Raw genomic sequence first — 72,089 nt, 5'->3', positions numbered from 1 at the left:
CAAACAAAAAACATGTACCCACTATTCAGAATAAGTAGTCTGGGCATTTTATGAGAAACTAACATATGTTTTTAATGTAGAATAGCATTTTTCTTGGGATCCATTTCCTGGAGAACTGGCTTCTATCACTGTATTTGCCACAGAGTTCCTGTGTGATGCTAGGCATGTCACTTAAACCAGACTTTTCACAGATGGTCACTAATCATATGTTCCTCATTTCCTGGTTGCCTGACTTGAGATCCTGAATCTGGTTTTTCAAAACAAAATTCAGCCTGATGCAGAGCCCCATCCTGGGAAACTTCAAGTCAAACAGTTCAAGTTTGACAGTTATAAGGCACTGAAAACAGGATCCTATAGAGTTGCCTTTTACTTCCCATTAAGAATAGAAAACCAGCTCCATCTATATCAATATTCTATAAGATAGATTCTACCACCCTTTTTCACACTGAATGATATCTTTTTCCTTGAATAATCTGTACTACTCATTCTGATGGGAGTAAAGGTGAACTCAAACTACAACTTTTTATTCAAACATACCTTTCATAACTCTAATTCGCAACCCCAAACTTTGGTGGCTTCCTTAAAATGGATCCTCAGTCATATCTTTCTCTAGCTTTGCTCTGTGCAAAACAAAACCTGATTGATGAAGGTTTTTCCAAACTATAAGTAAAACTTGGTTTGCTGCAGCCATTCTACAATCAGCATACTGTACTCTCCTTTCAATTTGTGATTTTTTTTAAATAAAGCAACAGATTACTACTACACATACAATACATCTTACAGAATATAGCAGACAATATAAAAAGACAATAGACAAAGCATTTCGGGTTCATGATAGCATGTATTCAATTATATCAAGAGATTTGGCTTTTCACTTTTACCCTCTAGAACCAATGCAAATGTAGGCCAAAATTCCCAGATTTTATTATCTTATTCCTATTATGAAATAGATTTTAGACAGGCAAGTGTACATTTCAGTGGGAGGTTTGCTTGACTAAGAACTGAGGGCCAGAATCTACCTGGTGGGAGAAAGAACAAGGAGATTTCCACTCCCCACACCTCTATATACACCAATAAGAGATAATTACCTACCTATTCATTCCAGGGAAAACAAGGACGAATATATCATCTACTCTCCTTGGGGCACCCTGAACTTTAAAGGATGCAGGATCATATCTAGACAAGGTTCAGAGGCCATGTCCCCAGCCCCATCCCATGGAGCAGGAATGGCCTGGTGAGCAGCTCATTGTACAGAGATGTTGAAGCACGGCCACTCTCCCTGCAAATTTCAATGAGTCACATCGACTCATTGACTTCACTGGGAACTGAACTAGGCTCTAAAAGCGTAAAGTAGCCCTGAGAAAGGGCTGCAGAATTTGATTCAAAGGAATTCTTTAGACCTGTGAATTTACTGGGCATTACAGACATTACAACTGCACAGAGGACCAGTTAGAAACCTCCAATTCTATCCAGAGTTCAAAATCTCTTCAATAATAGCAGGCCAAGTTCTGCCATGCTTACTTGCACTGCATAGTGCCTTACTCCTCACATCGTTCCATTGAAATCAATGGGACTGCTCACAGAAGAGGTGTTACTCTTTGTGAGTAATGGTGGCAGAAAAAGCCCACAGCATGTGTGACATTTTACTGTGAAAATAGAAGTTATGACTGAAGAAAAACACTGAATTTCAAGATAGCCCCAAGCTTCAGAAATCAGATCTAGATTTTGAATCACCCTTAATCCCCCAAATTCAGAGGTGCTTAGTTCTAGGTTCTTCTCTGAACACATTGTAGTGACAGGGGCCAGCCCCAAAACTCAGATTTGGCTCTGGGTTTCAATTCAACCCACAACTCAAAGTCTAGAGGGGTTTAGACTCAGGATGTTGCTCAGTTCTATCTATTCTAAATATTATTTTTAGTCTCTATTCTAAATTACTATAATATTTATTCTGGCACCAGAATACATTGGATTCTCTCATTTTAAAATAAAACCCAAATAAATAAAATTAATAGAACAATAGATCTTTTTCAGTTACACTCTTCTAGCAATTGTAAAGATGGCAGCAGTATTGTGCCATCTGGTCAGTTCATCATTTTAAATATAAGTGGCACCAGTGTTCTCTGCACCATACTAGAGCTGTGTTCTGTGGCAAAGGTCCCACAACTTCTGTGGCACAACAGTGCTCAATGTTGCAGTAAACTGGAAATTCAGGGGTAGGGTGAGAGGCATACCAAACAGTCAGGGAAAAAGTTTTAAAATGGAATAAATCACAGTACTGCTTTTGTTTACTTAATAATGTCTCATTGAAGATTTTGCGCACATATCCCAGGCTGCCGTCTAGTGTTTCTACTCTGATGTGGGATCCGATGTCTGTCAAAGCAGGGGATCTTGATGCTGAATTAAGAGTCAGTGTTTCCCCCAATTTAGGGTCAGGGTCCCCTTCCATCTGGCTGCTTGAAGAAGATGAAATGCTCTACCCCTATGCTCCTTTTGGTTGCTGAGATGAGGTGAAGGCAGCAGTAAAAGAAGTGATAGGGAAAGGAATGGACATAAGCACAAGGACATGTGAAAACTCAGTGGCAGGAGGGAAGGTGACTGGCTAGTGAAGGTATAGAAGGGTATAGAAGGCATGTCAACTGTTTTGGGCAAATACAGCTTCCAGGCTGTATGTGATCAAACCCTTTGGGAACATGTCTTCATGCACACAGGGCAGGTTTCATGGGGTAATTTGTGCCCTTTGAGAAGTGAGGATTTCCTAGAGCAGATGTGTGTATGAGAAGGGGGCCTTTCATCAGTTTGCATGTTTGACATATAGTTGGTATTTAACCAATGGCAAAAGTAACCCTAAATCTGGGACTGGATCTAAGTGATCGTAGCTTGATGTAGATATATATCATATGTGTAACTCCTATTGAAACAAATGTACAGAACTACTTTCGGGATCAGTCTTACATAAAGATACCCAAGTCATTTAATGACCTTACATTATAAATTACATCTGCTTAGTTGGTAATAACATTTTTGCAGCAGAACCATGTGCATAGCAATAGATAACCTGGGACCAATGGATAATCTGAATTGTTATTGCTCAATTAATCCTCCCAGCAAACATCACCATAGACTTATTTAACAGTGGATATGGGTAATTATTCATGATCAGTCAAAATCAGAGGAAAGGGGAAAGAAATATAGAAATTTAGAAGAGTCTAAACTAAAAGCCTTGAACTCCATGGATGTTCTTCCATATGGCTTTGAATCAGGCCCTATATCCACTAGTTCTAAACATCTGTGAGAAGTGAGTAGAGAAGTTAGAATATAAAACTGAAAAAAAAATAAAAAATAAAAAATAAAAGAGAGAGAGAGAGAGAAAACCCTCTGAAAATGATTGCTTGGGCTGGATTTTTCAAAGGATTTGAAAATCATTAGGCTATGTATATCTAATTGTCCTTTGTGTATTTGAAATATTTCCCACTTACCTCCCTGGGTGCATGTATACTTATTCCCTAAAAGAACAGAGATCTGTTGCTCACCAAGCAGATTTTTAATCAAAATATGTTTGCCAAGTACCTCATGAGCTGTCTTTGTTGGCCAAACCTCTAGGCAGAGAATAACTTCAGATGTACTTTCATTTGTGTTAGAAAATAATATTGTCATTGTAACTGATAGAAAGTATTGATCCAAGGTATCACTTTATATGCTCTTTCTATTGAGGCACTGCCTAACTTTTAATAGCTGCTTTAAGATTGATTCAAATACTTCACCTTTTGTCCTCAATCTAGGATATCAACTGGATTTTCTGGAGGTTTTTTCATATCTGGCAAGGGTGCTTTCAGAAGTGTTTGCCTTTCAAGAAATTACAGCCAAACTTCAAGGAGAAATTTCAAAACCTGATCATAGCTGTAGCTGAAGTGATGCAGAAAGGCCCTTAGGCAATCTGCAGGGTTTTCCTGTGAGCAACCTGAGAGTGTGTCAGTGCTCTCCAGAGGGACTTATAACAAAGCTTTAGTCAACTCACACAAGTTCAAATGAAAAAGCTAACTGCATGGCAATACATTCATTTAGAATATAAGCATTCACTTGTCACATTAGAGACAAAATGTCAGAACCAACTACATTCCTTGAGCAGACCTTTTGTTCCACCTTAATTATTGTGAGCACACAAACCTCAACAAACTTGGTTTCTTCGTTTCCAAGCAACTGAATTATCCAGTAGCTGCTGAAGAGAGTATTTTAAAGATTTAAACACTACTGAAATTTCTTATGTGTAAATACCTATGCAGTAGAGATATGCATGAGATGCTGTAAGACTGCCATGCTTGATAGCTGCAGGCTACAATTTTGACGGGTTATCCCAAAATTACCCACAAAGTTTTAAGTAGAGATTAGATACCCGTATCAATGAAGAATGAAAGAAAATGTAGAGTCTGATAGTTAGGCCTGTAAAAACTAAAGAAGTCTGTGAAGAACTTCAGAGGAAACTGACAAAGATTGGTGAAAGTACTGACTTTCATTTGCCATCATGCTGTCCACACAGATGTTGTGTAATACACATTGAAAGGAATAATAAATTTTAGAGAGACAAGGTAAGTAAGGTAATAGCTTTTATTGGACCAACTTCTGTTGGCCAAAGAGACATGCTTTTGAGCGTACACAGAGAGTTTGCCTGTTTCACCAACAGACATTGGTCCAGTTAAAGATATTACCTCATCCACCTTTTCTCTGTAGTATCCTGAGATCAACACAACTACAACAACATTGAAAATAATAAGTATTACTCATACACATTGCTGTGTTCTAAAAATAATTGTAACCAATCAGGAAAATGAACTCTGTGTTACTGTGGACAGATCAATTAAATTCTTTGCTCAATGTATGGTGCACTCAAGCAAAGAAAACATTAAGGTGCATATAAAACAAGGTAGAAAAGAATACTGAATAATATGATAATGACTTTATATAAATCCAAGGTACGGCTATACTTGGAATATTGGGCCAGCTCCTCAGCAAGAGTAAATGAGCCTGAGTCAATGGAGATAATGGACTCTGAAAGACAATTGTCCTGCTATGCCTGAATATTAATATAATGTAAGATAAAACAATTATGTCTGCAGAAGCTAAAGAATTTCCACTCAAGACTTGATAAATCCTATTCATATGTGAGAGGGAAGTATGTGTATATTAATATGATGATATTCTCAAGACAGCTTAGAAAAGGAAAATCTCTTTTCCTAATAAGTTGTTCGAGGCAATACATCTGATAAAGAATGTGACTGATGCTGACAACAGCCCTTGACTGATGAGAAGGTAAGTGGTTTGCTTTACGGTTCAACAACCTTACAAAATTTGCATTGGCTAAGTATGGTAAGGTTCTAGCCAAACCCTTCATTAGATGGCCAGAAGCCGAAGAGAACCCAGTTCCATAAAAAGTTGTGAACAGCTGAGATTTCTGGAAAGAAATGCGGAATGAAGTGGAAGATGATTTCTATATAATTGAACGGAAATGGATCACCAGCTGATGCAGATTGTTGAAATGTGAATGGTTAAAGCAAACAGGTGAAGAAATGAGTGTGGGTTTGCTGATGCTACCTTACATAAATATGTACAGTTCTAAAACAACTAAGCCACTTATTAATAATTAATCCTTTATAAACAAATTATAAATGTACCTGTAATACAAAGTTTAACCTAAACATTTTCTTAAAAATATAAAATAATATTTTTTTAAAAAAATATTAACTAAAAGATCACTAAGTACCTGTCTTTTCTCACCCAGAAAGCAAAACTGGAAAGAGTGCAACAAAGCAAACCAAATGTTGGGGAATCTGATATCACAATAGTGCCAACTGTTCCTTTTTAGTCACAACATAAAATTATTGTATTATATTTTACCTCACTTCAATAATCTCTGTAATGGTATGTCAACAAGGAATGCATCACATCAGTCCATTGAAAGTATAGTATTCTGACTGAGAAATATTTGGGTCATTCTTATTACATCAGCGAGAAACAGTCTTCAGTCCCAATGCCAGTGTATCATGCATTCTTTTAACAAGCTTATTTAAAAGCTTGATGTCATATCTTATTGAGGCATTTCTAGTTATTGGAAGTAACTGGAGCAATACATGAAAGAGAATCACTTGTTATTCTGATAATAATATGGTGAGAAAGCAGCATCTGCGTGGCTAAGATAGAAACTTTATTTCCATTATAAGTTCAACTTCCTCCTCCCTAAGACATTAAAAAAAAAAGTGGGGGGTTATTTCCACTTCAAATCTTGATTGTTTGGCGTATAGCTATGGGATGATGTTTTCTCTAAATCTGAAGAGATTTGAAGAAACCTTTTTTTATTTTTTATCTGATGCAGGAGACAGGAGAAAAAAAATAAGCGTCCAGCAGCCCCCCTCACCTCAAGTTACTTAGAAAAGAAAACAAAATGCAATTCCAACATTTGAAAAGATGGTGTGAGAGTTACAGACCTTCATTTTAATTTCTGCCACTTTAGCATTTTTAACTTTGGAAAAGTTCTGAAGAGCAAGCAAAAAGGACAAGATAAAAAATAAAATAAAAAACTTTGGACATAATTTATTTTATTGCTTTTAGTAACAAAAAGGTGGGAGAGAGGAGGAGATGGGGAAACAAATTCAAATGTTCAAAATACCAAAACTTTGAAAAGGTTTGACATTTTTTGAAAAATGAAACCTTGTTTTGAACCCTGCAAAATGGAAACAACTTCATTTTTCTTTTTCATAATTGTTTTTCCATATTTTGAACAACTTTAATGGGTTACAATGGCTAAAACACATCCCTCGTAAAAAAAAATGAAAAGAAATAAAACCCCAGACACCAGGAATATGCAGTTACCTTCATGAATATTCAGGATTATCATTAAAACATGGGTTGAAAGTTATTCAATACCCACAACTTTGTGGCAAGATTGCCACATTTCTCTTGCCATTTATTTAGACCACCTGCAGACAGCAACAACTTCCATGAACGACAATACTATGTCTTTCTCAAAAAACACTAACTTTTGTCAAAGTAAAATTATTACAGGAAGGTAGCTGTTATGGCTGTATTCATGGGCAGTTGCAAGTAGAACAATTTTAAAACCTGTAATATCCATATTTCTATTTCTAATTAAAACCTGTCTTGTATTTAATGGTGCACTGTATAGTATACTTCTGAACTGCCATAATTATGTGGGTGAATATGTATATAATGGAAATGGAGCAATCAGAAGGCATGCAGTTTTCCTGAATTTTATAAATAGCAAATTTAAAATAGAGCAACAGATGTGCTAAGGCTTTTGGAGAAAGTGATGTTAATAAAAAAACAGATTTATGATTTGCAGAGTCTTTGTACTTAATTACATTGACATTGGTTCATTGCAAATGATGCTTTAAATATTTTAATATATATGTTAATTTTAATGTTCATAATTTAACCCAGTCTCTTCAGAAGCATTTTGAACCATATAATAAAGATGAAAAAAAATATGAGATGAAGAAAAAGTCATGTTGCCATATCTGCATCCAAAAAAATCACATTTTTGAGTTAATGAATGACAACTGGACATTACTATTCAAGTATTGTAAATGACAATCTCTCAATGTGTAAAATACAAAGATTTATACTTTCTGGGGCAAGCTAACAGTTTTGGAATAGCAACTTCCAAAAGTGGTGCAGTGGTGTGTGTGTTAAAAATGGTTGGAATTTCAGCATCACGTTGAAGATGTAGTTTCCAGTTTTATGTAATCTGGTTGGGAAATCATCTCCAAGGGTGCTTCAGTAAATTCCAGTTGGTCTCAGCTGGACAGGCTATGGTGCTTCCTCTCTCCTAGAAGGAATGCTGTCATAGGTTGATCTATAGGACCTTGTAGATGAGCAGACTCACCCCTGCGGCGCATCCTGCTGGTGACTCCTAGGAATTAGCTCACTTCCAGCCAGGAGCACCCTCCGCAGGCCAGTGATCCACCTGTCCTCTTGGCCCCCCCACCATGTCCCTCCCTGGACCCCAGTGCCCTTTATCATGGGGTGCTGCCCCCTGGCAGTAACCCCTTTCTCTCAGGGTCTCCCCTCCCTGGGGAACCCCCCCACCCTCTATCCCCACCTCACCTCAGTAATGGCTACTGCCAGTCATTGTCTAGTCCCCACACCCTGGGGCAGACTGCAGTATCAGCCTACTCATCACTGGCAAGGTTGGGTTTGGACCTGCTGCCTTGGCCTACCCCTGGGCTGCCCTCTGCAACCCCTAGTACCTGTTGGCCTTATGCTAGGCCGCAGCCTGGGGCTTTCCGGGCTGGAGCTCCCCAGCCTTTCCCTAGCTATGCTTCACTCAGGTACCTTGTCTAGCTCCCTGCAGTCAGGCCCTTCTCCCTCTACAGCGAGAGAGAGAGAGATTCTGCTGAGCTCCTGGCTCCCAGCCTCTTTATACAGGCCAGCTGTGGCCTGATTGGGGCGTGGCCCAGCTGCAGCCACTTCCCAATCAGCCCAGTTTAGTCGCTCCCAGCCACAACCTTCCTCCAGGGCTGTTTTAAGCCCTTCAGGGCAGGAGCAGGGTAAGCACCCTGCTACAGGCCTCCAAAGCCCTTTATTGGCTGAGTAGACATCAACTGTAAAAGAAAGGTCTTCAAAATCATGTCTTCATCCAAGCAGATACTCAAAGCACTGCAGTGTTTTTCAGGTTCACATGTATTCATCTTTATGATTTATTTTATTTTTAGCTAAATTAAATATGTTTTCCTTCCTATTTAAGGTATTTTACTCCATTCACAAAGTCACTTTGTTCATCCAGAGTTTAGCTTTCACTTGCACAAATTCTCACTTGTTATGCTTGAATGCTCACATTACAAAGCCTGCAGAGAAATCCTGTGAGATTATACAGCAGTCCTGATATGCAGTAATGCACAGCAGGGCTTGGAATCAGTAATCTCCCATCTGGGTTCAGTTGGAAGGAGAATGCACTTCTCTCACACTTGGTTTGGTGAGCCAACCATTAGATAAAAGTGGGCATTTGCAATACTCTCAATTATGCATATGCTTAAATGCATTGCAGAATCATGGCCAAAATACTTGGTCTTTTCAGATTAGATGCACGACACAAATACTACTTAGTTTATATTAAGTAATATTAAAAGTAAAAGTCTAACACCATAAAAGTATAAGAATGCATATCATATAATAGCATTCACAGTTTAGTAAAATTGATTTGTGTCCCCTATATAATGCTATACATGAACACATTCCAAATAAAATATAAATTACGATTTGAAAAGGGTCACCTTATGCAAATGCGAATTAATACGTGATTAGGTTGATCTTTGGGATTTCATAATGAAAGCAATAAATTTCTTTATTAGAATTAACACACCTTTAAAAGGAGATTCAACTGGAATGACAGAATATAATCAAATAGCATGTTCAGTTTACTAAAGACAATAGATAGCCCAAATATGTCTGATTTCAAACTTGCCACAGGAGATGCGACAATGAACATGTATGAAAATGTTATGTATTGTGAATAGCATAGCAAAGTAACGGTGAAACACAAATGAACTATCATTCAAAAAGGTAACATCTGGTTTGGGGATAGTGAAAAGTAATTGTCAAATTTTAATTGCACCAAAAATTGAAAGCAATCTAATTTACACATGAGTATGAGTCCAGTGAGTAAATAAAATTAATTCATTACCCGATGTCACCCAATACTATTTGCATTTCAAGAAAAGCTTCCTGAGGCACAGTGCTGCTGTTGCTTTTTAATATCCAATCAACATATTCACTATAAGTGCAATTTTTATAAGTGCCAGAATGACTTAGGAACACAAGTTCCACTAACTTTAAATGGTACTTGTGCTTCAAGTCACTTACGCACTTCAGAAATTCTTCCTCAGTGACATCAATATATGTAATGGTTTTAATATTTTGGATAACTGTTCCTTCCAAAGAGCCCCAAAGCATTTTGTTAGGTTGCTCCCATATTGGCACCGACTGAGATACCTGATAGCTGCTACCATGTGAAATAGTGTAGCTTATTTTGCACATTGCTCACAGATGTCTACAAATATTAGTATCAGAGGGGTAGCCGTGTTAGTCTGGTTCTGTAGAAGCAGCAAAGAATCCTGTGGCACCTTATAGACTAACAGACGTTTTGCAGCATGAGCTTTCGTGGGTGAATACCCACTTCTTCAGATGCAAGTGAAGTATTCACCCACGAAAGCTCATGCTGCAAAACGTCTGTTAGTCTATAAGGTGCCACAGGATTCTTTGCTGCTTCTACAAATATTAGAAGAGTGACAGATCAAAGAATAAAGCACTCGTGCTTGAATTAACTGAATAGTGATACTTGGAATCAAGATGAAAATCAAATCTAATGTTTGATATGAGAATTCATATACTGGTTTCAAAATGGCTCAAAGTTTTTTTGTTTCATTTTTGTCTTCCTTCTCTTCCCAACCCCAAATAGAAAAAAAATGAACTTTGAAAAAAAAATGTCTATAAGACAGGTCTGTCTATCACTACTGTGAACAGTGATGACAGAACAATCCTCTCTCAGATTTCTTTTAGCCCAAACTCAACAGTGTCTGTATTTGCTAAATTACTCTTATAGCATCATGAGAAAAAATATTTTTTTTTCTAATAAAGAAGCCTGAGTCAACAGTCAATCAAGCAGAAATTAATTTTCTGATTGTTAAACTTTCCCCAAGTTTTATAAAATCTTTCCAAGCTTAATTTGGGCTGGGATGTTTTACAGTCTTGCTTAACCCCAACCTGAAAAGTTAATTAATTCCCTTAAGAGCTAATTTGTATAGCCCTAAGTAGTTTTCAGAATAGCCACTTACTCTGATTGAATTTTCTAAGTGTTTCAATACAAACCCACTTTTATTGGAAACCAATATTGCAGAAAATGATGTGTTTATTTTACTGAAGTCAGTTGGATTCTATATGTTCTGATGGAAGAGTTTAAGAGATGTAAAAAGAGCTAATTAGGTAGGGCATATACAAACAAATGTGATTGCATAATTAGAAGTATCCCTTAACTTGGTGCTATAGGTAACCCAGTGTGTAATTTAATGGCTTTGTTATTAATCATGTCTTAAAGTAAACAGTTTGAAGCTGTTACTGCTTTGTAAAGTTCATTACAAACAGTCCCTCAGGGAATCAACTTTATTTCATTAAAACTCCTGCCTGCTGTTAATTGTTCTTAGGAAAACATGAACAAATTAATTGTGTTTTAAGAGGCATTGGTGTAAATGTATATGCTTCTGTTTGATTGCTGGGGATTAATAATGCTACAGATCATTCTTTCCTGCTGCAATACACAGTATACAATAGTTGGTATTGTTGACCTGCTGTAATCAATAAAACTTGGGTAATATGTCTTGTGTTATAAAGGTTAAAAAAATTAAAAGATTGTTTGCAAGCTGTAGCATTTATCATGCCAGCTGGGACACTGTATGAATTTGGGTCATGGACAATTAATTTGTACATTTTAATGACTTCTCTTGTGTGAAACAAATGGTTTTTAGCAGGGATGACTGATGTATATTAATTGAGCTGATTTAAAAAAAACAGAATAGTGCATCAAATTTTCCATTTTAAATGGAATCAAAATGACAAGTAAATACAATATATTTAGGTTTGGAAGGATTAGGTTTTTAACTGGTAAATGCCAGTAAATGTTCGTTTCACCACACACATAAACCAACAAAACAATATTTCCATCATTAATAACCTAAATTTACAGATAGGCATAGAAAGAAAAATGCTGTTTGAGAAATTAGAGTTAATTTAAGGATATTTACCTTGTATATTTTGACATGTGATGTTAATAATTTGTGTTTTAACGGTTGTAAAGTTTTAACTTCAAATTCTGCCAAGCCTAAGTATATTTTTCTATATTAGAAATGATACATTCTCCATTTTACACATAAAGGGGCACTTTTTAAGGCAAAATAAAATACTTAAATATTTTCTTTAAAAATGCAACTGTGTCTGTATGGGGAGACTTTGGCAAACCAGTAAAGTGCCTAAAACCACTATGGCTTATTGTTAAAAAGCAACCTAATCAGCAAGCTGTAAATTGGCCATTCAGCAATCCCAGCTTGACCAAGGCAGGAGGGGAGAGGGTTTTGGGTGCCACGGAAAGGGCAGCTTGTCCCCGCATCCTTCCTGATAAGAATTGTGTTGAAGTTGCTGATACATGCATTTTAAAAGAGCAAGAATGTCTGCAGGCTGCAGGCTCTGGAAAAACCCACACCTGGTTAATCAATAATCAGAAGGAACTTCTTGCTTGATCATTGAAATGCTTACTTAACAAGGTTTCTTTAAGGGACATGTCATTCTATTACTAATGTATAAATAAAGGGACTCATTTGGGGACTCTTCGGGACTGTTTTCTCCTTCTGGATGCATCTTGTGTTTCCCACCAGCAGACGGGCTGCCGCTGTGCCACTCGAGAGCCACACTCAGCTTTGGTAATTATCAAGGGTTGGGGGTGTTTTACTAATCTTGTTGTGGACTTGTGTAAGTGCTTGAGACTAGTAAAGTTTAGCCTTAAGTGAAAACACTCTTGTGTTGTCTGTCTGAATTAGCTGGGGGTTCGTTCAAGCTTGGTATTGAGTGAGGAAAAGACAGGCAGGACCAGGGTAACACTGAAAAGCCAAGTGGCTGCGTTTATTTAGGGATTTCTTTACACCTTGGGCCGGGGGAGGAGGCAATTTCCAACTGGGACTCAGATAAACAATGCAAGCAAATTCAAACCAATAACAATGTACTGTATACTGCTCGCCACACCACCAAATAGACAGGCACACCAATCTCTCAAGGTAGGAATCGGGTTCGTCAGGGAGATGCCTGGTGCAACACAGAAAAGAGACCCACGGGCCACTGCCTCAGCCACCCTTGCGTTCACACAGAGGATAAATCCAGAGTGTGGTGCGGCTGCAGCTGGGCAGATTCCACTCACTCAGACCGCGGGGACTGGACCCCCTTGGTCAGCTACCCTCTAAGTAGAGGCAGCTCCCAAGTTAAACACACACACACTGGACACAGACAGAGCAGTGATTCAAACGCATAAAGTAGTTTGCAATTAACAATTCAATAACAACTAGAACAATTATACAAGCTAGCTAAACAATTGTGCAATTCTGAGCAAGTTAGGGAGGGGAAAAATAAGAGGCTAAATAAGCTAACTGTCAGATATCAAAAAGCAAATACCGCACTCCAGGCACAGCTGACCAGCAGAACAGACACCAGAAGCATGACGAGCTGACAAGGATCGGGTCCAAATGACAACGAATCCAAACGATACGACACGAGCGCGCTTTACCGGGAGGAGACCCTGGCCGAAAGAGTGATCAGGTCCTTCAGCTAACACGCGGATGCTCCACACAAATTTGGGGGGGAAATCTAGTTTTATAGAAAGGTCTCACTCCCTCGTGTCAGCATCTGATTGGCTCCCTGGTCTCTCCTCCCTTCAGGCTTCGAGCTGTTGCCACCCCACGTCAGAAGGATTTGCACATGGCACACTGGAGTTGACAAGTAAACAAACTTGACCCTTAGATGACTGGGTCCAAAAAGAGCGGGAAAGTGAGTCGCTGGGCAGAATTAAGCTGACCTCCAGACGACCGACCCAAAAAAAACAGGTTGCTGGGCAGAATCAGGCCTCCACACACAGAACTAGCCTGACCTTTAGATGGCCCAGCAGGAGAGAAAAAAAACAAAAACACAGGAGAGCATACACAGCTAGTGTTGCTGGGCAGGATTGAGTCTCTGCCCTCTCCTATACAACAGGAACCTGGTCCAAGATGGAGGCTGCCTTGTCCTTTTAACAGGACAAGATGGCCATGGACCGACAAGTGGCCATACATAGCCATAACTGTGCAACGGATTGCGACATTGTCCTGTTTGTGCCAGTCATCTATCAGTCAGACGGCTGTGTCTCCCCTGACACCTCCTCGCACAGAGTAAAGTTACCAAGAGCTTTGGGTTGAAAGAACCCCGGGTAACATGTCCATAACCAAATGTGTTAATGAAGGAACCTGCTAAAGGAAAACATTTCAGTACAGGAATATAAAAGGAAAACCAAGGTGTTATTGTACAAGTCAAGTCAGCCTATAACATAATATGATGTGTGCAGGTCAATAAAGGCCTCTGTTCAATGTGCAGCTGTGGTCAAAAAAACACAACAAAATATAAGGTTACAAGAAGAATTAAATGTAGAATGATATGGAAAAATATTACAGTGTCATTACAAACATTAGTGGTTCACCCTCATTTGTAATGTGTTCAGTACAGATAACTCCATCTCTAAAAGGATATCATAGAATTAGAGTTCAGTTACAGAGACAAGAAAGAAAAATGATTAGGGACACAGAAGAGCTTTCAAATTTAGAGAATGAAAAGGTTAGGATTGTTTATCTTAGACAGGAGATGAACAAGAAAGGACACGAGAACACTGCAAATATGAATGGTTCAGAAGGTAGATTTTAGCTTCCATTGTCCCTGTCTCATATAACCAAGGAGACATGAAATGGAAAGGCAGCAAATTCAAAACAGATAAAAAGAAATATATTTCCACTATTACAGCACATAAATTGATGGTGGAACTCATTGCCACATGATGTAATCAAAGCTAAGAATTTATCAAGTTTTAAAGGAACTGGATTTTGCACAGATTACACAAATATCCAGAGTTACAACAATTACTTTGGGATACATTTTAAAAGGGAGGTTTAAAATGTATATAAAGCTTTAGTGCTTCTGGGGTAACGCCAATCTCTAATTATTTAAGGGTTCAGAGAAGCATTCCTGGAGGCAAGATTTTCCCACATTGGTTTGCTGTGGGGTTTCTTGAACCTTCTTCTAAAACACCTGATGCTGACCAATATGCAGTAGTCCATCAAGTGCAGTATCCTAATCCAGTATGGCAATTTCTATGTTCCCAATTCCATTCGGGAAAACAAGTCATATAGGTGATATGGGCTAAACTCTGAGTTTTATAGTGAAAATTACAGTAGAGGTGGCCTCTTGCACAATGTTATGTTTCATTCATGTTTCCTGAAGTAGTAACTATAAATCACTGTTTTAGATGATGATCTTGCAAACTCTTCCACATGTGCTTAAGTGTCGAGAGAAAAAGTTACATTAACTGTGTCATGGGGGATGTGTGTACCCAATGCATTTAGAAACTAAGAATAATAATGCTTTAGAAGAAAAAATGTTATTTAGTTAGCTAATTGAAAGAACTAGCAGAAGTCTCATTCAATGAGCCTATATTCAATTTTCATACATCAGCATTGATATGGAGCGGTAAGCACATACAAATTCACTGCATCCCCCACACTGCTTATTTAGTGAGGGACATATAGGTACCACTATTTCAATATGAGATAATCTCCCTAGAATCAAACGCATGTACATAGAATCACTAAAAATTCAGGATAACAGTGTAACATAGTTGGGGTACATTTTTACCCCTCATTTTTTTTTATACAGAAAAATGTTTTTCATGCTATTTTTTCCTGAATTGTGTACCTGTGCCTAGGTGACAAAGTCCTGAAACAGCATAGTTAGAGGGCCACTAGTTCATGAGTTATCACAAGATATATGCTCATGGGGTACAACATTACACCACAAACATGGATGTGGGTTAAATCTGTGCATACACTTTGTGTCACTTTGATTAGCCATATGCATAAGATTAAGTGTTTATGTAGGCATAGCAATGGTGCCATTGTTATTGATTACTATTAAGATACAATAATAGTGTGTTATGCAAGCAGAAGGGAGAAATTATATTGTGTGATACTGTACATTAAGGAACTGGCTCCTATTCAAAAATATTTAACCAAAGAAGTGTCAGTTAATTTCTGTACAGTACTTTGTAATTCTGTATATAAGTGAAAAATATTATTTTGTTATTAGATAAATAAGGAACTGGCTTATAATGTTAGCAGAAAAAAAACACAGTAGAACCTTGGTGATAATGTCCCTTTACAAATCACACAAACAAAATCTGACAGAATCTTGCCCCTTCTCAGATAGACTTAGCAGAGAGCTTTAATCAGAGCTCATAATATGAAGACTTCAATATTTCTAAAATACATTGCAGAACAATTATGAAGTATCATTCCAAATAGTCATAGTTAAATAATAATTGAAAAAAAAAGAATGAACAAAATATACTTTGTCATGCACAGTCCTTGATATTTTAACTATTGTGTTGTTCAGTTAGGACCAAATGTTTATCTTAGCCCCCAAGGGTCGCTGGGGCAGATTCTGAGAAGCCATATGTGGGGAAAAAAGAAGGGAGTTAATCTGAGCTCCTTTAACTTGTGTATGTGGACTTCAGCTAGCAGGTTGGCTGAAGGGTTTTGGAATTGCCCAGCAAGTTTATTCCCAGGGGGTCTGATCCAAAGCATACTAAAGCCATTGGGAAAACTCTTCAGACTTCAGTGGGTTTTGAATGAGTCTCTTTCATCCTACGCAATTCCAGTCAAACTCTACAGCCTTGCCTTCTTTTCTCTATCTCCTTTCCTCTACTTATTCTACTCCCTCAGGCTCTGGAGGGAAAGGGGAGAGGGACACTTTGAAATTTTTAACCCTGGTCATGGATTTCATCGATCCCCAAAAAGCCAGTGCAGCAAAATATCTCTTTCAGTTTGAGATAGACTTAAATTAACAAATCACCTTACCCCAACCCCTGCTACAATTTATATAGGTGATAATATGATAATAACCTTAGAAATTGTAAATATTCCCTACTGTGTAGATGATGATGAATTGAATGAAATGTTGACTAATTAACATATGCAAATTTCAAATGAGGAGAGCTACAAGTAGCTGCTGTTTTATGTCCATGTTAATTATCATATTTCAGGATGCTTTGTAAATAATATTACCTATTACTGGGAGTGACTACATGTTTCTTAAAGATTTGTGATACTGGGTTACATTCTGATTAATTACTATGACCCTAACCTAGAAAAGACTAAGAGAATAGAGAGGCCCAAATTTAACAGCATCTGTTGCTGAAGAGAGAAAAAGGACTCCCAACAGAAATTGTACCTAATTCGACTTTAGAATGATTCATCAACAGGTGGTGGCCAAGCAGATTGGCTATAATTTTACCTTTAGGAAATCTTAATAAAATCTTTGAAGCAAAGAAAGTGGGGTTTGTATTAGTGAAAGATTATTCCATGCTGCTTAATAAGTAGCTGTAACCATATTTTTCTAATGTGTTTTGCCCGCCAATCCTATTATTATAGATTACAACCAGAGAAGGCAGAGTATCTTTCATTCTTGAAAGTTGCATGCTGTGTTGTTGTAGCTGTGTTGGTTACAGAATATTAGATAGACGTGGGTGAAGTAGTATCTTTTATGGGACCAACTTCTGTTGGTGAGAGAGACACACTTCAAAGAGAAGTCTCTCTCACCAACAGAAGTTGGTCCAATAAAAGATATTGCCTCATCCACCTTTTCATTCTTAGAAGTTTACTTTCTTGGATTTAAGTATCTACACATGCAAATCACGCTCCAAACACTGATACTGCTTCTAGGTGCCAACTGAGGAAAGCATTTAAGCATGTGTTAAAATCCATTTTAAGTTTAGGACAGCACTTAAGCATGTTTAACTTTAAGCATGCCCTTTAATCACATTGATTTCAACATTAACAGCATTTCTACACAGAGTTATTTATTAGAGCTAGTTGAAATTTCCAGAAATTTCCATTTACAATGATTTTTTTTTACCAGCTCCATTATTTATGTTTAACAAACCAAGGGTATCTGCACATTTTAGTTCCCTTATAGTGCTCAGGATTTCTGTTGCTATACTGAGAAAGGTCTAGATTAGTTGCATTTGTGGTTTTTGTACTTTCTTTATCACAAATCAAGTGGGGAATGGCGGTGACAATTAAACAGTCAGTTGTCCATATTGTAACCACCTGTTCATGCTTACATTAATCTATGCAGTCATATGTAGATTATGAGCATGCTTTCATTAATCTACACATTAATCTACACATGGAGGGATCAAAATACAAGATTGGAAAGCTGAAAATCTGACCCAAGAGGAGAATTTTGCTCCAACTAAAACAGAAAATTCTAGAGTGAAGTTTTCAAAGCCACTTGTGTGATTTAGGAGTTCAAATCTGACTTTTAACAGTTACTTGGGCATAGAGTGACCAGATAGCAACTGTGGAAAAAATGGGACAGGGGTGGGGGCAATAAGCACCTATATAAGAAAAAGTTCCCAAAAATGTCACTGTCCCTTTAAAAACGGGACATCTGGTCACCCTACTTGGGCACTTGGAGCCTAAGTCTCATTCAATTTCAATGGGGATCAGGGTGAATTTTTCAAAAGCACTCATCTAGACCTTTCTCAGTATAACAGAAATCCTGCTTAAGTGCTGTCCTAAAGGTTTCCTTCCCACAGCAAAGACAACAGTTGCAATGAAGCTGAGGTCCTAACATACAGTGGAATAGGCAGTAACTGCAGAAGCCAAAGGAAAGCAAAATTAAAACTGCACCTGCAGCCACTGGGACTGTGAGTAACCTGCTCATATAGAAAGAAAGAGTTAAAAATGTCTGTCTGGAAAAAAAATGGACTTGTTTGATAGCTCAGTAGAGGACTGGGCCCTCTATATTGAGAGACTGTAATAGCTAATGAGATCAGTGATAAGGAAAAGGTGGCAGTTTTACTGAGTGTATTGAAGGCTAAATCTACAACTTGCTTTACAATCTACCAGCTTCTGCTAAACCAGGAGACAAAATATTTCCTGAGTTTGTGGAAATTCTAAAATCATCATTCCTGCAACTATTGGTGATTGCACTACATTACACTTTTACAGATGGAATGGAAAAGAAAAATCGAAACAATTCCTTCACATGTAACTGGATTAAAGAAATTAATGGGACATAATCAGTTTGGATATTATGCAAAATGAAGCTACCCACAACCAGCTAATCAACTGAAGTACATTTGACCTTAAATATGCTCTAGCAAATGCTGCTTCAATAGGGACTGCTAACTAAAGATGTCAAAGAGTAGCAATCTGTGCACCAGATAAATTGGGGGTTAAGCAGAAAGTACAACATGCAGAACACTCAAAGACTGTGTGCTTTCATTGTGGGAAATAGTTTCACAACACAAATTATTGTTGGCAAATGAGTGATCTACTGAGAGCCAGTAGCCCACTAGTCATCATAATCACTGAAATATCTGTACAAATAAAATTTAAGGAGTTATGTGTCTGTAATGAAAATTCTGTTTTTATGGCAGGCAGGGAAAGATGAAGTCTTGACCTAAATATATTTAAAAGTTACTGAGGCTTTTGTCAATATGATACAGGAGGTGACGTGGTATCAGATAGGTTCCTTTCAAGCAAGAGATAACAGATGCTTCTCTCTCTCTGCTCCTGAGTGTACTGGGCATTGTATGTCTCCCAGAGGATGCCTGTTTACATACTGATGCAAATGCTAATCAAGATATTGTAAAATCTTCAAGACCGGAAATTCACAGGAAGAAAAACAGCAGAAGGGTTTATGAATAACGACAATGTGTAGAAAGCAACATTAACAATTTTTATGTATTGCACCCCCTGATATCATTCCCTAGTGCCCAATTCCCATGAAGAGCAAGTTAGTGGAGCAAAGTCACAAACTCAGCCCTGGGAAAGGGAGTGGTGATCTTGTTAGTGCAGTGCCTAGGATACTTCCCTCTCAAGGTGTGGGGCAGCTTCAGCTGTTCCAAATCCAGCAGGTCACAGACCTCATGAGAACTGTGCGCTACAGAAGGTGCTCTTCTGTCACCTAATACAGAGAAATATATAGTTTAGCTTGGCTGAGATATTGAGCTCAGTAGTGTTAGCGCAGCAATAGGATCCATTACTAGAAAGTACTAGCACTGCTCGTGAAGAGCAATGCTATCAAGTTTCTCCCTAATGCAGGGGGGAGGAAGAGGCACCATATACACTTTCAAAGTGACTAATGTATTTTGTATTGTTTTTAAAATGGAATAAAAGCTCACCATCTTGGGTGCATTTGAAAGATAGATGTTTGCCTGTGAATTATTTTGTTTTCTCATAGTAGTTTAGAAAAACTCGTCATGCAGTCATAACTCCTCCTTCTCTCTTTGTTTGCTACATTTATGAAGTAATGTCTTCTACAACTAACTGAAATAAACATCAGCTTACTGACATCAAGGATATTTCATTCAACTGTCTGGAGTTTCAGAAGATGAGAGCATGCTGCACTTTCCATAATTTCTATAAAAATATTATGCCCATGATTGCCACCTGCTGTATTCTATGTAGATCTGTTAATAGTCAGGCATAAATAACAGGTTTTAAATCATTTCATTTTGATTCTCTGGCATAAGAGTAAAATAATTGGCAATAGACACTATGGTTTATCTCTCCCCCTCCCCAAGAGTGTAACAAATTGCAATGGATTTGCATACCCAATAATTAGCCCATTCTGGTCACAGAGAAGTAATATTACATGGTTGCATCTATAATTCCACTGAAAGAGTGCTATGGACTGCTTTATGGATTATTTTATTGTTAACATTCTATTCAATTCTGAGCTACTGGACCCCTGCAGAGTTATCTGTAGATCAGTTTTTGAATAAATATGAAAAAAATTGCTTCAGAAAATGAAGGGAAACGACACAGAGTAGAAAAAAATTGTGCCTTTGCTATGGGCTAGTGCATGCTGGTCCTTGTGTAAATGAGGTGAGATGACAAGGGCGAAGGGAGCTTCTCCTGCCATTTAGACAGACAATTGTGGCATCAACACATCTGGCTACATGTTGCTTCAAAGAGGCTTAGAGCAGACTGACCACATATAGGCAGACAAGTTTATCCTTCCCCGCAATGAGCATGAAGAGCTTGTGGAGACTCAGTAGGCAGGATTTTGAAAAGCAGCTAAGTGACTTAGGAAACAAGTCACAACCACATTGACTTTCAATGTGACTTCTAAGTCATGCAGGCACTTTAGAAAGCTCCACTCAATCTTTCCCTGAACTCTTATGTGTTGTATGGATCCACACTACTCACTTGTCACCAAGCTATTGCCTGGTGGGCCAAGATGACCTGACCACCTCAGAAACAATAGGGCTGAGGAGAAAAAGATAGCCAGAGAGAACCTAAGTATGTATAAAAGGGTGTATCATCTACACTCAAAGTCTTTAGTCCCATTTCCCCCATAAGTTCTCTTACCTCTCAGTCAAGCCCCAAGTTTGCTATGGAGGCAGCCCCACACTCCCAAAACACAGTATCCTTTCCCTAAGGTGATTACCTCACCTCCTGCCTCTTTCAGGAGGTGTTTTTACTTAGCTACTCCTTCAGTCTTCCTAAGAGTTATCTCATCTCCCAACAGAATGGGCTGGCACTGGCTTATATTGACCCAGACCTCTCCCACTCTCAGCAGACTGAGAGAATTGGTTAATTGAAGTCAGATGTTTGGAGGTTTTTCTTTTTTATTCCCCTCCTCCATGTGACAGTTAACTCGGTCACCCCTGTCTGGGCTGGCCAGAGTCAAGCCCTAAATAATGTATTGAATAATACAAACTATTTGTTTTTGTGGAATAAAATAATGATCATATTCCTTTATACAGATTAACTGGGCTAGTTTTTGTCATGGTGTTTCACACCATCATGCACTAGTAACCATGAATGAGGTCACATTTTCTCCCTCAGCTCTACCTTCCCCAAAACCTTGCAGAAAGGTCAGTCTTCAGCTTTCTATAACAGAAGCCACAAGGGCAGGATCTTGGAGTCAAGTGAAATGTCATCTGTTCTCCTTGCTGTTGCATGGATTTTTCTATGGAGTCAGTTTTAAAATGATTTTCATATAGAAAGCAAATTTGATGTAAGAAAGTTGTCTTCTTATTTTTATTTTCTTTGATAAGCTGGTGCAATGTCGGCGGATTAGCCATTGGGCCAACAGGGCCCATGACCAGGGGCCCCAGCCAAATGGGGGGCCCAGGAGAAATGGGCGCCACTGTGCCCCAATCCCTTTCCTCCCAGTGCTCCTGCCAGGGAGCAGGGCTGAGGTGCGGGGGCTTGCCTCATTCCACTCCACCTGCCTAGCACTCCTGCCAGGAAGCGGGGTTGGGGAATGGGGACTTGCCTTGCTCTGCCCGCCTGGTGCTCCTGCCAGAGAGCAGGAGAAGCCTGCAGGAGTGCCGAACTGGCATGGCAAGGCCCCTGTGCTCTGACCCCATTTCCCCAGCAGGAGTACTAGAGTGGGGGGAGTAGGGACTGCAGGCGGAAAGGGTGGGGAGGGGTCCCCACTTGCTCTGGCCCAGGGCCCCACAATCTGCCTCTGTGTTTAGCCTGTAAGAATTTAAAGGCAAACAAAGGAAAAAGATACTTGAGTTACACTGACTGCACTGGGGAGGTAAGAGAATACATCACAGTGGCAAAGATGAAGTCTTGACCTAAATATATTTAAAAGTTACTGAGGCTTTTGTCAATGTGACACAGGCAATCTAGAAAAGATCCATGGTTTAGAGAAGCAGAGTTAATCCAGCTTTGAGGTTTATTAGTTTTTTAAAAATACTGTAGCATCCAGGCTTTCAATTTATGGCCTTTTGATTTTGTCCAAAAGCACTATGCATGGAGAGTCTAATTTTAAATTAAATTTCCAATCCCAATCTGTAGTAAGCACCTGCAAATGCAATTCAATTGTCCAGCCAGACTTACTACTGAGTCGTGTGAGAAAACCAAATCTGTACGAGTCTCTAGCAGTCACAGGCTTTCCAGCTCAAAAGCCAATGTCTAGTGCCTGCTGGAAAGTGCACTACAAAGGAAATAAATGTCATTATATTTTTAAAATAATCTGTTTGGAGGAAAATGTTTTGAATGAAATATAACTCAAAGAGGACCTAAGAAGTTATTTGGTTATCAAATATTAGTAAAAGAAAATACGGTAACTGATCATTTAAAAATATTATTCCAATGTTTACAGATTTGCATGATTGGTCTATCAATTGAAGCCAAATATAGTGTTTTGATTCTGATTTTTTGAGTTATTAATTTTTAATTATTAAATATTATTGGAATAGTCAGAGATCACACTTCAATATCTTATTTATCAGTCAGAGTATGCCATCTATTTTTTAAGCAGAACACCCCTCCAATTTCAAATAGGGGCACCCCCAATAATTTTTCATATGGTATGCACAACTGAACCACTCATTTTAGGGGTGGAAGCGCCACCCTCTGTCAGGAATGAGGGGTCACTGGGCCAAATTTCAGTGTGTGGCACTGTGGTGCCGTGTGCCAGGTTGCAACATCACTTGCAAATGGAGGTCCCATAGCAAAATGATCCCTCTGCCCTATCCCTTCCCTTGGCAGCCCCATCCCTGCTTACAGTATGCACCATCTGTAATGTTTTATGGATGCAGGCTCCACTGCTTTGAAGCTAAACATGGATGCCACAAGGTGAACACAGATGCCAAAGATACTTAAAATCCTGGCACTATTTCTGAAATAACCTAAGTATTGGAATTCTTGTATGTTGTATATTTCCCTCTACTTTTAATCATAATTGAAGTGGTACCTCTGTAGGTGAACAGTCCTAGCATTCACAATTTTAGGACCGAGTAATTTGTTTTCTACAATCTGCAGACACTGCTACATGAATAGGAAAACTAACAAGAGAGTTATCATTCCTGCTGGTTGCTTGAGAAAGTAGAATAAAACTGATTTCTCAATTAGTCTTTAAGTTCAAATTTGTATTATATCTAGTGGTTTCTTCTGATATTGAATGACTTTTTTTAAGGCATTTCTAGAATACAGATAAATGCAGAAACTTGCCCATAAAGTATTTTTAACATGATAGCTAGCTTCAGTCTCCTGTCTTCCCCTCTCACCCCAACCTAAACAATTAGTACTAATAATGCTACTGTCAATAGAAAAAGGTAAAATATGCTGCAGAATACAAATCTGTTAGTCCCTTTTAATAAAATTGTATAGACCCTTTATGTTTAAGAATTAAAAAAAATATATATAGTCATTTGCTTACTGAAGAGAATGCTGAACCTTAACATTTACAGAGCACCTATATACAGTATCTGCTTATCTTTCATACTTATATGGCTTGCACAATATTTTATGTATTTATCCTTACAACACCCCTGTGAGGCAGGGAAGTATTACCATTCCCATTTTACAGATGGCCACTTGAGGTGCACAGAGACTATGTGATTTTTCCAAGGTCACACAGGAAGTTTGGGGTAAAGCTGGGAACTGTACCCAGGCTAGTGCCCTAACCACTGTTCCATCCTTCCTTTCATAAAGAGATCCAACTAAGCACCTGGAATATTTCAGAAATCCTTATATAAGTTTTATTGGAACCTACAAATGAACCCTGTACTTCCAGCCTCTTTGCCTAGACAACATCAGCAGAAGTATTTATATATTAATGAGAAAAAAAGAGAATTACAATGCAAAAGGAAGCGGGAAACTACCTCTTAGTTTTGCCCTTGTTCTGCCTAGATAGTGAGCTGCTTTTACTGAGAAATTATGCTGGATTCAAAATAGCTTATTTATTTTAAAAGAGGGGTTAGCATTGTATTCCCTGCTGTTGAAACATCCAGACTAATTACACAACCGATAAGGGAATGCACCTTCTTTATTCAAAGGCACTAAGAGTTGATATGAAAGCATGTTGCTACAACTCTTACTTGTCAATGAGTGGTCAACATTAATATCGCTACAGTAAGACAAAATGGTCTGTAAAAGGCAGGTATTTCCTCCTTCAAGACATACTGTAGATAGAAATGTGCAGTAAATTTCTAGCAAAGACACACCTCTCCTAATAACCATGGTACAGCACTATGGCTATGACTTACCTCCATGTTTTAACCTCATGGTTCATACGGAGAAAGTACAAATACATGGAACAATGATAAACAAACAGGACTATCTTCTTGTCATGTACTCTCTCACATCACCAATATCTTACCAGAAAACCTGTGCAATGGAAAATATGTTAAGTTGGCACGCAAAGTCTGCTGCCAATTTAGCCACTCTTTGTGAAGGATAAAAAAAAAGTTTTGTATAAGGTACTGCAGGCCAGCAGTTTGCCAAAATATCAGTTGAAACAGCAGATCTCAAGTAATTAAATCTCAGCTTATGCTATACTCCAGAGATTCATGAAATAGCAAAATGGTATGCATGAGTATGTAGGCAAAGTAAGAAAGACAGATGTTGTAGTGACTTCCTCTCATTGGAAACCGGTCCACTATAGTAATAGTGACATTAAAGTGGCTCCAAAGCTCTACTTTGGACTCCAAAATAACTGAAATGACAGAATAATATTTATGATGGTAATATTAGCTGATACATATTTTGCCAGAAGCTGGGAATGGGTGACAGGGGATGGATCACTTGATGATTACCTGTTCTGTGCATTCCCTCTGGGGCACTTGGCATTGGCCACTATTGGAAGATAGGATGCTTGGCTAGATGGACCTTTGGTCTGGCCCAGTATGGCCATTCTTATATTACATGTTTCAAAGAGAAAATTCATGTCATAATTTCACTGATATCAGACATTTGTCACTGTGAACAATTTCATGGAAACCAATTAATATTGATCAAATCACTTTCCTGTACAACCAAATGATTCCTAAGCATTCCTAAAAGTGGGGCATTGGTATTCTCACCCAGAAATTCATATGTTATCTCAAACAGCCAAAGGGAAGTAGCTACAATAGTGAGAGTTCAAGCAACATCAGAAATGGGTGGCTCCTCTGTTCCCATTAATGTAAGCAAGAAAAAGTGATGTAAAATTAACATGATTTGAAACTTGTAGTATCTGCAAAAATTGGAGGAGTTGCAGCAGAAATGTGGATTACTTTGGAATGGTTCATATTACATTCTCCAAGAATTACTTGGACAAATTTTTAAACACTGATTTTTGAACTGAATTAAACCTTCAGAAAGTACTGTGTAGGAAAAAAACCTGAACTGCCACATCTGTCCACAATTTAATGGAATAAAGCAGTTAGTGCCCTTTATTGAGAACTGTTTATAACATCTTGTCAATCACCTCTCTAAATTTTATTTCATTTTAAATGAACTTTCCATGTCTCCTGCTTTTTGTTCTTCCTTCTCTCATCCCCCCCCCCCCCCGCCACATTTTCTCTCTTTTTTTCCCACCACATTAGTTCATGGCACATTTATCTTTGTGTTCTCTGTCTCTTCCCCTATATATAATGTTTTCTGTACTTTTATTTTTCTAACTTATCCTATCAGTTACCTTCTCTCTCCCTCCCATGTGCTCTCTTAGGTCCACATAACCCCAAATCAACATTTCCATCTCAACTCCACTACACAGAGGACTGTCTGATAAATTCACAATAGTTTCCAAAACTCTGTCTGGGTTCTGAAAGAGGGAAGGAGCATTCTACTATTTTTGTAGTGCACTCCCACTCTACAGCATCTTCACTGCTGCAAGGAGGGTGTTGGGGTTTTCCTCTGCTCTACCCTTTCATCAGCCTCCTACCTGCTGTGATCTGGGTGTGTGTGTGTGTCTGCGTTTCTACACCTCCCAGCAGCTTTCTGGCTGATGCAAGAAGATGAGTGTCTCTGCTAGTCTAATGCCAGTTCTTGTTTTAGAATTATCCTCTCCATTGCCTCTACTGCTGCTCAGAACTCCCCGCCCCCCACCAAGCAGTAACAGAGATGACCTGCTGCTGTTACCCCAAAATCTCTGTGTGGAATAATATGACGACATATACAACAGTTTTGACTCCTACCAGCATCTATCAACTGGGAGAATTAGAAATCTATGTGCCTCCCACCCATGTTGCATTGAAATAAAGGATAGAGAGAATATAACATTAAACAGAAAGAAGATTTATTAAGGGATAAATATAACCGGGAAAGACTTAATATGGGGAACCCTACAAATGCCCATGAATAGATTCCAGCAAGGGGCATAATGCCCAGACCCTTAAACTATCCCTTGGTTAAACTATTAAGTGCCCGAAAAATAATTACTGTCTCTCTTCTACTGCAGCTGGAGGTCACTGACAACTGATCGTCTGTCTCAGGATCTCTGGAACATCAAAGGATCTGGCTCTCTACCGCCGAAGCAGGAGATAACAGATCTGGGCTGATAGCAAAGCCTTTTCTGGATCCCTTGGTGGAACACAGGAATCAGGTAAGTATCAGAGTCCTTGGCAGAGTGTTAGTAGCCAAAACCTTGATCTGATGATCTTGATCCGATGACGCGCAAAGAAACTGGATGTGGCTGCCTCAATGATGGACAGCAGCAGCGTCACCACTGACAGTCCCTTATATGCTCTCTGTGGCACCAATTCATGAGGCACACACTGACAGGCACTGCCCCCAAACAGTTCCAGCCAGTTTTCAGTCCCTCACATTCTGGTGGGAAACAGCGTTTTGGTGGGAAAATGCCATGAAGAAAGGGTACCAAGATGGAGTTCAAACCCTTCCTATTATATGCGCCATCTTGAATTTCTAAACTCCATTTTGAATTGCAGCAACATTAATTACAATACATAACAGAATATCACCATGTACCAAAAACACCTTACACTGCCCTCCAAGTTCTGAACAGCATCAGTTAAAACTGAGAAGATTTGAGTCAGTTTACCTCTACTACAGAGTGATGAAAATTCTGAGCAACAGCAGAGGCACAGAAACTACCTGCTGACTTGGGAAGGTGACATTGCATCTGCTTATGTGCATTTGGGAAGTTTTCTTCACACCATGAAGGGTAGAAATTTACCTTTAAAAAAACAAACAAACATGAAAATAGAAATTCTGCAGAAGCTGATGGCACTTGCCCTGAAAGATTCCGACTCACCACAGCAAAGCAGATTATAAGATCTTATTAGCCTTCTCATTTTCCTTTAATAATCTATCACTATTGCTAATACCAGGTTAGCTCCCTTTAAGAACAAAATTGGGAGCATTCATATTAGTGACATGCTAGTGCTGTGGGAGCCTTTTCTATACCAGAGCTCCTGCTGATGCTTCCAGAACTCCACCACTGATAGCAATAATGGGAAATTAAAGGTGAAAAGGCTAGCCACTGAGACAACAGAGATCAGATGCAAAAAAGTATTGAGAGACTCCCATGTGGAAGTGGTCTGAGTATGAATCCCAATCTAGACTTTCGCAAAGTTTGGGCATGTTAAGATCCAGAATTGTGGCTTGGGACCATCTATATAAAATGTGTAGACCACAGGACCAGAAATTCCTTTTCCACCATTATTGCCAAAAAATAAATGTTGTTTTTATAGAGTAGGGATGAATTTTTGTATTCAGCTTAAGTGTCGGAATATGAAGCACTTATTTTGTATATCCTACATGGATTTTTTGCATGATATGACAGTGACTTAGTAACTTTATAATAAATGCTAACTCATCTGAGCTTTAGAGATGCCTAAACTTTTATTTTTCATTCCCTGTTTGCATTTGGATGGAAACAATTTATTTTAAGCAGTTGAGGTTTCAATGAAAAATTCAGCAGAGTGAAAATTTTCTTGCAGTGGTGAGGTCTTAGTGCCATTTTCTCTGCACTTATTCATGAAAAAATAAGGATTTTCTTTGTTAAAAATCAGTATCTTATTCAATGTCTTCTATACAGGGTGTAAATTTTCACTAAATCTTGCACTTTAGACTACAAGTTTTTGCAATAAATTAAACTGACTTTATCTAAGTAACAATTGTGTTTGGTGTCATCAGTGGAAACACTGAATAACCAAAGATACTTGAACTTTGGGTTCTCCTGTTGATGCTATTGCTACTTTGTAATGAGTCTCCAATTACTTTTAGTACCTTTGTGTGTTATGTTCTTTGCATATACAGATTTGGTTCAAATTTCCATATTAATGTAGTCCAGAACAGTAGACATGGGTCTTTGAAAGGTTTTCTTTCATGAGGCCCTGGAAGATCTGCTATAGAATAAGCAGTCCAAGACCCCAGTTCAGTGAGGTTAAGCACATGTGCTTAAAGTTACTCATGTGCTTATCTTGCTATTCGGAACCTCAGTACCCTGCTACTTCTGTAAGGAAAGTCAGAAAAGTTGTTATAAAATTTATTTTTAAACCAGTATTATCATAGTCGACATTGGTTCTGATGAGGGATGGTCTATAATTCCAAGGCTGCCTCTGATATTTCAGTCTAGATCAAGTATCTATCACTGTGGTTGTACTGTCTGAGGAACACCATCTGGAGTACTTAGTCTGCAGTGGTAGATGATCATTAGCCTTAACTGAACCAATTTTACCTACTTCACAGGGATGTTATGAGTGATGAATTATAGTAGCAATGTGGGTTGCTTGAGTATGCAGTATACATAGGCTCCCTCATGGGATGTGTAAAGCATTTTGGGAGTTCCTCAGATGAGAGGTGCTATGACAGGGCAAAGTAATAGCTGTATGCCCACATTTGTCTTCTCATCTTTCCCCCTTTCTGTCATGTTCCCTTCATCTCTCAATTTCTGTATAACGATAATTTACAAAACCCACGGGAAGTCTGTGTATACTGCATAAGCAAACTAAAGCACAATTATAAATACAGAGTTCACTGTGAATGGGCATCTGCTAACACTGAAACAAACACACACTGGGGCCTTCAAACAACGTAACAGGAAAGCATAAAGTATTTAAAACCCAGCTACTTACAGATTAATTGCCAACGGCTATAAATTACACATAAGGAAAAAGGGTAAAATGAGGCTATACAAAATCATTTGAATTGTTTATAACTTGTATGAAAGAGATTTCCTATAAACCAGATTGAAAGTGACAAAAACATGAATATGTAACTGGAGTCAGATTTAACCATCTGATATCAACAGATTATGTTTCACTTATTTGAGAAAACCTAGGAGCACTGATGCCTAATGGAAAAAGTCTAAAGGGGGTGGGGGGCGTGTAGATTGTTGACAAACCTAAAGAAGGTAAAACTGAAATATCCCATAATTGATCCACATCGGAGGAAAGTAAAAGATGCAGCATGTGCAGATATGTATTCAAGGATGCTAGTGAAATGATTAAAAGCCACAGGAAATAAATCACAGAATAAAAATATGGTGGAGAACATCTGGTAAATCTAAAATATCATCCATGTCTCAATTTTTTCTCCCAGCAGTTATCTATGGAGCAAAGGTCTGGCTGCCTACAAAGATAAGTGAACAGAAGCTATCAAATGCATAAAGAAATATGAATGCTCAATGTCCAGTATTTCAAGGAGAGACAAGACAAAAGAATTTATATAATCAAAATGAATCACAGATGTTGAGATTATAAGAGCTAACCTACATTGGGTAAAATATCAGACTAGAAAACCAGACTCTTAATAGATATTGATGACTGCTATTCAGTGAATAGGCTTTATGAGGAGGGGCTGGAAGAGAAGAACATGAAAATGCTAAAGAGAGGGAGGATGCTAAGTACATTATTGCTCATATCAGTGTGACATAGATTATGAATATTGTGCAAGACAATGAGAGGCAAAAAATTCCAAAGGCATTTGTCCAGTGTTAAGCAGGCTATCATTGCTAAATATATTTTTTAAATTAAGGGCTCAATTCTCCCTGGCATCTACGGTCTCAGTTACAGCTCTCTGATTCAGCACCAGCCCAACCCCAATATTAATTAGAGCAGTTGAAGAGTCTCTGAGGGACCTTTATGCCAGAATAGAATTAGTATACCAGCCTATCCCCACCTTGCCACATCCCTGGGCTGTACCAAAGAAGCCAGACTGAAATTCTAACTTAATTTAAGTTAATTTTCCAAAGGCTTTCACCTTTTATTTTTAATAAATCATGCAACACATGTTTTCCCAATTCTTTCTCTGATTCCTGTTAGATGGCTTCATTCTCTGAAATCTTTGAGATCATGAAAGGGAAGCTGCTATAAGTTCTCAAAGCTTCTTTTGACAATAAAACACAGAACATGTGTTTATAAACAACCCCTTAGCTGAAGCAGTAATTTCCCCAAGATATATAATTTCATCATATAATTCTTACTCACAAAAAAATCCCTTCGCTGACAAGACATGATGAAAAGGAGAAAATATAGCTAGGATTATCAGATGTTGGCTCCATTTGTCTAAGGTACTATGCTCAGAATAGCCTGTATTTTGAGGATGGCGATCTGATTCTGATTGACTGTTTCTGAGCTTCAAATATATACTGAAGTTTAATAGATATTGATTGCACAAAAGAAAAGAGCATCTCCTAATAATGTTATCCACATTTTTGGAGGGCAAATATGCAAGATTCCATAGGTCTAGTCAAAGAGTTTAAAACCCTGGCCAATTATTTTCCTGCATTATTTTTATTTCATTTTAGTATTTGTGGTTTTTTACCCTTGCCACAGTTGTTCATTACATGGTGCAATCTAGCATGTCTAAGATTCAGACTTCAAACAAGGCAGCTCAACTGAACTTGAAGAGAAAAGAGAAGTGGTTTCTGTGGCAATGGTAACCACATGAAACAGCTCTAGATCATTGCTCAGGCTCTCCTTTCCTTTAGCATTGAACAAACATTACTGAGACCTGATTCAGTGATGTCTTAATTATCATCTAAGCAGTCATTTTTACATATGCCTTTTTATTCTTTACAAAAAAAATTCCTTTCACTTTTGACTTGCTAATATGTGATTATACTTAGCCTGAAAGCATAATACACCTGCTGCAAACATAACAATTTAATCATTCATTTCTCTGCTTCTTTGTATGAACAACCTCTCAAAAAACATGTGACCATTCAAACAAGCACATTAAAAACCCTGAGGAAACAATAGTGCCCATCCACTAGAAGCTGTGCAAAGCATTTCAGCTTGAACATAAAATGCAGTCACTCAAAACAAACTTGGTTGAAGTTTCATCTGGGTTTGTGAACAAGCAAGAATTTGATTGAATTTTGTCAAAGCTGGATGTGAATGTTTTTGCGGGATATTTGTAAACATTTTAAGGCTGCCTCTTGGCTAGTGCATTTCAGAGTCAAAGCTGGGAAAGGTCATGTTGTATTTTCAAATACAGCAACTGTCTGGCAAACTTGTGTAAATATGCATGAACTGCAACCTTGCCTACGGGTACAATATGTTTAACAATGGGAAAACCAGAATCATTAGGAGTCAAACATCTCCAATTTCAGGTCCTGTGAACCCATGTATGTAACTTCTGAGCACAAGAAAATATTTTCAAACATTTATTAAACCAAACTTGGAAGCGTTTGAACTCAAGGTGTACACTGCTTGCATTTCTCTTTTAAACACTATACTCGGACAATTTAAATATTTTTTCTTTGCTTATTTTCATACAGCCAAGCCTCTGGAATCCAAAATTTACATTTACTTAGTGCCCAAATCCTATTCAGAAGCAGCACATGAAAACTATTTATTACATTGGTTTGGAATTAAATTTAACTTATTCAAAGAAGGCCTCCAATTTTCTAAGTGGCACACTGCTCTATATTAACCAAAGCTTTTGTTAGTAGATAATATAAAGTTAATATACAGTGATCATACCATGTACTAATAAAAATATACCACCATTCATAATATCCTAAATACATCCATGTTAACCTTTAATATTTATGAAGTCATATATATGCAGCAAATATTCATTACACAAGCGATATATAACTTGTCCCCAAAAAGCTTATAATCCAATTCAGACAGACAAATATAATCTAATTCAGCAATTCTACTACAGTAAGATGAGGGTACAAGGTCAGCATAAAAATCAGTTTTGGAAGGCTACAGGAAAGAAGTGGGCTTGTGTAATATTCTGTGGAACTCAGTGGATATACTGACCAATTCCCAATGGATCAGTGGTCATTGAAAGAGTTGTGTATAACAAATATAACTAAATAGAAGTGGAGTATTTCTATTGTATATACACATCTCTATATTTGTGTCTATCTAATGCTTTATAGTCAAATTTTCTGAGTGAAATCCTGGCCCATTAAAGTCATTGGGCGTTTTACCACTGAATTTGCTGGAGCCAGGATTTCACTTTCCCTATGTGGAAAGTTAATACAAAATACTCATTAAAACTAACACCTAAATAATAGATTCAGATCTATTCTCTCGTCATATGACATAACCTGAAACATTTGCAACAAACATAAGGCATGCACAGGAGGATTGTAAGGGGTGAAATGACAGTTCTGTGTCCACAGTCACATTCTAAGGTGCGTATACAGGACACAATACTATGCACTCTACTTGTTTTTAGCACTGGCTTTTGAAACATTTAGAGCATCTATTAAGATGCTAAAAAGAGTATCATTAGCCAAGGGCTCTGAGAGGCAATAGTACAACAAAGCTACTGAAATTTGTTTACTATAACTTAAAGAGGTAAATCATCGAGTAGTATCGGATGAAAGCCTCTAGCACCAGAGATGATCAGTTTCAACTTGGAGAGTACTGGCTTGGATTTTGCTTTCCCATCTGAGATTTAATACCTCCAAATGGGAAAGCTAACACATCACTGCTATGTATAAATATGTCCTGGCTGATTATTGTTGATTATTGTTCCACTAGAAATAGAAGCAACACAACAGCTCCATTGCAACAAAGAATGGTAAGTGAAAAATTTACTCACAGAATCCTCAAAAGTTATATTTCTAGCAGTTACATCAATTGACCAGCCAGTTTTGAATTGTACAAGCACTTTAATAAAAATGACATTTTGTCACCACATTACTCTATGAATGGCATTAAAATATGGATGTCCTAGAATGGAGAATAACAACATCGCTACTTTGAATATGAGGTCATTCAGCTGTGTCAGTTATTGGCATTTTAGTCATTTGCAATTGATATGCTTAAAATGTGAATTCCATCCCCCAGTCTTGTCACCCTTTATGGGAAAACTGAAGTAAAAATGGTAATCTCTAAAAGAACAGTATTCATTGTATTATTTGATCATCATTATTAGGAAGTGCATGGCTATTTTTGGCACTCATTGCATGCAATCTGCCAGAGAATTTGAGAGCCTTAAGTTAATTGCTAGCTCGATAATTTCATATTGAAATTCTGTATCATCAGATATTGCACACATCTGGCTGAATTGTAAGAAAAACAGTAGTTGGCTTTAGTCATTTTTATGTCTTATTTTAAAGGGGAGTCCTCTACAATATATATTGCTACACATGTTACAAACCTTTAAAGAGGACCAATTCTCTTTGTAACTGTTTATAACCTAAAATCAAATACCCAGAAAAGCAAGAACTATTTCTTCAGATAGTAATGGGCAGATCAATGCAGACTGTTTCCTGGAATACAAGAATCTGCACAACCACATTAAGCATGAGCATAAAGTTAAGGTGTTTTTAAGGCAGTATGCAAATGTTAAATATTTCTATTTTGCATATGCAATTAGGGTGACCAGGCAGCAAGTGTAAAAAATCGGGACTGTCCCTATAAAATCAGGACATCTGGTCACCCTATCCACGATGCTATATAAAAAGTGTGGAAGGGGATTAGAACTTCCTTTTGTTCAGAAGAAAATGTTGGCACAAGTGAAGGAGAACAGCCGTCTGGCCTCCAAATACACTCTCGCAGTTCTCTTCCTACTTCCACGGTGAAATCTTGGTCCCATGGAAGACAAGGAGAGCTTTGCCATTCACTTCAATGGAACTAAGATTTCACCCTGGTGTATTTCTTTCCTTCTTCTGTTCACTGGTTCTACCTTCTAGGGAATCAGGTTCTTGCTGATAATTGTCATGTTGTGATGCAGGCAGGAGCAAGCAGCACAGAGAGGCTCATGTGCTCACAAGAGAGAAGTGCTTTATTAGAAACTACTGGAAAGTAACAGAGAGAGTCAACAATGCTTCCAGGTATACTGAATCTCACAACACTAGCTCTAAGTGCTTTCAGCAAATCTCCCCTATTTCAGCTTCTAACACTTAGTCATACTAAAAGTCCAACAAGACCTAACTTTAACAGAAGGACAGGGTAGACTACCTGAACCTCCAAATCAGCCGTGTGAGTTATTTTGTCTTGTATTACTAGAAAGCCAGCTTAATATATGTGCTTCTCGCTTCTCTTTGACTTTAGGCTTGATTTTTTTCTTCACATTGACCTTATGACATTTGGCCTCTCTCTTCTTTTTGGTTTTAGGTTTTACCTTTTCCCTTTCAGCTCTAACCTGTACCCCCCCGCCCCCTTTTTTTTGGCTTTCTTTACCTTCACTTCCTCTAGCTGAAGGAACAAGTCACAATTCTTAGTTTATTTACCAATGTGACCAGGCAGAGCATCCTCTTCCATCAGGTCCATCATAAGATTTGTCAGTGGAAACTCTAAAGATCTCTTGATGGCCTGGCCCAGGCACTATATGAGCCAGAGTTTTTTGGAAAAAGGAAGCTCATGGGTATTGACTTTTATAACAGCAGTCTGCAAGCTCTCCAGTGAGGTGAACTTATTTAAACCCCCAAAAGGACCAAAAAATTTGGTGGAAAACTTCAATTTTCTCGCTCAAGGAGCTGGCATCTCAACTTTCCTCTGCTACAAATTCCATGCTCTTTGAAGCTTTCAGATCCAGTTTGTGTATCTATGTGTATTTATCTGCTGATCTGTTATATTTGCTGTTGAATCTGCTATTGAGCTGTGATTACAAGTTTGCATAAATTTCTCCTTGCTACCGTAGGGTAGGAGAAGAAATGGCACTTCTTTCTAAGCACTCTCTCACTCGTATATTAACAGTCCCATTAGTGGTTTCTATTGCTGTGGCCATCTCCTCTTACTCTGGGTCTTTTTTTACCACCTTCACCTCCTTCTGCATTGAAATCTGCATAATGCCATTTAGCATCCACTTCATGACATTTGTAGCATTCTGTTTCTCAAGCTGGGTACATTTTCCAGGAGTGCTGGGATTTTCTACCACATCTTCAAACACTGTTTTCTCTTCTTTGTTACTTATTTCCACACACTGTTTGAATTGATCAGATTTTTTTCTTTGTTTCTCTCAGTAAGTTTTTCTATTGCACCTCACTACTCTGAAATCTGCATCTTCTTATCCTGCCTTCAGTATTTTCCAGATGTTCCTCAAGCTTCTGTGTTCATAAAGTCACAGATTTTAAGGCCACAAGCGGCCACCAGATTATCTAGTCTGACCTCCTGTGTATCACAGACCACCACCCAACACTCACACACTAAACCCAACAACCAAAATTAGACCAAAGTATTAACAGCCCACAGGCTGTTTAGACAATGTGCCAAAGGCAGAGAATGGGAGGAATTGAGGTACACCAGTGCTAATAATTGTCATAATTATTCCTCCCACAATAGCAGGGAAATGATTGAGATATACCTAGGCAATCCTGGCAAGTAACCCATACACTGCAGAGGAAGGTGTAAACCCCCACCAATTTCCCAGCCAATCTGACCTGGGGGAAATTCCTTCCCAGCCCAACATATGGTGAATATTTACATCCTGAACAAAAGCCAGTCAGCCAAGCACCAGAGAAAGAGAATGCTCAGAGCCCTGATCTACCCTATCCAGTGTCCCATCCCTAGCTGTGGCCATCCTGGATGCTTCAGAGGAAGGAGATGGAGGGGGAGGGGAAGACATTAGTGGGGAAGGATAGAGGGTGAGGGTGGTGGTGGGAAATCCATTCCTGACCCCTGCAGCTGAACGTGAGCTTTTAGGAACACAATACAAACTGGAAGTGAGCCCCATGGCTGCTGAGTCCTGTCCCCTATCATCACATAATTAGAACTTTTAAAAAATTTGACCAAAAACAACTTTTTTAAAATGAAAATCAATCACCAACCCTGCCTTAATGTTAAAAGTGTTTTCACTTATTCATACACATCATTCCGATGAGGAGTTAGACCTGAGGTGATGAGTATGATGTTCACCTCATTTGCCATGATGTATATGAGGGAATTTACTTTTAGGGTGCATGCAGCATGACACTGCTCAGAATGAGGCCCAAATGGAATAAACCAATGACTTTATCAGCAATGTGAGAACTTTTTGGAGGAATAATGGGAAATATGAACCACTGTGCTGGTTTTGAGTTGGGGAGGGTGGACTTTGGTTCTTTTACAAACACAGTTTTATTGTTTCCCCTTTAATTGCTCCTACAGAAATGGCCTCCTTCCTTTGTGTTGCTGTGGGCTCATGGCCTCCTTGCTGAAGCTGCTGTGTTTTGGGCCTGCTGCCCAGTTTTTCAGCAAAGCCTCCTCTTCACTTTCCTCTCTGAAGAATGGAGTTTATTGTTCTCTGCCCTGCTTTTTCTTTTGTCTTTTCTGCTACCACAGCCCTTCTAGCACTCTCATTTTCTCTTTCAGCACAGCCTGTTCTGGGGGCATGTTCCCGAGTTAGGAAAAGCCCTTCACTGCAGAGGAGTGTTATTTACTCTCCTCTTTTATTCTATTCCTTGTGTGTCTGGAGGTGGAATCCAGCCAGTTCTGATGCTGTGGACCTTGTTTTTTTCCCTCAGATCTTGATTTCAATGATGTTAGTTCTCATTGGAGGTTCAAGTCCCAGGTGGTGTTATGGTGCAGGCAGGACTGTTTACAACAGAGGTACAGTAAATGCTTAATTTATGATAACCTGGAAGTGACAATGGAGAATCAACACTACATTCCAGGTATACTGAGACCTGCTGTACTAGCTTGTAGATACTCTCCACAACAGTAATTAGGGGTGAGAGCAAGAGTTTGGGGAAAATGTTGGCAAGCCTAATTTGTGGCAATAGTTGTAGGGGTTCTAGCTGGGGCAGAATATTAACCTCCAGTGCCCCACAATCTGTCTAACATTCATCTCTTCTGTTACCATCCTTCTGAATTTTGCAGCAACAAATGCATTGTAAAGTAGTCATATAATATGTGCAAATGTTTATAAGCTGTCTGTCTCAATTGATCCAAAGGGATAAGAACACCATATCCAATAAGTGCTGGAGTTTGGGGTTATGCAATTTAAGTTTCTGTAACAGCAATACCCTAGGTGTTTAGTTATTGTTGTTTTTGCTACTGAGAGACAAAACTATGTTCTTATAAAACCTGGCTTGCAAGCAGATTATTTTCAAATTGCAGAAATGTGCCCTGCTAGATCATTTCACATACAATTAGATGAGTAACAAAAAGTTTGATATGTAACCTGATGCATCACTGTGGAAGAGCATCTACCAGAGCAAAATATTAACAATAAAAACACCATTTACAAAATTTCAATCTTATTTTTTCTCCTCTATTTACTTTCTCCTCATGTTCTCTATTTGCTTTTTATTCTCCTTTCTTTTCCCACTGCACCCCCATAGTTCCCAAGACTACAATTGTTGCAAAACCAAGCACCATCTGTAGAAAGGTGGCTGACCAGAATCAAATAATTCAGGATGAAAGACAGATACTCAGGGTAGTTAGGTGAAAGCATGAAATACAATCACTGAAGACAATAGGCCATGATGCGCCAAATATAAATCCATAGAAAACAACAAGAAATTAAATATGAGGGTTCTGAGATTCCCAGTAGGAATCAAAATGACATACATATTTCTGCTAAGAAGATTTGGGATTGACCCCAGATAAAATCTGTTGACTCCACTAGATGTATTAAACGTATGCTAACACTTTAGATTAAAAGCTAACAAAGAGGTGGCAAAGGCTCTGAAGTGCATGATATATCCACCATGAGTATTTATATCATTGATACCTGGTTAATGGCTAGATAACATGTCTACATTGAAGACAATTAGAGACCCAATCCTGCAATGTTTAACTTACTATTTACAAGCATAGGGAAGCTCAGAAAGACAGCAATAAGAAAGTAAAATAAAGGCATGTTTATTTACAGAATTGGCCAGAGCTATTTGCCTACATACATATGATAGAAATAGCTGCAGTGAGGAGGGTGATAGATTCCATTCTATAGGCTGACAAACAGAGTCCAAATCAATGTATTTTTTAAAATGTTCAGGACGCAGCACACAGTATGCAGAGAACATTATAAAGTACAAACTTCCTGCACAGCACATAACTTGTGTTCTACTTTCAGATTAATTTGCACTTACTAATTTTCATGCAGATCATCCCATGTAACTAGAGATATCTAAATAATTCATGTAAATGAAATATGGCTTCTTTTACAAATCAGAGAAATCGCCAAATATAATCAACAGTCATTTTTTGGAGTTTTACAGCAGTGTTTCAGAGATAGCGGAGGAGTGTCTTTCAGATGATCATGGTGTGTCTAGTCCACCAGAGAATGTGCAAGTTATGGAAAATGCCAACTAAAAGTTGTAAAAATATATAGACATATTGTCAAAAATTGTTAGTGATTTTTTCATTAAAATATGAATTTTTCAGAAAAAAATTGGCCATTCCGTAACCTGGTTGGAAAATACTGAACAATTTTCCTGAAAGTTATCCTCCCAGATTGCATAATTTGAAAACTTTCAATAATTTCTTACCAATTTATCCAAGAATTCATAAATTCATTGAATTTAGATTTATGAAGGGGATTATATCACATGGACACTACTCTTTTCATGCTGAAGTATAAAGAATGTATCAACTAAGCAAACCAGTAAATCAAAGCAATAGAAAAGCTCATTTCCACCACCACCGCCGCCCACTCATCCATACTCACACCACCTTTAGCTATCTGCCCCAAACCTTCTACAAAATCCAATTTTTCAATTTTCTGACCAAAATTTCAGGGTTGCAGATAAGAACCAAAGAATTTGTGGAAAAATTATTCAGATCCTCTGAACCTAATAAATTCAGCTGCAAATCTTCTGACCGTACATCAACATGTCTTAGGGCCTTGGCCAGTAGTAAGAAGTGAACAAAAATGGAATAAAAGCCTCGAGACTCCTATTGAATTCAATGTGAATTTCCCCTGAATAAAAGGCCAAGCTTTGGACAATTAAAAGAAGGTTAATTGAACTTTTGCTGCCTTCTTAATGGTTTGTTTTTTACCTCAAGAAAAATAATTAGAGCAGAGCACAAAAGGTATTTGTGTGACCATAGATGCAGATGGGCACCTAATGGGATTTTCAGAAGTGCCTATATGCCTAACTCCCATTGATTTAAATGGGACAGTTGTGAAATCCAACTTATCTTCTTTACTCATCTAATACCTTTGAAGGTCTAACCCCTAGGTTGACTCTTTTTATGCAATCCTCTTTTGCCCATTCCCAGTAGATGTAGCAATTTATTATCAAAGGGATAATATAAATCACCATTTCTTCTAGTAATTTTGAAATTCATATGTTATAGTCATCTCAGATGGGAAGCAGTTCCCTTGCTTTGCACTGTAAAAGGCAATGACAATATGACTCATTCTGCATTTGTGAGTTAATATCACACCAAGCATTTGGTTTCCACACTAAAAGCTTTGTAGGTAATGAGATAGGAAAGTCAGTGGTTACAAGCATTTATTCCTAGAATGGTATAAAGAATTTACTGTGCTGGAGAACATACCACTTTATGGCATAAAAAAAACCCAATAAAAATGAAAAATATTTTAAAGCTGCGGCAACGAACAGAACAAGTGAACTCAAACTTGTGGGTTTCTTTTTAAACACACTTGTTTACATTCTTCCCAGCTCCCCCCGCTCCCCCCCACAAAAAATTGGTTGTCCCTGGTGTTAACACTAATGAGTTAATGAACTTTTCAACAAAAACTGAAATTATAAATTTTCAAAGATTTTGTTTTAGTTGTTCTAGTATTTGTTCTTTTCATTTGCCCTCATATTCATGGAGGAGCCCAACAAATGCATTTCCTATCTGCTAGGTACTCTTTGATCTTTTGGAACTGTAGTTATTTGATTGTCTGTTATCAGATTTTTTTTTTCCTTTGGGACCACTACCTTTGTATGTGCGAGAGGAGTGGCTCTCAACCACTTCAGACTACTGTACACCTTTCAAGAGTCTGATTTGTCTTGAGTACTGTGAAGTTTCACCTCACTTAAACTTACAAAATCAATCATAAAAATACAAAAGTGTCACAGCACACTATTTCTGAATGATTTCTTACCATATAATTATAAAGTAAATCAATTGGAATATAAATACTGTACTTATATTTCAAAGCATAGTACATAGAGCAGTATAAACAAATCATTCTCTATGAAATTTTAGTTTGCACTGACTTCACTAGTGCTTTTTATTTAGCCTGTTTTAAAACTAGGCAAATATCTAGATGAGTTGATGTACCCCCTTGGAAGACCTCTGAGTACCCCCAGCGGTACACGTGCCCCTGGTTGAGAACCATTATGCTATAGGCAGGTGCCATTACCTAGTCATTGCTAATAAAACCTTCTCCCTGATGTCACTAACACCTCCATTGCTGGGTTACATTTTAGTTTCCTGGTGCCAGTTAAATTAATAGCAGTTAAGAAAATCTCTTAAAGGCGTTTAAAAAAAATAATTTTTGCTCATATTTTTCACTTGCTCTTTGAGTTGCCATTTATTCTCTGATCTAAGAGTTGCTCCTGTTTTTATGAAAGGCAATTGAGCATTTTTAAACAAACATTTACACATACACTTTAGTAGGAGTCAAAGGTGCTTGAAACCTCCCAGGATCAGGCCCTTGTAAGCATGAATACCCTCACTCCCTGCTGATTTTGTCCTTTTGTATTTGGAAATCACTAAGGTCTTTCCATGTTTTGACTGGAATTGAAATTGATGTGGCTCTTTTTGGTTCCCAACAAAATAAACCCTTTCACCTTACATATAGCAATCTATCATGTCAAAAGCACTGTTGCACACAACTATCATCAATTGATGCACCAGAGCTCCAGGAACAGCATTTGTTAGTTAACTACAGCTGCAGAGTCAACAAAAGGAACATAACACATTTCTATCTATCTCAACAATGTACCAAATCTGTACAAGTTTTCTTGCTCTTCTGAAATAAAAGGAGTATGGGCCTATTTAAACCAAAATGATTGTAAATTTTACAAGGTCTCTGAAAAGATGTTGCACCCACATTTATTTCAGAGGTTCACTGGCCAGTCACGCCGTATAGGAAACAAACAAGAAATCATTTTAAAAATGCAAGTTCCAGAGAAGAGGAGAGAATATGACAGGGTCTCACAGAAGAGAAAACAAACAGGGACGAAGAGACATGTGGCCTGATATTATTTATTTATATTGTAGTAGCACATAGGGGACCCAAAGAGACCAAGGCCCCACTGTACAAGTTTAGGCACATAATACAAAGTTAGTTCCTGCCCTAAGGAGCTTACAATCTAAGTCATGTCAGTGATCAATTCATAGCTTTTGCACACTTATGTTATTTAAAAATAAACTATGTAGTCTCTACATTGTAAACTAAGCTAATAAGAATAATAATATGCAACCCTGAGACAGACTTTCTAACATGCACCTACTGAAGTTGATGGGAGTTTTACTACTGACTTCAGCAGAAATAGAGTTAAGCCAATACTGAGCACTTTGGAAATCCCATCCTTTTCGTTTCTGTTACTCTCACCCTCAATTATTTCCAATTTTTTGAAGTAGTTCATGAAAAAATATTTACCATTTTTCAACCATCTCTACTATTTGACTATACACATGATGTATACAAATAAGCTGCTGTGGAAGTAAGCTTTTGAGAGAAAGCTAATTTGTAGAGTGGAGGAGAATTTGATATTAGGTGGGTGGTTTGTTTTTTTTTAAATAATTTATGGCAGGGGGCTATAGACCCCTGGATAGTTACCCTTTTTAATTCTTTGTATAAACCTAAATAAGTACATACTAATCTATTATGGGAGTTTTACAACCACCCTGTAGCATGCTAGCCACAACAAGACACAGAATGTTAGACTATGTATTTATCTTGCTATCTTAAATATTTCTAGGGTTGGGGAGAGGAAGGGGACATCAGTAGATTCAATAGCAGTCTCTGCTTTTAGACCATTGGCTAATCTGGAATGGCCATGCCTATGCTGTTCAGAGACATATAGAGTAATGTATTTTGTTATTAGCTATGCATCTTTCAGCTATATTGCTTTTATCAGCAGTATGAAATATTGTGCTTTTGTCCATCAAATTACAGTATCTATGTTAAAAATTAATTTTAAACAATTTCTATAACTACATATAGATTTGTATGTGAAAAATAATAGTGGTGGTATTGCAACTGCGCTCCTTGAGAGCTTAATAGAGACAGAATATTAATTTTGCCTTTAAATCCAAGAACAAAACCTTCTAGCTAGTGATATTGCTCCAGCAGAATTAATTATCTACTCAGCAGAATTACTTATTTTTTCTCAATTTCATTTTAACAACAAAACCCCACAATTGTTAATTCTTTTAAATGACTCGTAAAATAGAAAGAGCAATATATTAACTGCAAGGAGAAAGCTATCTATTAGGCTGTGTGATCTGGCATGAATAATTACCACTAGCACAATGAATATTGCAATTACAAAACATCACGTGCATAGTGTCCCATCCTTTCTCCTGTTCTAGTTATTTCTTTCATTTATATTTAGGCTTTAAAAACAAACATCTGAAAAGACAAGCCAGGAATACATAAAAGAGAATCAAAAGTAAACAGAAAGCTTTTGTGAGAATGAACCATTCCAAGAATAGCACATTGGTGCTTTGCATAAAGAGAAGACATCACTTACCTGTGTCTGCCAGACAAGACTAGTCCAAAGACACACAACATTTCTGGGGGAGGGGATAGTTCACCTAAAATGTGCAGAATTTCTTCAGTAGGTGATGACTGGGTGGAGGATTAGTTTTGTTTTCAATTAAATGGGAGAACTAAATATTTATATTGTAATACACCAGGGGATGGGGCACACGGCCCCCGCCAAGCCAGGACGCTGCAGGCCCCAGCTGCAGCCCCTGGTGGATGCCGCAGGGCTGAGGCTGCAGGATCCTGGTTCCAACCAGTCCCAGTTGCAGAGCAGGAGCGCACAGTCCCCGCCCCCTCCTGAAACCCTAGAAGTCACAGAGGTCTGGCAAAGTCACAGAATCCATGACTGTCATGACCTCTGTGACTAAACCGTAGCCTTACTTATGGTGTAGAGTGGACTATTATGAGTTCTAATAATCTGAGGCGCAAACACACTACTTACAGGAGACTTCATGCCTAGAGACTGAGGTAAGGAAAGAGGCTGTTATGTAGTGGGGGAAATATGCCACATACCTGCTTTCCCTCTTTGAATAGCCCTTTGAAGAATGAGCGCTGCTCTGTTCCCCTCTGCATTCCATACACACAATAAAGAATATAGCTCATAGTATTTTAGTGAATGTTATTTCTCAGCTTCAAAATAATCGGCCAACTCTAGGGAAAAAAACACTGGGGAATTATTTTGTTTATAAATATTTAAGTTTTCACATTATTATTATATATGCGAATATGATGTACATGAAAGTCGAAGTAGAGCTGTCTGGAACCATGAAACATTGTGTCAGAATTTAAAATTGCCATAGTGATTTTCGACAAAAGAGAATTCATCATCATACTGTTCTATTGTAGAGTGTGAAAAAATACTGACTTGGTTGTTGTAAATCAACTATAAAGATGAGTTTGTCCCATGACCATCAAGATGACAATACCTGATAGGCAGATCTCCAGGATGTTGGACTATTTGGACATTCCATTGTTTTTATTCTCAGTTAATTACATGCCCCGAATGATGGGGAAAAAGTCACCTTGGTCATGGAACAAATTGCAGTTCAATCTAAACTGGCAAATCCATTTACTATTAAATTCAGAAAATGAAGAGTGAGGAACATCCTGTTGAAAAATGTGCTACACTGATTCATCTTAAGGTCAGATTTGCTGTACTAAGAATTCAACCTTCAGAAGAGGTAAGTAAGTATAATAATAAATAATAATAATAATAAATATGTGTAATGGAAGTAATAAGCAGTTGAACACCAGCCTTAAACAAAAATTCAGTTTATTACCAATTAGAAACCAGGAAGCAGATTGTGAAACTGAATAATAAAGTGATGGAAGTGATTATGACATTTGTAATGATCTGCCACCATGTTAAAAGGGAAGATCCTAAGGGGAAACATGTTGCAAGGCTTTCTTTACAGTTTCAGTGTCAAATTCATGGTTGCCGCAAACTATCTTAAATAGAGTTTCTCTGGGCATGAGTTTGGTCCTTAAGTCAGTGGGAAATATAATGTAGAATATAATGTAGAATCTTTCTTAACTTCACAAGAAATGAAGCTCCAAAACAGAAACATACTAATACCGTCTGTGTGCAGTATATTGTATATATGGTAGAGGTGTGTTTCCTCAAAAAATGTTCCCATTGAAAGAAATCCTACAGAAAAGCGACCTAGAGAAGCCATTTCTAGGGTGTACTTTTGATGTAACCAGTAATTAGTATATTGTCAAACAAACAGCTATTAGACAATTCAGGAGTAATTCTGAGCATAAGCAGAACCAAAATTTTTGCTGTAGAATTAATGTTAAACCACTGTAAGTAGTTCAACTAATTCACATTATTCAGGTTCTAGTCTAATGCACAACTATGACTTTTTAGGGGACTAGGCTAATGTATTTTACAGAGTTCTAACCCACCAAGCTGCAACCTGATGCTAATATTATTTAAATACTAGAAGGGAGGAGGGATTGGGTTTTTTGGTTTGGTTTGGTTATTAAAGATAATGTGTCATTCTCAAAGCAAGTAAATTTAGGGTTGAAACTGCAGTTCAATCTGTTATGCATTGATATTTCAGGGTTCTCAAAGAGATAGATAATGTGACACAACGTGGGCCAAAATCAATTCTGTAGGTGTAACTCCACTGAGGTCACCAGGAAATTAACCTCCTATTATCAGGGCAGAATTTGGGTCTTTATGTGTCATAAGACACGATTCAGGATTAAAGTGATTACTAGAATTTTCACTTTTACTCTGAATTTTTGGGGTTTATTTTTTTTCTGAGTATAAATGACAAAATATTTAAGTTACTTTTCAGTGAATAAAATAATCTGAAATGGCTCAGTCAATGGTTATTGCCACTTCAGTTGTCAATAAAAATCAAAGGCCGAAGTTATGAATTACATAGCTCTTATATACAGCTTGACCTTCTCTCATCTCATCCCATCATAACATAAGAGAAGGAACTTGTACCAGAAATGTAGTTATGCTGTTCATTTGCACAGCTAGGCTTTAGACAACAGTGATATCAAAGGAAGACAACAGAGCACAGAGCAACAGTGAGCCATGTCTTATTCTTCAACTAAAGCTTCAGATCTTAAATATCTAAAATCTTTACTCTGATAGGACCAAAGCTAATGCATACCCAAAAGAAAACTCTTTGAAAATATTATTCACCTACTTAAGGACTATAGTGCTTTCCAGAGCAAATAAAATTCTAAGTGAGACAACAAAACACACCCACTGAAAAATTAGTCATGGATCAGAATCTCGCTCCTCCAACTGAGGGAAATACCAGTGTCTTTAATCTTTTTATTACATATATTCTCTCATAAAATAGTAAAAAGACTGGATGGGAAAAGATCCAACACCCCATTAACATCTATTCTCGATTAAATCAGCTTCACATAAATAGAACATATAAACACAATATTAGAAGAAAAGAGGAAAACAAGATAAACTAAAAACCCATATTTGTAAAGCAAAGCTTGTAGGGTCAAAATCTTGAGCCCTGTGCATTCAAGTATAGCTGTTGATTTCAGTGTTTGGCCATTATTTCATTAATATATATAGGAAAGATGTTTAGATCATAAGCTTGTTAGGGCAGGAATCTAATTTATATGTTTGTTCAGTACTTAGCACAATGAGACTCAATCCGGTTGTGGACTTTAGGCAGTACTACAATATAAATAATCACACACACACACACACAAAATGAACAAAAAAACCCACCCCAATATTACAATAATATTAAGTTGCAGAGTCAAACACTCAAAAATTAGGCAATAAAATTAGAATTCCAAGGCTAGAAGGGACCATTTGATTTCCCGTATAACACAGACCATATAACTTTCCCAAAGGATGCCCAGGCAACCTTAATTTGGCCCTCTTGTGCGTATGCATTATAATACAGTCTTCAATTACATGTTCACATACTGACTTTTTTTCCCATTTCACTGTAATTTGTGGTGTAATTTATATCTTATGCTGTACTTTGGATAAACGTGTTAGCTTTAAAATTAGCATAATACAAAAAAAACCCTGCTAAATTGCTACAAAGCTGCAAAAATAAACAATCTTGAGAATGTTAGTGTATCATGCATTACCAAGTGGTGGCATTGAGTGGAGTGGCCCCACTCAACATTGTTGATGGATTTGAGTTTCAATTTAAAGTGGACATACGCTTGTATTAGAACTGGTTCTCCTGAAGGATACTGAAAAGTAGGTCAGAACATGGGACCTTTTTGATTTGTGGCTATACAAACCTGCTGTCTGAACTCTTGTTTTTGTTTGGGGTGGGTGGGGAAAGAAGAAAGTTCCTTTCTTAGATAACATCTTTGGATCTTCAGCAAGGACTGACAAGGACTGCAAGTTTGCCTTGTGACAGTAAGCTTTTAACGGATCACCAAAGCTGATGAGAGAGAGAGATGTGAGAGGGAGACGGTCTATTAAGGAAAGAAAAAACCTCTAACATTATATGGTGTGTTGTTAAAAGAGTGCTTACATGCATAGCATATCATGCCAAGACGGTCTCTAAAAATGCTGCAGACTGATATGAGCATCATGTATTAATAGTAGCATAACATATTTTGCAGTGACCCTGGATAGTCACAAGACAACACTGAAGAAATCAGAAAATGATAACAAAAGCTGAGATAAAATGTTCCGTCTTTCAGTCAAAGCATATTTACCTAATAGAAGGATACTCAGTTCCCTTCTGGGTATTCAAACAACAGTATTTGAAGAGCTAGTTGGTCTAAACTGTGAGTCATAAGTCAGAAAACAATTATATCTGACCCAAGCAACTGCCTCCATGGAAGGTGTTACAGAGCCACTGAGAAATGCTGGTGTCCTTTGGGTGTATCAATACTATACATGTGACAGGTTTAGAGAGATAAGCCAGAAAACATAGTATGTAATCTGTTTCTTTTTAGACATGGTATCTTTCCTTTTTCTGCTGCATGCTCTGGAGATGCACATTATGACAGACTTGTTTTGATCGTTTTTGTTACTCATTATATGAGATCAAAGAGATCATTCAAATAACTTCAAGAATGAAACTAGCAAGAGAATTGAAAGATAATCCTACTTAAATGTTTTTGCTTCACTGGATGCTGTTTGTAACACTCCAGGTTGTTTAAAAAGGTCAATACACACACCTCCACTTTCTCCCCCCTTCACATAGCAACAGGATTCTTTCCTGGCATATGCTTTATATATTGTATCTCCTAATAAAGTTATTAAAACATTATTTGAAAGAAATAATTAAAATCTATTGAAACAACACAAGAAGGTCCCCACCATTATCTTTGATGACAGAGGAATTACAACGGTGTGTTTTGATTTTCTATGACCCAGCTGCTAATCCTGGCTGGGCTGGGGAGGACAGGAATTCCTCTTCCCCTGCAGGGCACCTGAGGCCATTTCAGACCCACCTCCAGATTTCTCCCCCAGCTGTAGGAAGCTCTGCAAACTCTCCCGCACTTCCTGCACCCATTGCTCCTCTGCTGTAGGGGAAAGGGTCACTGTACCAGGAGCTGCTTCCCCATCCGCCCAATCCCTGTGCCCAACCTTCATACCCAGACCCTCCCACCAAGCCTCACCCCTCCCCCACACTCAGAACTCCCAAGGAGCCCCACTCTCCCTGCACCTGTAACACTCCGATGAGTCACCTGCACCCAGATCCTAACCCTACCATGATCCAACCAACTGCACTTGGATCCCCACACCACTGAGCCTCACTCCCCCAGCATCTGAGCCCTCCACACCTAGACCCCCCCTGCTGAGCCCCAACTATGTTCACCTGGAGAGTCCCATTACCATTGCACCCAGAATCCCCCCCAACAAGCCCCTGTGCATCCAGATCCCCCACACACCCAGATCCTCCACTGAACTGCCCACACCCTCATTGCCCCACACAGAACCCTCTCAACCCACACCTGGATCCCCCCACACTAAGCCCCTCCACCCTTGGATCCTGCCTTGCTGAGCCTGCCTGCCCACACCTTTTGTACCTGGCATGGAGGGGCAAGCCTCATCCTTGTTCTGTGTCAGGGTTGGGTGCAGCCCCTCACCACTGAGTCTGTGTCCTGGGTGAGAGCTGCACAGTGATCTCCCACCTCTGTGCTCCCCAATGCCATGGTGGAGTCTCCAAATTTATTTGACTAATAAAATTTTCAGAATTTTGTAGAATATTAAAATATTAATCACAGAATTTTTTTTTCCGCAGAATTCCCTCAGGAATAAATCATTTTGAAAACATTCGCACTGGAAACCTGATTCTATGATTTATGCTTCTCCAGTCAGAGAACAAAAACATCCACATGAACTAGGTGATCAATCATACAGCTTCACTTTTAAATCTTGTAACTAATGTCTCACAAACGAGCTACAGGTTTAGACCTATTTGCACAAAGCATTCAGCTAATAATTTCAAACGATGACTATATTTGAAAAAGAAACCCTTGATCTATTTGCAGATAGGTAGCAAACAGAAAAGCAATGCAATGTTATGCCATTTTGTGGTATTTCAATCCTCTGCTTTTAGCCCCAGTGAGAATTATAAAGTATACAGGAGGGTGAAAATAAAATCAAATGTAAAAATAAGTTGTACATTTAAAAATAAATATTTGATTAAAGAAACTTTGTGTGGGTTCTTATTTTATCCCAACCAGGGATGGCTATTCCTAATTCCCCTTTCCATAATTTTCTAGAAAATGTGTGTATGCTCTATGTGAAACAAGAAAACATTATTGATCCAACTAGCACTCTTCACCATGGTTGCTGGACTAGAATTATGCTGATCTGGGTTGGGAACGTATCCCTCCCTTTCACTAAAATCATTGATTTTCATCTCTCATAAACAAAACAAAATCACAAGTCGATCCTTCTGCTCTTCTTTCTTAGACCTGCTTTTGCTGTTTCATCTGAAACTTTGATCACCTTAATTTAGGAGAGATTGAAAGATACTTTAATGAGGAATTTTGCCATGGCTGCTTGCCAAGAAATCAGTCAACTGATCTCTTTCAAAGTCTAGCACTAACCTCATTAAGCGAGTGAGAAATGGAACTGTGACTCTCTCACCCTCATTCCCAACAGGCTTCTGACATAATGAAGGGCTAATAGTGGAGAATATTAACTGAATCTCTCAGGCCGTTAACAACAGGCTACTGGCTGGGGTCAGAGGTATCGTGGAACTGATGAAGCCACAAATATGCAAATAACCTAAGGGTAGTACCCCTTCCAAGATTCCAGTTAGTTCCATGTGGTCTGCTACGGAGTGAGTTTGGGGAAAAGCCCTTCTGCTTTCTGGCCAGTTACTGCCATCGCGATTCATCCCAATGACTGGCAAGAGACGCTGCTAGTAGAGGTTTTGAATCAGTATAGGAAGAGGCAAAAGGAGGGGCATGATCCTTTGTATAAGGCACAAGCACTCCAGTGGATAAGATGGAGCACAAAGCAAGGGCTACAAAAAAACCTGTATATATCTGAGTCATTGTAATGGTAACCTTTTGGCCCAGTTGCCATAAGTGGTTATATATAATGCATGCTTACTAAATTCTCTTCTGCTTGACATACCATTGTGTATTCACCTCCTCCACTCTCCAAGGTGATCACATAGATGCCACTTCTCATTATAGCTTCACATACAGTGCTACAATACATACTGTAAATATAAAAATATATTTTATAATCGATAGTAAAAATGTAGACTAAAAATGAATAAAATAATAGTTATAATAGCTGCAAGATTTTAAAGATTTACTTTCTCAAAGTCAAAATCACTATAGCACTGCATTATTGGTAAAACAATCATTAGTAGCCCTTTGATTTAGAAAGAATATTTTTCAGTGTGTATTATATTAAACATTTTTTAACCCACAAACCTACATGTTTCTGGAAAAGTTCTCCAGCTTCAGAAGCCATTCGTAATTTATTTTCTATTAAGTGAAGCAACAATAAATTATGATTTAGTAATTTGGCTGAAGACTTCATGAAATGAAAAGGGGTTCTCTTTTTCTTTCTGAATATTATTTTTATGTTCATTCAGTGTGAAATTCATTCCTGTGCAAAGGTCCAGCACAAGCCTATGTTCCACTTAATCCCTTTGAGCTCTGTTAGCACAGCACAGCTTCTTCTCTACATGATGCAGCACTGGATCCTGAGTAAACTTTCACTAAGAATTGGACTGAGACAACTAATTCATTTCAAGTAGGCAACAGAATAGCAGTCAGATGGTGACAAAGGGATGTTACTGACCTGAGCCAGATCTAGATTATGACTGAGGTGACTGGTCCATATCCCTTAAGTCACTCAGGCCCTTGAAAGTTTAAAAGTGTTTCAAATACTGTAGAAGTAGTCAAAGCCATGAGCTCCTGACTTTGCTCTTATCCTGAAATAAATGTGCTGGTTGCAGTGGATATAGAGAAACATAGCTCACTCTGGGTGAAATTTACACCTCTATAGAGATCCAACACCAAGCATATGCCCCACTTAAGGGTGTAATTAAATGGCTTTTGCTATAATAAGGAGTTGCTGGAACGGGCCTTGCTCACAGTTACCACCAATAACTAGAGTTGGTCAAAAATGGGGGAGGGAAAAGTGTGTAATTCATGAAAATTTTCAAAGTAATTCTAATTCCATTTGTTTTGCAAAGAAATACATTTTGTTGTGAACATTTTTATTGAAATGTTCAGTTTATGAACATTTTCATTTGTTTTTCTTATTTTCTCCCTTTTTTTCCTCCCCCTCTCCCTTTTCTTCTTACCTTTCCTTTTTTCCATTTTGTCATGGAACTGTTGGGTTGGTGGGTTGAAGATGGGAAATACAGGGGAAATGAAAGCTGAAAACATGGCTACAATTTTAATTTTTCCAATTTTGTCAAAAAATACACAATTTTGGAAAAACAAAAAATGGAAAAAATTCTAATTTAGAAAAAAAAGTATTAAAAAAATGTCAACCAGCTGTAGCATGGACTAGCATATTTATTGACAGTCTCACTAGACAGGACAAAGATTGACTGGACATGAAGAATGGAATACATTGCTTTACTGCCTTGTGTCCTTGCTGACCTCAGCCACAGAGTTTGCAACCAGCCAACAGCAGTGAAAGTGACATACACAACAATTTATAAACCAAGCCAAAGGCCACGGAGGCCATCAGGAACATATTTCCAAGCATGTCACACCAGGCAAAAATGAAGCAAGCTCATTTTTAACTTAGAATACTATACAGGCTCATTGTTTCCTACTATGGTGCAAATGAGTCCTGAAAGGTGACAAAAAATAATCTGATCTCTCAATAGGAATAGTTCCTTTTCACTTTCAGGTTGTAATGCTCCACGCCAAGAGAGGAGGGTGTGAACATCAGTGGCGGGGGGGAGGAGCCACCTTACCCTTCCTGTGTTACTGGGTAGCTGGGCTGGAGGGGACATCAGAGGGAGGTTCTGGAGTGGTAGTGGGAGGGAAGCAGTATGGAGAAGGGCTGGAAGTGTTGGCCAGAAAAAGGACGAGAACCACTGTATTAAGTTAATGGATCTAGCATAAATACAGTAAGTTATTAGTAGACATTCCCAGTCCCAACGTCCCCACTGACAATGTTAGCATTGTATTTGCTGACCCCATGTACATCAAGTAAACGTTGATGAGCGACTTAAAATAGGAATAGGGCTTGCATTTTAAATGTCGATCTTGAAATTCTCTCTTTCATTTCTGTCAATTAGTTAATAAATAACCAGCATGCTTTGTTGTCTTAATCAAAAGCCAATACCACAATACTATTAGTATTATTCTTAATCAGCTCATTGTTGAGGTTTTAAAAAATAAAAATAAAAGGAGCGATTTAGGGGAGGAAAGTGATAACTTCTAATTCTAACTAATGTTCACATAAACACCAAAGCACACAGCAATGACAAAATAAGAATGATATATGTACACCACACCTGCAGAGATTATTGAAATGTATGTGTCTCTAAAATAGCTGTAGTAAGTGTTTTTGTGCTTTTTTCTGTCCCCACTGAAGTTAAAGGCAAAACTCTCTGATTTCAGTGGCATCAAGATCAAGTCCTACATGTTGTTTTGAATATCAGAGGAGCATATTGCCCCCAATATTTTTGTTGTTGTTGATGTTGATGATAGCATCCATGAGCCCCAGTCACAGATTGTACTAGGAGTTGTACAAACACAAAACCAAAAAGACAGTCCCTGACTCAGAGAGTTTACAATCTACGTCTAGCATGAGAAATGACAGTTGGAAACTGACAGAAGGGGGAGTGCAAGGAAACAAAGAGACAATATTGTCGACATACTAAGACAATAGTTTCAGCACACCAGCTGCCTAGCCATTGTCACATTTTTTTTAGGCATCACAACAAAGGAAAATTTTAATCTGTGACAGAACTCACAACAACATCAGCTGGTGCTGTATACACAGACAGGGGGAATCTATCTGCCCTTAATGTATTAAAATATTTATCAAATAATTTAAAAGATTAGCATGTAAAGGTATTTGACAACAATCAGACAAAACTCTACTTTTTTTTTTAATATGACAGTCTTTTTAAGTCAATTTAAAGGTCTAGCTCAACATAACTATGTTATCACCTTTCCTCATGTTGTGCATGATTTTATGCATTCTTGTTCATTTGTCTGTATGTCCTAAGCACTTACAGATACTGAGAATCTTTCATACGATTTCAGATTACTTCTGACATAAGCTTTATTTCCTAAAATAAACACAGCTCGACTGACAGGTGGTTTAGGAAAACAAATCAGAGCCCGTGCAATTACTGCAGGACTGGACTTGCCTTAGGATTTCTCTGAACTATCTGCAAAACAGATTCTAATTTAAATCCTAGAGGGAAACTGAGAATTAGAAATGGTTATCACTGACATGCTGGTGGTGTCTGTTATTTCATTTGGAATTGAACAATGCTCAGCTTTAGGGGATAAGCAAGCATGAGAATATAAAAGCATTTGCACCATGCCTACGTTTTCATACCTCGATCTTGTGAGCACTTATGCATGTGCTTAGCTTTATTCATGTGAATAAATTGAAATCCATGGGACTACTCATTTGATTAAAGTTAACCAAACGCTTAAGTGATTTGCTGAACTGGTATCTCAAAAAGAAGGAAGCTTCACTTCAGAATGGAATAAAAGCAGTAGTCCCTAACTTCTCTCTCTCTCAGTTCTTTCTTTTTCATCTATGTATGTATCAACCTATCTTGTATGTACAGCATACTACTAGAACTGACTGCTATAAAAATACCCATTCTGAAAAAAACTACTGTTAAAATTAGGCCAGTATAATTGTGCACAGACATTTGTATGTGCCTAATTTATGTATATGTGCAAATCAGCAATTAGTGCATAGTTACTCTTATGGTTTGGAGGCATCTGACTGGTCATGTCATGTGCACATTTCTAATTTGCACAGGCACATTGGTTATTTATATATATTAGGCACTCACAATTGCATATGTACAATTATTGAAAAAATCAAGTCCTGTGCAGGAGGCCTTTGCACCACATAAGTCCCACTTAAGCACTGTTTTGATAGAACTTAAGTGGTGCAGAGGCCTCCTGCTAGCCCTCTGAAGAGGTGTGAATTTAAGGTGCACCTAACTTTGAACGTTCACGGCTAAATACTTTTTAAAAGCCACTAAATGTTTTCTGCTGAAGCCCATTTTAATGAAACTTTTACTTTGTAAAAAGTAACAAAAAGAGCTTCTGTTTTGGATGCAGAATTATATTCTATTACAGAGAAAATGAAATCTCTTTCAGCTCCATCCGGGCTCCTTAGAGGCACACAAAATGTTGACAAATTGCTCTGCCACTTCCAAAGGAAAAAAAAATAGCAAGGTATGTCTACATTTTCTTTCAGTTTGTTTTCTTTGTAAGAAAATACACAGTTGCACTCAGGGAGCATGCAGGACTAAGTATTTGCTAGACTATCTCTGACAGGTGTTTGTCTAACCTGCTCTTAAAAATATCAAATGATGGAGATTCCACAGCCTCTCTAGGCAATTTATTCCAGTACTTAACTATTCTGATAGAACGTTTTTCCTAATGTCCAACCTAAACTGTCCTTGCTGCAATTTAAGCCCATAGTTTCTTTTCCTATCCTCAGAGGTTAAGGAGAACAATTTTTCCCTCGTCCTTGTACCAACCTTTTACATATTTGAAAACTATTATGTCCCCTCTCAGCCTTCTCTATTCCAGACTAAACAAACCCATTTTTTTCCAATCTTTCCTCAAAGGTCATGTTTTCTAGACCTTTAATCATTTTGCTGCTTTTTTTTTTTTTGGACTTTCTCCAATTTGTCCGTATCTTTCCTGAAATGTGGTGCCCAGAACTGGACACAATACTCCAGTTGAGGCCTAATCAACATGGAATGGAGTGGAAGAATTACTTCTTGTGTCTCGCTTACAACACTTCTGCTAATACATCCCAGAATGATGTTTGGTTTTTTTGCAACAGTGTTACACTGCTGACTCATATTTAGCTTGTGATCCACTTATGACTCCCAGATCCTTTTCTGCAGTTCTCCTTCCTGGGAAGTCATTTCCCATTTTCTATGTGTGCAATTGATTGTTCATTCCTAAGTGGAGTACTTTGCATTTGTCCTTATTGAATTTCATCTTATTTACTTCAGACCATTTCAAATATTAATCTTATGCTCCAAAGCCCTTGCAACTCCTCCCAGCTTGGTATTATCTGCAAACTTTAGAAGTATACTCTCTGAGTCATTATCTAAATAATTGATTATATTGAACAGAACCAGACCCAGAACTGATCCCTGAAGGACCACACTCGATGTACCCTTCCAGCTTGATAACTACTCTCTGGGAATGGTTCCCAGCCAGTTAAGCACTCGCTTTATAGTAGTTCTAGGTTGTATTTCCCTAGTTTGTTTATAAGAAAGTCATGCGAGACAGTATCAAAAGCCTTACTAAAGTCAAGATGTACCACACCTAGCAGTTCCCCTCATCTACAAAGCTTGTTACCCTGTCAAAGAAAGCTATTAGGTTGGTTTGACTTGATTTGTTATTGACAAATCCATGCTGACTGTTATTTATTACCTTATTATCTCCTAGGTGTTTGTAAATTGATTGCTTAAGTATTTGCTCCATTATCTTTCTGGGCACTGAAATTAAGTTGACTGGTCTGTAATTCCCCAGGTTGTCCTTATTTCCCTTTTTATAGATTGGCCCTATATTTACCCCTTTCCAGTTGCCTGGAGTCTCTCTCCCATCTTTCATGACTTTTTGAAGATAATAGCTAATGGTTCAGATATATCCTTAATCAGCTACTTGAATATTCTAGGATGTATTTCATCAGGCCTTGGTGACTTGAAGACATCCACATTGTCTAAGTAATTTTTAACTTGTTCTTTCCCTATTTTAGCCTCTGATCCTACCTCATTTTCACTGGCATTCACTATGTTAGATGTCCAATTGCTACTAACCTTTTTTCTGAAAACCAAAACAAAAAAGTCATTTAGCACTTCTTCCATTCCTACATTTTTAGTTATTGTCTCCCCCCCCATTTGAGTAACTGGCCTACACTGTCCTTGGTCTTCCTCCTGCTTCTAATGTAGTTGTAGAGTGTTTTCTTGTTGCCCTTAATGTCTCTAGATAGTTTAATCTCATTTTGTGCCTTGGCCTTTCTAATTTTGTCACTATATACTTGCGTTATTTGTTCATATTAATCCTTTATAATTTGACCTAGTTTCCACATTTTGTAGGACTCTTTTTTGAGGTTCAGATCTCCTTGTTAAACCAGGGTGGTCTCCTGCCATTCTTTCTAGCTTTCCTACGCAGGGGGATAGCTTACTCTTGTGCCCTTAATAATGGCTCTTTGAAAAACTGCCAGCTCTCTTAAACTGTTTTTCTTCTTAGATTTGCTTCCCAGGGATCTTACCTACCAACTCCCTGAGCTTGTTAAAGTCTGCATTCTTGAAATGCATTGTCTTTATTCTGCTGTTTTCTCTCCTACCATTCCTTAGAATCATGAACTCTACCATTTCATGATCTCTTTCACCTAAGCTGCCTTCCACTTCCAAATTCTCAACTAGTTCCTCCCTATTTTTCAAAATCAAATGTAGAACAGCCTCTCCCCTAGTAGCTTTCTCCAGTTTCTGAAATACAAAAAAAATGGCATTTACATTTACAACAAGAATTTGTTGGATAATCTGTGCCCTTCTGTATTATTTTCCCAGCAGATGTCTGGGTAGTTTAAGTCCCCCATCATCGTGTACTGTGCTTGGATGATTTTGTTAGTTATTTTTAAAAAAGCCTCTTCCTGGTTAGGTAGTCTGTACTACACCCCTACCATGACATCACTCTTGTGGGTTTTGGGTTTTTTTTTTTCCACCCTGGAAGGGCAGCCAGCACATCCCCTGGCCCATGCTGCTTACTGCAGCCCCCCTTGGTCTGGAGCGGTGAACCATGGCCAGTGGGAGCCGCGATCGGCCGAACCTGCAGATGCAGCCAGTAAACAAACCGGCCTGGCCTGCCAGGAGCTTTCCCTGAACAAGTGGTGGCCTTAGTTTGAGAACCACATCATGAGAATAATCATGAGAACCAACAAAGAGCCAGGGACTCCCCTTCTTTCTATTCACATCTCTCCCACTAACATGATCTGGCTTTAACCAAGTTAATCATCCTTTCTGCATTAGTTTCCCTACCTGTAAAATAGAAATAAAAATACATCTTTATCTGTTATTTCTTGAGGCGGTTAATTTTTAAAGAATCAGAAGAGTGCTAAGTATGGGACTCATGCTGCAAATGTTTTGTCACACATACAGTAAGGAGATGGAGTAATAGTTTTCAATATTGGGCCAGGCTGCAACTTTACTGCATTAGTCATCATGTCAGCAATAAAGACAGGGGTCCATCATGGGAGATGTAGTCTGACTAGGGAGCCTGGCCTGTAGTGAAGAATGGAATCATGAGGTACCCAAACTAAAACTCCTATGAGGCACTAGCATTTCAGACTTATACAAAATATTTTGGCCAAATAACTAAATACTTTTTCACCAAAAACTCTAATTTTTGTCATGGAAAAAGTCTCCATTTTCTGACAAACTCTAATAATAACACACTTGAACTATGTGGGGAAGGGTTTGTGGGAAGGCAAGTTCTTTGCTAGCTAAAGGAGGAAAGAGGAAGGTCCCATACATATACATTCAGCTAGCCTTTATGGCCAGCCAGTTCTTAAGTCAGCAAATTATGTGGCCTGATGTAAACAACTCCCTTTGACCAATGGAACTGCATTTTCAGGAAAGGAAAGAGTTATTGACTGGCAGCACAATAGAGAAGTGAAGGTATGCAAATATTGCAGTTCTGATAATGTTATCATTAATTTAAAGGAATTTGATCTATATTCACACAAAGAAATATGGTTTACAATGTTATGACTTCATGATTCATCACATAGAACAGAACATAGAAAAAATTTCAAAAATAAGGATTTAAAATACATTTGTAAGTATGAGTATAACCTGCATGTTCTATACACTAGGCTAAAACCTCAGGTTGTCAAGCAAATCTTTATGCAAAATATAATTTAATGATGTTTGGTGCTAAGACACATAACTGATAAGCAAAGCATAAAATGAAATGAGTTAAAATGAAATTCTCTTATAGAGTATTTATGTCTTTTCTGATTAATATGTTATAAAATGTGAAGATTTTGACCTGACAGTGTTTTCAGAATGTCAGACTCTGAATTATAAATGACCCTATAATATACAGATATATATATTCATGTAATCATAAGGACAGCAGGTCTGAGATTTTTCAGCTCCAGATATTCTTAAGTATGCTTCAGAGTCAGAATAATTGCAAACTCAGAGGCTTCTTGAACCTTAAGATCAAGGTCATTAACAATTCACTAGGAAGTTACATTAAATGCCTAATACACATTCACTGTTGTCATCTCAGCACATTTTTGATGAGGCTGTGGAATTGCCTGCTATAAATGACATTTCTGTTTGCTCTCTAAAGGCTTGTCTGTCTCTATTAATAGTCTATCAAATTTCAGAGTATAACAGAGTCTGAAATGAAACCATCTCAGTAAAAAATAAGTTTTGTTCTCATACACATTAATTTCAAATACTAAGTAAAAGCATTTGTTTTACATTTTAAAATGGCTAGACAAGCTCTTTTGAACATGTTAATTTCAAATGACATGATTTTATTTGATCAGGAATGGAATTACATCATGTTAGTCGCTGTGCAGTTTGTTTGTTTGCACACCTTTAGGCACTTCTGAAAATCCCAACCTAAGTCCTTATTCAGGGTGCTAAATAAAAGGTCTGTTTTTCAAAAATGCTAGGCACCAGCATGGTGGTCGGAGTTGCTGGGTACTCCATACTTTCAACAGTCCACTTATTTAGGGACTTAACTTCAGTTTGCATTCTTGAAAATCTTGGATTTATGGCCCAATTCTCTCAGAAGCCCCAAACTGGCTTCCATTTGTGTGAACAAAACTTTGTCTAGTTGGGTTTTGCATCTGTAAATTCTATTATCACTTGCATGTGAAAGAGAAATTCCATCACCTCTAAACACTGACAGTGCCATGAAGCTCAAGAAAATGTATGTACAATTGGCTTCTCCAAATGGAGGCTGTGTTTGGAAAATGTGGTCCTCTCTTTGCATCATCTGTGAGATAGGCATGGTAATAATACTTACAGGGCTGCTGTGAAACTTAAAGTAGTGTTTTAAAAGCTCATTGGGACACTGGGACATTGGGACACTGGGCAGAAGACACTGTTTAGAGCAGAGTGAACATATGTTCATTTGAACTCAAGTCTGCAGAGAGGCATAACAACAAGATCCTCCCTACTTTTTTTCATCTATAACTGTACCATAATTCATTTTTGGAAACAAAAACTCCTTTTCCTGATCACTTTTAATCTCTAGTTATTAAGTTCCTACAGTGTTATTCACTCACATAAATGGGTCATAGAACTTTCCATGCTTTGTTGACCTATCCAGATGAAGGTTGGTCTTGATGTTTGTTTGAAACTCATTTCAAGAATTAATCAAGAGGTAGTAGTCTGAAACAGGTGCAGACTGCCTTATGATGTCTTGATTAACTCACTTTAAGGTAGAACTAACATATTTCCAAGAGTAACTATGGAAGCTATTTTCCCCTTTAAAAATAGACCTCTAGTTGATTATTAAAATGTTAAATATGGCATTCAACAGGCAGCAGTACTAAAATCATATACAGAGTGGTATAAATGACAACATTGAAACATTGTTCTCCCATACAAAAATCTTTTCTGTTTGTGGCTGGAAAGAGGAGGAAAATGTGGAGAACACCAGGAGGTCTGTCACCATCTCTGCAATTTGGCTTTGCTGTAACATGACTAAATTATCTACAAAAAGTCCTAGAAAAGGACACTAATTTGGAGCATATAGATATATGCAATACATTAAAATACAAAAATAAAGTATGATCCCTAATTCTTCAGTGAGCTCAATTTCAGTGGGGCTCCGCATGAGCGCAGCAATCTGCCTGTACTGATTTCTTTGCAGGAGCATAATCTATATAATTATTGTGACATCACATCTGACTTGGCTTGGTATAGGAATCTAATACATTGCTACTCGTCCTAAAACTCATTTCCGGAAACATTTTTTGAAGTAAACTAAACATGAATCCTAAAGACGCAGGAAGCCAAGATCTCAGGTGGGTTCCCACAAGTAACATCCAAATCATATCACAGTTCTGAATTACATTCTAAATGTTAATAAAGTACAAATCAGGCTTATTCTCTCATCATAAACAGAAACTCAGGGCAGATAGCTTACCTATTTCTCACTGAAAATTGTGTCTCTATCAAATGCAGTTAATATCCATACTTTACCAGGTCTCTCAGCTCTCAGTAATCATGTCCATCTGTTAGCTGGCAATATGTTCAGTAAAAAGTTGCTTGAACCTTTTCACTATGTGCACCAGTGCCAAGCAAATATGAAGACCTCTTGATCTGTTAATTTGAATGTATTAGAAAAGTACTGGTTACAAGCATTCTGTGTGGGAACATCATGACATCGGGAGGAAATGATCTACAGAGGAATGAATTCAATAAAGCATGATAAATGTCATGCATTTACTTGCAGCAAACACTGAAAGGGGCATAACCAGTCAACAATGGAGTGTTTAATGCCACATCTCATGGGACAAATTATCGGAATAATGATGCTACTTTATATTTATATAACATCTCTTTCCTGGAAAGCTCCCAAATCATTTATTGACTGTGCATATATATTATAGATAGATGGTTACACAAGATCACTTTATGGTGCAAATAAAGCAGTTATTCTGAACCAACAACACTATACAATAAGGTAAACAAATACTTTTTGCACACATTGGTTCAGCATGAGGAAACAATGTTGCTTATGCAGTTCTGTATAGTCATAGGTGAAGATAGAAGTACACAAAAATCTGGCTGTGTAATGGAGTCTACAGACCCTATACTGACCATAAAGTGATGTGGGGGAGAGTCTCTCTTGTTTACAAGCAAGCAGCTTGATCACAATCCCACACAGCTGCCAAAGCTGCCAATCATGGAGGCAAGCACCCACAGCTGCAACCAACAGAGGAAACAAGGGCTGCTCTAAAGGGGAGAGTGCAAGGAAGGAAAGGGAGGTTGAAGGGCCTGGGCTAGCAAGGTGGCAACAGGCCTGCACTAAGCTTCCTCCAAGAAAACAGCCAGCAGACTGAGAGAGACTGCAAACCCCAAACATGAAGGGTTGACAGGCTTAATTAAAGGTGAGGGTCCAGGAACTGATCTAAGAGCAAACTAAGGAGGGTCAGTCAGGAGAAGCTAAGGCCTTTGAGACACTACCTCAAGAGGCAGTGACAGGCTCCTAGTCACAACAAAGCCAGGAAGACAAATTCTATAGGTTATTTATCTTAAATACAATAGAAAGCAGTTAGAACAGCTCTTTATTTGGGAAGGATCAGCTGAAGGTCTTTAGCTACCTGCAAATTTTCCAGCTACCATTATCCAAAGCTTGGAAATGCCTGCTAGGTAGACAATACGTCTCTACTATGTGGTTACTGATAGCCTGCCTTTAATATTCCTTCTTCCTTTGTGCTCACGGTGTACTGGCAGTCCACTTTCATTTGTACTCTGAGTATATTAAAGTGGGTCAGTGCAGATCTCCTTGCATAGCTGGGAATGTAGACATAGTCAATATCTTTCTCTGAGGTACACAGGGTAATTTGCCAAAGACCTAAAACTAAGCCATGTGTGGGCCATACCATGAATGTAGAAATTGCATCAGATTTAGATTCCTTGAAAACCAAGACACTGTGTGACTAAACTACAGGAATATGTACATTTGCCTTCACAGAGAAAAAAAAATCAAAATAGCTTTAGTCAATAAAGATCTTTGGTCTGGTGGTTTTCTTTTTAGCTTAACTTTATAAACACTTTATTCACTGTAAGGAGATTGGTTTTAATCAGTTTTCTCCTTTGAAACTTTTTCAATAATCTGTCCATGTGAATGTGTCTAGGTATATATTGGACTGGTCTGAAATTGCTGCCACATCATATCACAATTTCTTTCCTACTATCTATATGCATACTATTTCAGAATGATTAAACCAGGGAACCTTCACTGGCCTTTGTATTCTTTCTGTGCAAGTATTAATAGATCCAATAAGGTATTATATCAGTTATAAAATCTATTATCAGGCATGTTGAATAATTCTTCAGATGAATGCATTTCCCTTTATTCCACTAAACAAACTCAGCCTACTTCTTAGCTGAAATTTGCCTGAACAAAGTCTTTGTCCAGGTAATATATTAGGCTACATTTTCACCCATGTCCATTAATTAATTAATTTAATCTACAGAATTGTCTTTGTAGAGTATACAAGAACTAAAAGTTTTATTTAGAACTGTCAGAGTGGGAATATGATATAAAAGATCTAGCATGATCCAGCCATCACATTTAATTGGTGAACTGACAGCCATCAAACTACAGATATAATAGGATTATTTTTTTCCTATTCAAAGTGTTTTAGTGTGATCTTTAAGTAAAGAAGAGAATATTATCAGACAGTAAGGCCTGGTCTACACTACAAAGTTATGTCGACATAAATCACCTTAGGTTGAGGTAACAATGTATGTGTCCACACTACCGAGTCCCTTCCACCGACCTAAAAGGCCTGTAAAGACGACTTCCATGAGAGGCATAATGTTTGAGTTGACATCCACACGTTGACATGGAGATAGTGTAGAGGCTGCGCTGTGTAATTCGAATGAATTGGCATCCATGAGGTGTCCACAGTGCTCCACTGTGACCGCTCTGGAGAGCACGTTCAAGTCCACTGCACTTCATCCAGGTACACAGGAAGCAGTCGCCCCCCGTTAAAGCCCCAGGAACTTTTGAATTTTCATTTCCTGTTTGATCGGCTTGGAGGGCTCGTCAGCACACCTGACCATGGGTGCTCAAGACCGCAAACACTCTCCAGCATGAGCCACACAGGAGGTGGATCTTATTGTTGTGTGGGGAGAAGAGTCTGTGCAGGCGCACCTCCAAACCAGCAGAAGAAACACTAGGATCTATGCCAAAATCACGTGGGGCATGGGGGAGAAGGGACACACAGCAGTACCGCATGAAAATAAAGGAGTTTTGGCAAGCGGACCAGAAGACAAGGGAGGTGAACAATCACTCTGGTTCTGAGCCACAGACATGTCACTTCTATGAGAAGCTGCATGAGATTCTAGGAGGCAACCCCACCACTATCCCAAAATGCTCTGTGGATACCTCCCAGGAGCCCCAGGCTACCTCAAGCAACAATGAGCAGGACATTGCTGCTGATGATGAGGAGAATGTGCATCAGGTAAGTGGAGGATCCATTCTCCCCAATTGCCAAGAACTTTTTTTTTTTTTTTTTTTTTAACTCTAGAGCCCATCTGCTCACAGGACTAATTGTCGGCGGAGCGTGATGCCAGCGAAGGCACCACATTTTCAATCAAACTGTAGGGGTTACATGCTATTATTTTTAATGTTGTATCTGAATTAAAAAATTGGGATAGTGGTTATTGGTGGCCACTCTAGCTACGCAGAGGGTGCTTTCTGAAAAAGACTGTTTATGTGCATGGGGATGGCCCTGGAATCCTTCATGGAGATCTCTAGGAAGCTTTCATGGAGGTATTCCGCAATCCTTTGCAGAAGATTTCTGGGAAGGGCTGCCTTATTTTGTCCACCACGATAGAATACTTTCCCGTGCCACTCCAGTATTAACTCTTCTGGCATCATTGTGGCACACCTCATTGCAGCATAAGGACCAGGTCTGTACCAAGATGTTTGCAGCATCTGCTCCCTTTCTGCCTCTGTTACCCTCAGGAAAATGATACTACCTATGGTCACCTAAGGGAAATGGCGGAAGTTTTAAATGCTAGCCCTTAAACCGCAAGCAAGTCGATAAGTAATTCGCCCCTGTTTGGTGAATTCTGGGTCACACAACCCAGCTTTCCTGAGCGTGCCCTCGTTGTGGTTGGAAGGGATCACCCAATATTGCAGCCAGTATTTAAAAGGGGAGGGAGCATGTTATGGAGTTTGGGGGAGACAAAGCCCTGCACCCCCGGCTTCCTGTGATTCACCATGACTCTCAGCCAGCCAGTAAAACAGAAGGTTTATTTAGATGACAGGAACACAGTCCAAGACAGGTCTTACAGGTAGAGACCCCCTCAGTCAGGTCTATCTGAGGGGGAGGGAGCAGGGAGGCCAGATCCCTGTTTGGGCTCCCCTCCATTTTCCCATCCAGCTCCAAACTGAAAACTCTCCAGCTCCTCCTCTCCCTTTGTCTCTTTACCGGGCCAGGAGGTCACCTGATCTCTTTGTTCTCCAACACCTTCCGTTAGCACCTTTACAGAGGAGGGGCCCAGGCCACCAGTTGCCAGGAGACAAGGTGTCAGCCATTCTCTGTGCAGACACCATCACGCTGGCCCCCTAGGGCTCTGCAACAATCACACACCCCTAAACACCTGAGAAATGCATAGGGGAAACTGAGGCACCCACACAGCACTCAGAGAAAACATTAAGAACATTCCCACTTTGTCACATCAGGCACAACACTTCCTGTTTGTCTCCCTTCCACCCCAACCCATTGCCGCTTTTGTAGAAGTCAAACTATTTGTGGGGCTGTATGCTGCTGCCTGTCCTCAAGCACCATACAGGTTGCTATGAGAAAGGGGACTATTCTGAGGTTGGAACCATTGATCCCAAGTACATCTTAACAAAAGCTGCAGCACAAGACATCTTGCCAATGTCTCATGGACTCAAGCATTATGCAGTAGCCAGCAGTTGTGATTACGCTGTGGCTTGCAGGGGAGTGCATTGAGGGGTGTTTCTTTTATAAAAAGATTTAACCTTGCACAAGAAACCATGTATGCATTGTCAATGCTATTCTTATGCTTTGTATTCTTTGCAGCTGACACCTTTTCTATAGGCGCATCCTTCACACTGGGACGGAGACTTTCCCAGATTAGAAGGCAGAAAAAGACAACTTGGGAGGACATGTTCAATGAGTTAATGCATGTCTCTGAGAGTGATAAGACGGAGCTCAGCACATGGAGGATTGCACTGTCCGACAGCCTGCACAATGACCGCAAGGACAGAAGAGCACGCAGGGAACATGACTGTGACACACAGGATGAGATGGTGCAGATTATGAGGGAGCAAACAGACATGCTGAGGTATCTGGTTGAGGTTCAAGAAAGGAAACTGGACACTAGAGTCCCGCTGCAGCCTATGCTGAACCTGTTGCCATCATTGCCAAGTTCCAGATCCTCCTCTCCCAGACATCCTAGGATGCACTCAATTCCAGGGGAGGGTACAAGGACCAGAAGGCACCCATTCCCATCCCTTTGATTGATACTGCAGTGCAATTGTAAGCAAGCTGTCCTTGTTTCCCCCTTCACCGTGTTATCAGCACTTTTGCCCCAGGTTATCTTACTTTTCTTTGTTGTCTCTCCTGTTTGTGAACATAATAAAACTTAATGGATTGAGGAGAAAAGGCTCTTTATTTATTCAGCACACTAGTTAGCAGGGGTGTAGTTTACAGGGGAATATGTTCAATGAAGGGGACAGCTTGGTAAGGAACAACACACAAGTGTCACATTACTGTGGGTCACTGATGAAACTAGTTTTCAAAGCCTCACGGAGACGCAGTGTGCCTCAATGTGCTCTTCTTATTGCCTGGGTGTCTGGCTGCTCAAAATTGGCTGCCAGGTGATCTGTCTCAATCCCCCATCCAGCCGGAAACTTTTCTCCCTTTGTTTCACAGATACTATGAAGCACACAGCACACAGCAACAACAATGGGAATATTGCTTTCACTGAGGTCTAACCTAGTAAGCAAACTATGCCAGCGGGCTTTTAAACATCCAAAGGCACATTCCACCACCATTCTGCACCTGTTCAGTCTATGGTTGAACTGCTCCTTACTGCTGTCCTTCATGAGCCATAGGAGCAAGGGGTAGGCTAGGTCTCTCAGGATCACAATTGGCATTTCAACATCAACAACAGTTATTTTGCAGTCTAGAAAGAAAGTTCCTGCTCGCAGCTTTCTGAACAGACTGAGTTCCTAAAGATGCACGCATCATGCATCTTCCCCAACCATCCCACGTTGATGTTGGTGAAATGGCCCCTGTGATCCATCAGTGCTTGCAACACCATTGAGAAGTACTCCTTTCAGTTTATGTACTCTTTGGCAAAGTGGTCTGGTGCCAAGATAGGGATACGCATTCCATCTCTCGCCCCACTGCAGTTAGGGAACCCCATCATGGCAAAACCATCCACTATGTCCTGCATGTTTCCCAGAGTCACTACCCTTCTTAGCAGAAGTCTATTGATTGCCCTGGCAACTTGGATCACAGCAGACCCCGCAGTATGTTTATCCACTATGAATTGATTCCCCACTGACAGGTAGCAGTCTGGCATTGCAAGCTTCCACAGAGATCTCACCACTTGCTTCTCAACTGTCGGAGCAGCTCTCATTTTAGTATTGCTACTCTTCAGGGCTAGGGAAAGCTCTTCACACAGTTCCATTAAAGTGGCCTTCTTCATTTGAAAGCTTTGCAGTCACTGCTTGTCATCCCATAGCTGCATAATTATGCAGTCCCACTAGTCACTGCTTGTTTCCTGGACCCAGAAGCGGCGCTCCACCAACTCAAGGTGATGTGCAACTGTCCCCAGCATCTGCAAATTGCTCTGCTCCGTGGCTTCCACCAGGGCTGCTTGCGTGGCATCACATTGTTCCATGCAGCGGCAACTGCTTCAGTTGAGCAAATACTGCAGGATAAGGTGTGAGGTGTTTGTAATGCCCACAACAACAGTGTACAGGTGACTGGAGTCCATGCTTGCCATGCTATGGCATCTCTGTATGGGAAAATTGAAAAGGGTGACATCTCCATTAACAAGTGGAAATGTCCCACCAGCTAAAGGAGGTGACATAATATTCCAAATACATGCATTTACTGACTGTCACTGCATGCATAAAAGTTGCACATTTAAATGAAGAGAGTTAATGCAGTTAATGCAGCTGAGAACAAAGGAATCCTAATGGACTGGTACCACTCAGTCTCATACTAAGGGTTAAGATTATATGGTCACTTTAGATGTTAAAGTCTTATTAAACATATCTTTCTCCATACAAAGCTTGTCAATATCATAAACTGATCTACACAACTGTATTGTTTCTAGTAGTAATGTTACTGTGTATTCTATTTCTGTTATCTATGATTTTAGCAGTGTTAATAAATATGGTCATTAGCTTTTTGTTTGTTTGTTTTTTGAGTGCTTTGCCTTTAAGGTTGTATCTTCTTAAAGCATCTCTTGGGCCACAATTCAGGAACTAGAGTGCTGTTCATATTCTGGACAACAAGCATGAGCTCTCCTGAATCAGAGATTTGGAGTGGAGGTATGTAACTGAAGAGTGATTCAGTCGACTAAGTACAGAGATATTTTAACTCTATTGGCTGGATGGACATCGACTTCAGTGAGAGTTGGATCACGCTCCTAGAGAATCACATTCCTTACAGCATAGGTCTGAATTACTTCACTGAATAGACACAGAATTTGGGAGGCACTCAGTAGACACACGGCTTAGGCATCCAGGAAAAGAATCTGTGACAGAGAGTAAATATTTTTTCGTGAAAGGGAGCTGAATATTTTATATGCTGACTATCCCTAAGCATTCAGCACACATATGCGTGGTTAATTTAATTTTCATTTTCCTTTGCACATCAGCTTAAGAGCTGCATTCTGACTTACAAAGACTAAATCATGTCTCTAGTCATTTCATTATCTAAATTAGAAATATTTCACTGGTCCAAAACATTTAAAAAATCAAATGTACCTTCCATTATTGTTATTATTTATATCACTCCAAATATAGGTTAATTGTTTTACAGGCAAATATGAGGACAAATTCCATGCTCCAAAGAGTTTATATGCTAAAAGCCACTCTAAGACCACCCCCAAAATTACAAAATATGTAGGACCAGAAAGTGATAGTACATTGCACCACAAATACTCATCTTGACGTTAATGGGTCTTCTTATGAAGTAAGGACTACTCAGTATATGCAGGAGTATCACAGTATGATCTATAATTATCATTTAAGGAAAAAAAATAAGTTCTGTGTCATAAATAAGAGTGTTGCCCAATCTATGAAGGTTAATAAAACTGGAAAATCTTCTGTGCACTAAATGTAGTTCCTTTGCTAAATTAATGAAATGTTAACAAATATTTCAGTTTTGCAATAAAATTTTTGCAAGATGAAACTCCTGAATCTTCATGCAGCTCCAGAAACCCTTTTTCCACAGGACTGAAACGATCTGCCACACAAATCTACAGTGGGTAGAAGGAGCTAACCATCTAAAAATCTGGATTTACTCTCTACAAAATAGTTCTTAATCTATAATTCACTTTGCTCCTTTATTGCTGTCTTTGTGATCTTTTATAGAATTAAAATGATATGTTCTTTTATAAGCCTGGAGGAAGATAGAAAGATAAGGCAATTCACCTTTCAAATACACTCATGAATTTTGAATATATAAAATATGCATACAATCTTCAAGTACTTATAACAAGAAGTTACATGTTACATCAAAATTCAGTTTTGAATAGGACTTTCACAATTTAAACACTATTTTCCATCAATGAAATTATTGTATCACAAAGTTTAACATTCATTTCTGTGTATTGATATAGAATAAGACCCTATAATTCTGAAAACTGAGAGTTATAGACTCCTGCAATATAACAGGACTGAATACAATCCATATTTACTGTAACTGATAGTGACATCTAATTTCTGGAGACTTTAGACATTTCATCCATGACTAGGAAAAACAATTAATTGTTTTTGTTCCTTAAATAAAACAAGGATGAACCCTTCACAAGCCACCAAAATAAATTTCAATTAAGCAAGCTGGATTCAAAGCTCACTTTCCAGTAGTAGTAAATAATAGTAGCTGTTAGATTGATTCATAAAAATAGTAGCCACAATTGTCTGTAAGTAGAGAACCATGCACCACAATTTCAGTTTTAGGAGATGGGCTCAAAGAGAGGAAGAGTTTGGCCCTGACTGGAGAGTTCAATACTTTGGTGGGGAGGAAACAAGAGAACATTTGTTCCCCTCCTATCTCAGGATGAAAGAAGAGACAATGAATCTGGGGGTTGGGGGTGGCCATATAAGATATGCACGTTAGACAATCTACCCTGGTGAATCTTGTAGGGCCTGGGTAAGCACTGATGTGTAGAAGACAGTGGTCTCATCAGTATGTCAGTGCATGGCAGAATGTGTACAGCACCACAGATCATTTAAATGTTATTGGTGGGTGGGGAAGGGAGGAGACAGTAACATTCCCTTGCCTACAGGAAATGAAATTAGACCCTGAATATTTTGTAATCATGGCTCATATGCTCCCCATCTACTAATGTGAGCAGGGAGGAGCAAAACACAGTAAGAAACTGGGAGAGCCATCAAAGAGATTAATAATATCTACATCATGCCTCTCTCTCCTCCTGATCCCGTGAAAACTCCTGTATTCATGTATTCTGAAGGATGGGGATTTTACAGAGATCATGCTAGGCAAGCAGGTAGACTCAAAGTGAAGAGCAGCTGCTCTCTGTAGTATACCTTCCTACTAACTGTGTGGATATATATGTGGGAGATTACACTACTTGGAGCAGCATTAACTCCCACACTGTGCCTGCACCCTCCTTGGAAAAGGCAGTTAATTGAAGGCTTGGAAAACAATGGGAGCATGACTACTAAAGAAGCTTTGATACCATGGAGGAGAAGAAGAAGGCAGCACTATAAAAAGGCAATTCCTCCACAGGACCTTAGGGCTTTGTAGAGTCTGGAGAGACTCCCATGCCTCTCTATGGTCCACCAAACTCCTCCTCTAGAGAAGAACATGTAAGAAAACTCCAAACGGTGTTTCCTGTACCCTCTAATCACCTTCATGGGTTTTCCATAGGAAAGTTTTATACATCAGTCAGATCAATTTTGTGTTTTTAAAACTCAAGTAATGAACTGGAGTCAGGGGCGGTTCTAGACATTTCGCCGCCCCAAGAACGGCGGCATGCCGCGGGGGGGCGCTCTGCCGGTCGCCGGTCCCGCGGCTCCGGTGGACCTCCCGCAGGCGTGCCTGCAGGAGGTCCACCAGAGCCGCGGGGACGGCAGACCCTCCGCAGGCATGCCGCCAAAGGCAGCCTGCCTGTCGCCCTCCTGGCGACCGGCAGAGCGCCCCCCGCAGCATGCCGCCCCAAGCACGCGTTTGGCGTGCTGGGGCCTGGAGCCGCCCGACTGGAGTATATATATATGGGATCCAATGAGTGTGGGTCTTGTTGATTAACAATATGAATTTATACGGAATTATTCATAGATTCCAAGGCCAGAAGGGACCATTGTGACCATCCTATTCTGATCTGCAGCATAACACAGGCCATTAAACTTCCCCAAAATAATTTTGGAAAAAAATCAGAACTTGATTTTAAAATTGTCAGTAATAGAGAATCCACCACCATCCGTGATAAAGTGTTCCAGTGGTTAATTACCCTCACAGTTTTACACCTTATTTCTAGCTTCAACTTCCAGCCACTGGATTGTGTTATACCTTTCTCTTCTAAATTGAAGAGCCCAGTATTAAATATTTGTTCCCCACTTAGGGACTTATAGACTGTAATCAAGTCCCTTCACCCTTTTTTTGTTAAATTAGATTGAGCTCCTTGAGTCTATTACTATAAGGCAGGTTTTCTAATCCTTTAATCATTTTTGTGGCTCTTCTCTGAAACCTCTACAATTTATCAACATCCTTCTTGGATTGTGGACACCAGAACTGGACACAGTATTCCAGCAGTGGTCATACTAGTGCCAAACACAGAGGTAAAATAACTTCTCCGCTTCTAGTTAAGATTCCCCAAGGATAACATTAGCCGTTTTTACCACACCATTGTACTGGGAGCTCTTGTTCAGTTGATTATCCACCACACCTCCCAAATCTTTTTCACAGTCACTACTTTTCAGGATAGAGCTGCCCATTATGTAAGAATGACTTACATTCTTTGTTCCTAGATCTATACATTTACATTTTGCCATTTTAAAAATCAAATTGTTTGCTTACTCCCAGTTTATCAAGCAATCCTGAACACTCCATGTCAGGGTTCCCTCTCCACTCTGGACTTTAGTACAGACGTGGGGACCCACATGAAGACCCCCTAATCTTATTTCTACCTGCTTAGGTTAAAAACTCCCCTATTCCTTGGATTAAGTAATACCAAGTATTACTTAATCCTGCCACTACCAAGTGATTTAAACAAACATTTAAGGAGGGCCACTTGGAGCCCTACCTTCCCCAAATTTCCTCCCAAGCCCCCTACACCCCTTTTCCTGGGGAGGCTTGAGAATAATATCCTCACAAATTGGTACAGGTGAACA

This window comes from Mauremys mutica, chromosome 8 (genome assembly GCF_020497125.1).
Source record: "Mauremys mutica isolate MM-2020 ecotype Southern chromosome 8, ASM2049712v1, whole genome shotgun sequence".
Taxonomy (NCBI): Eukaryota; Metazoa; Chordata; order Testudines; family Geoemydidae; genus Mauremys; species Mauremys mutica.
This window is presented reverse-complemented; position numbering follows the sequence as displayed.